The sequence below is a fragment of the Alligator mississippiensis genome, chromosome 3 (assembly GCF_030867095.1).
Source record: "Alligator mississippiensis isolate rAllMis1 chromosome 3, rAllMis1, whole genome shotgun sequence".
NCBI lineage: Eukaryota > Metazoa > Chordata > Crocodylia > Alligatoridae > Alligator > Alligator mississippiensis.
This window is the reverse complement of record NC_081826.1, coordinates 184,139,118-184,211,206: the sequence shown is the minus strand read 5'-3', so window position 1 is coordinate 184,211,206 and position 72,089 is coordinate 184,139,118. Positions and strand designations below refer to the sequence as shown.

Genomic DNA, 72,089 nt, shown 5'->3' with positions numbered 1-72,089 from the left:
TGAGTCTGCATCCCCTCCAAGAGAACCACCAATAACCCTCCCCCACTACCACCATAACAACAAGCAGCACCAGCATGACAGTCTGCCCCACACTCATTTCAGTCCCCATGCTAAGCCTCTCACTGCCAGAGGAAGAGCTGGAGCTGGATCGGGATCTGAGTGCCATAGCAAGGGAAATTTTGGGGAAGGAGGGGGAATCATTTGAGCTTGTGCTCTATGCCCCTCAAGTTTCCCCTAGAGCCAGGTCACCTTCCTCAGAAGGCACTTCAGAGCAGGTTGAGGTAGAGGTTGTGGAGGCAAGTGGCTCAGCTGACTCCAGTCCTCCTGTTGCTGTGCCTCTGCCTGCTAAGGAAGGGGAAAAGGCAGCATCCGTACATGCACCCGCACACCAGAAGCAAGGGGGTAATGTGGTCTGGGATTATTTTGAGTTTGCAGATGATCCCACATATGCTATCTGCCTGAACTGCCCAGCTAAAACCAACTGGGGCAAGGGAACAAAACACATGAACACCACAGGGATACTGATGCATCTCCACAGGCACTCATCCTTTGGCCTTGTACCTCCTCCACATGGCACCAGTGGGAGCATGCCCAAAAAGAAGTCCCACTCTCACTCCAAAGCCCCTTTCCCCCCAAACCAGAGGCAGGTCACCTTGGAACAGTGGGGGAGAGGCAGACAGAAATGGGGGCACATTGCAAGGCTGAGTGAGATCACCCAGAGCATTGGTGAGATGCTTGTTGTGGATCGCCAGACCTTCCCCTTAGTTGAGCAGCCAAGGTTCAGGTGGATCATGGCGCTCATAGCTTCATCATACTAAGTGCCCATATGCACCACCTTCAGCAGAACAGTAGTGTCCTCCCTGTATGAAGCATGCAAGGAGTACTTAAGAGAGGAGCTATACAAGCCAGGTCCACAGGTGGGCTTACACTTCACATTAGACATTTGTAGCAGCCAGGGTGGAGATCATGCATACCTCTCCTTCAGAGGGCACTTGTGTGACCAGTTGGGCCATCAGTGGTCTCTCCTTCAAGCTGAGGTGATGGATGAGTCCCACATAGCAACTGAGATCTTGGGAGCCATGAACTGGTTGGTTCAGGGTGGTCAGGATGAGCTCACCTGTGGGTTAATTGTTACTGACAACGGGGCCAATATGAAGGTGGTGCATAATGACAACTTTGGGATCTACTGTGGGGCACACACATTCCATGTCATTGCCAGGGATGCCTTGGAGGGGGACAGGACTGATGATGATGACGCCAATACCACCAGCAAGCTCATTCCAAATGCAGACTACTTCCACTGGAGCATCAAGGGGGGCAAGATGCTGCAGGACAAACAAGCAGAGCTGAACATCCCGCAGCACAAATTATGCAGGATTTGGAGACTTAGTGGAACTCCACATACTTGATGCTTGAGAGACTGGTAGAGCAACAGAAGGCCATGGATGGCCTTACTCAGGGAGATTGGGATCAGCATCCTCCTGAACAGAGCTGAGTGAAATACCATTTCCCAGATCTTGCTGGTCTTTAAGCCCTTCCTTGAGGCCACCAAAAGCCTCAGCACTGGCAATGCCTTCCTTAGGCAGGTGATCACTGTTGTGAAGGAACTTAAGGAGAGATCTGAGAGAAGGTTCTGTGATACCCAAAGGTTTGCCTAAGTCTATCCCAACCATGCAGTTAATCTAATAAAATAGATCACTGTTGCTGGTAGGTGTTGTAGGGCCTAAGCCTCTGCTTGACTTGTGCCTTGCCCCCCAATGACGTCAGGGTGAGACATCCAGTTTGCATCAACTGTGTTATCCAGTTGATGTTCTTGCTCACCTGCCATGACTTCTATGTTCCCTTGGGGGATGGTTCCTGGCAGGTGGTCTATGGGGTCTCACACCTGGACTTCTTCATGGAGCTCCAATATCCCCTTTACCCTACACTTGCCACATCCACGGCCAAGGTGTACTCCACTCTCCGAAGCTCTTCTTCACAGAAGATACCGTCTCATCCGTGCCATTCCACTTCTGAGGGTCAGCAACTTTCTGGCCATCAGCTCTCTGGAGGTCATCCCTCATCTATGCACTGTGACTTTCACAACTAAAACCTACTTCAATCTTGAGACAACAGCAAACTCATGAACACTACTAACAGAAAGAAGGTCAGCATCTGCTGAAGGGCCCTGGGATCTTGTTTCCCAGGGCCACAAGCCCTGGGCAACAGCTTTTGGCTCCCCCTTCTTAAGAGCCATCTGGATGGTGTGACAGCTCGCTGCCATAACCCTGGCAGTCCTCTTGTGGGGCAATCCTTCAGGTCCCCGCCCCTTCCCACTTCAGTCCTGTCTGACCTGAGGTTGGGCTATCAGGGTCACTCCAACCAGTGTGCCTGTTGCTTGCCTTGTGGGCTTGTGCTGGTTCTCCGCTTCATCCAGACCTCAGGCTGTTGCAGCCCCATGGCCCTGTGTTGCCACTTGTCTTGACATCTGCTGCCATCCCCAGCCCTCACCCCTCTGTGGAGGTTCCCTGCCACTGTGGTGGGTCAGTAGCACTCTGATCACTACTCCTGGCCCCGGTGCTGCCCACTTTTCTTCCAGAGGGGATTCAGAGCATGCTGGGGCTTGTCCTGTGCCGCACTCTGCAGCACTTCTGAAGCCGCCTTCCAGAGTCCCAGCCAAGTGTGCAGTATCTCCCTATCACCACACTCCACAGTGTTTCCCAGACTTCCCACTCGGGTACCTGCTGGGTATGCCAGTGACTCAGCATGCACCTCAGCTCCAGCAGCATCCCATGTTGTTTCCCCACTCCCGAGCTTGAATCTTCCCATGCTGCCCCCAGCTGTTCCTTCAGCCGCCTTTTCAGAGGCTCACTCGTTTCCCTGGCCACGCCCCCTTTTCCCACTGATTTGCAGGCTCAGGCAGCTCCTAAACTGCTGCACCTGAGCCTGCTGCCCCTCACCTTCCCTGCAGTAAGTAATGGGGTGAGTCAGGGTGGGGCATGGGGCTTGTCATTGGGGGCTCCCTCTGCCCCTCTCACAATCACCAACAAAGATTATTACTTCTTGCATATTTCCTGGACCATCCACTGCTTCAACATCACTTGAACACTGAGGCTAGAGACAGAAACTACATATAAACTGGTATGAGTGATGGGAAACTGGTTCAAATCTGTAACACAACAGAAGTTCAATGCACATAAACTGCTTTCAAAATGGCCAAAACCAATTTAAGATATACCTGGATGGATGCAGTATCACACTTAACTGATTTAGGTGAAATTGGTTTAGTGAACTTCTTTCCCAGATTCCCTCCAGATTCAAATTAACTCAGCATCCCAGGATACTTTTCACCTCCCCCACAAACTCCCCTTTGCAGGGTGGGTGAGTTAGCCTTGGCCCATGCTGTCTGCACCAGCTGAGCAGGGAGGTATGCTCTAGTGTCCCCCACCTTCTGGCCTGGGCAACTTTAGGCATATGGCATTATTTCCAGAATCAAAAGTTAATGTTTGTTCACTTATTGGTTCAACCTACATAGCTTAGATTAACATGCAAAGATTGAATAAATTCAGGCTCAGGCTTTTTGATTGTCTGTACTTAGCCTAAGAAATGGATTGTCACTTTGGTTCATAATTCTGAAGCCATAGCATAGGGCATAGCATACTGCTATGTGCCTTAAAGTCACTGTCTTGGTTTAAATGTATACCTCTTGATCAGTTAAAAAATGTAAGTAGTAGGGCTATGTGAAACAGCACCGTTCCATTTTGACTCAAGATTTCAAAAGAACAGCATTTCATTTCAAATTTCATTTTAATTCAAAACAGCTATTCCATGTTGCTTTGTTGAAACAGTAAGGCTGTTTCAACATTGTTTCGACATTTCGCCCATTAGCTATAATGGGGAAGCTTGAAACAGCCTCTTTCATCTGGCAGGCAGATTGGAGCTGCGGGTCCTGATCTGCCTGCCAGACGAGGGAGGGAAGCCGGTGCTGCCACCTGGGACTGGGGAAGGGAACTGAGTCTGATTGCTCAGTTCTTCTCCCCAGCACTAGATTGGGCTGGGGATGGAAACTCAGCCTAGCTGTACTAACTTCCCATCCCCAGCCCGATCATAGGGCTGTGGAGGGGAACTGAGTGATAGGGCTCAGTTCCTTTCCCTAGCCTGATCATAGAGCTTGGGTGGGGAACTGAGACCTGAGCCCTTCCCCTGCACTGTGATCGGCTTCCTGCAGCCGGCAGTGGGAGACGGGGAGAGCCAGGGCTGCGCTCCCAGCAGAACCCAGCAGGGTTCTTCCCTGTATCCCACCACCTTGCTGCTGGATGCTTCAAAACTCTAAATGTTTTGAAACTTTCAAAATATTTCGACTAGCCTCAATTTGTTTCAAGGCTGTTTCAAAGCCCTTCATTTTGATTAAATTCCGCTGTTTTGAGCTCGAAATGAGTTGAAATAGTGTCGAATCAAAACACCCGGTGAAATTTCACACAGCCCTAGTAAGTAGTAAGCAATGATTCCTAAAATGAAGGTGATTTATTTACCTCTCTCTGTAAATATATATATTTAAAGAAAGGGAGCATACTTTCTTCATTCTGATAAGCAGAAAATGAAGTCAATGCAAAATAAATAATAAATAAATAAAAAGGAAGGAAAAAAAGAAGGAAAAAAAGAAAGAAGGAAAAATACTATGCTGCTGGTACATGAAAGGAAAAAAACAAGGCAAAGGTGACAAGAATGATGTAAACACATAAGCTAGTGCAGTGAGAAGTAAATAAATGTAAAAGTGAAAAAAAAGCATAGAAAAAAGTACCTCCAATGATTCTATTGAGGTTGGTCTGATTGATTTGAAACTTCAATGTGAAAAATCAGGAGCCAAAGAAAAAGCAACCTTTTAACACTGCATATCTTTATTATTATTAGATACAGGGTAGATGAGGCCATAGCCTGCAGTCAGGAAAACTTAAAATAACAACATGAAAGAATTGCTGTGTACGTACTACAACATGACTAATAGCAATTTTTTAATATTCTCTTTTAAATTTATTTGTATAGGTTTGGACAAAATCATCTGAAAATCCTTCCTCTATAATTAGTGAAGGAATTAGTAGGACTTAGAAAGGAGAGAAACAGCAGCCTGAATCAGTTTTTCAACAAACCATTTTGATAATTTGGTAAAGAGTTTTCTGTTGTTATCTTTATCCCTTTTACTGGTGAGACTTTGAACTAGGCACCAACTGGTGTTGACAGAATTTGTGATATTGATACCTATCTAGAGGTGGGCCAAAACTAATTATCCATTTTAGGTAATTACTAAAGATTCGATAGATATGACTTTTGGCTACAGTTGACCTAGGCAAGGCTTGAAATGTTAATTAGGAGATATAAAACTTCATGTTTTAAAGAATAATCCTATGCTATGGATCATCCAGTCTCTCTTCGTTTGCAGTTTATACATTTGCCATTTCTCCTAAAACAAAATAGTTCCCCAGCATCATTTAATATGGATCTTTGGAAAGACAACTCCCATTGTAACTACTGGCAATTAAAATTCTCTAAGGATACTAGAAACATGAACACCAATAAAGATGAGTAACTGAATAGATCACAGGGAAAATCAAGCACCAAACTTGTCAGCTTAATCCTTTTGCTTGCCCACTAAGCTTCTGCTTTCTGATGAAAAAGCAAATATTTAAATTACTGCACTTTCTTTATCCATGTATTAATCTCTAAATGATGCATTATTTGTAGAGGGTCTTCAGAGCTGCATATTACAGACTGTTTTTCACACACTATTTAAAATCAAGCTATTAGTAGCCTTAGAGGGATTTCCTTTCCCAATATTCTAATTGACAGGTTTTGAAGTTTATGAGTATATATTTTATGCATTAAGCTGAACATCCTATAACATGGTGTAAATGTTTCATTAAAAGATATATGCTCTTTTTAATATATGAAGTACAATATTCTTGGCGAGGAAGAAAGAGAATGTAAAGATTTTTCATTTACAATTCACAGGTTCCACTTAGTCTTTGGGCTTGCATCATGTCATTTTCACCCCTCTAGTCTTATGATAATGAAAGCAGTGTACGAATTCTGGTTTCCAGTCTGAATTCATGAAGGGGACATTAATCACATCTGAAATAACCAGTTGCTAATGATGATTCCATGTATGCTCAAGGAATTTAACAGTGCTCTCCAATTTTACTGCAAAAATGTTATGTCAGCAGAGAGTTTTCTTCATTAAAAAGAAGGGAAATATATGTTGTATTGCACCTTTATGAGTTAGGGGAAAGCTGGGACAACTCAAGATGTTACCAGGCAGAGTGCTCTTGGCATTCTTAAAATAAGAACTCTCTGTACTTGTGCTCTGCATGAGTGTCAGCTCATAATAAAAGACATCATTAAGTTACAGTTTGTCAAATGTGAAATAGGCTGAAAAGGTCTCACTTTCTCAATAACAGTTTCAAACATAAACTAGTTCCTATGAACCAGAAATTGTTAGTTGTATAATAAATGAGTGACTAGCACTATTGAAAGTCCTGGACAACAATATAACCCCTTTTATAAACAGTTCCTGTAACTTCCTAGGACAGCCTGGCTAGAAATTTGTTTTTACATATACTGCTGCTCAAGCTAGATGGAAAACAGTAAAGTTGTTTGTTTTTTTTTTCCATGAAGAATTACAAAAGGAAAAAAAGAAGTTGGGTTCTGTCAAAAAAAATAAATGACTACATTAAAAAAAAAAAAATGTTCTTTGCTATTGACCCTTTTGGGACTTGATTCCAAACTCCCATTACTTTTATGCCTAACAGGAATAAAATTATTTATATAGTCATAATAAGTATAAAACCTCTACTTTCTTCTTTTTCCCTTTTCTAAGTATAGTACATCTTATGCATATTTGTTCATATTTTTAATTTGAAATCAACAGTATTCACTTCATAACTCTACATTTTAAAATGTACAATAGGGACTTATCCTGCATTAGAATGGAGAAAGGCTGAATGACCCTAATATATTTTTGGTATCTCAAGCTTCAGTGATTCTGGAAAAAGGAAAGAGAGTAGTAGAGTCATTGCCTTAGTTAAATGAAATGGCATCACCAATGTGTCCCAATACTGTTCCCTGGATTCAGGATCAAGGTTGCACATTGATGTCCCCCTATTGGGCACATCCAGATGAGCACGCACTTGCCTCTTGCCCCTTCTCAAACCCCTTTGAGATGGGACAAGAGGCACGTGCGGGAATGAAAAAATGTTCCCCATGCTCCAAGTTTGCAGTGCAGGGAAAAAATTAGACCCCTGGATATCCAGGGGTCTAAAAAAAACTGAAGTTTAACAAAGCAGGGAAGGGCAAGGTCCCAGACCATGCCCTGAGGCAACCAGAGGCTGGGTCCTCCATGGAGATGCTCTGGCTGCCAGAACGTCTCTATGGTTGGCCCCCCACCCTGATGCTGAAACACGTGGCTGTTCAGCATCAGAGCTCCAGTGCCTGTAAGTAAAGGGTTGGGGGGGGCTGGAGGAGGATGAAGGGGACCATGGGGGGGACCCCCACCAGCCCTGCCCACTCCCCCAGCCCCCCCGATCCCTGCCCTGCCCAGCCCCACCCTCCACCATCCCTGCAACCCCCCAATCACCTTCCTGGCTGGCCCCTCCTCCCAGCAGCCACCCAACCCCCTCAATCATTTTTGTTTCCAGCCCCTTCTCTCACATGCCCCTGACCCCCACAATCATTTTCCTGCACAGCCCCTCCCCCCACCAGCTCCCCTGACCCTCCCAAACCCTGCCCTGCCCAGCTCCACTCCCCAGGATCCCCCCAATCCCTGCCCTCCCACCCCAGCATTCCCATAGTTAAAAAAAATAACAAAACCCAGAACTTACCAGCAGTCTGGCTGCTGTCTGGCTCACTGGGGCCCCACCTGCACACTGTAGGGCAGAGAGACACACCCAGCAGCCTCAGACCAAGCCCTCCTGCCTCCCATTGTTCTGTGTTGCCCAGGGGGGCTCTTCCAGGAGGCCTCAGAGCCCTCCCACCCCTGCCTCTAGGGTAAGTAGAGGAGCTTTTTCTGGGCTTTTTCTTTTTTCTTTAAAGTGATGGTGCCTGGGGTTGTGGGGGCAGCCATGGTGGCCTGGGGGTGCAAGTGGGGGGTGGGGCTGCAGCAGTTGGCAGGGGATGAGGCCAGGTGGGTCAGCAATTGGGGGGGGCTGGAATGGGGCATGTGGACCTTGTGGTGGGGTAGCCCCTGTGAGAGCCATGTGGCCTCTGTTGGTGGGCCATAGCCCCTGTGTGGGGGGCATAACCCCTGTTGCGAGGCAGTAGCCCTTGTGTGGTGGCTGAACCCCCTGTAAGGGAACTGTAGCCCTTGTGTGGGGACTGAATCCCCTGTTGGGGGGCCATACCCCCGTTGGGGGGCTGTAGCCCTTGTGTGAAGACCAAACCCCCTGTAGGGGGGGCATAGCTCCTGTTAGGGGGGATGTAACCCCTGTGTGGGGACCGAATCCCCTTTTGGGGGGCCATAGATCTTGGGTGGGGGCCGAACCCTCTGTTGGGGGGCTGTAACCCCTGAAGGGGGCTGTAGCCCCTGTGGGAGGGCAGCAAAATATATATTCATGAATTCATGAAACATGTATTTAGAGTTCACTTTATTATTATGATGAGACATGCTTTAATACTATAAGATATATCAATAAAACATTGTCCAACTGATCGCTGTCTCTGTCTCACTCTGTCTTTATAGTGGTCTTGGCACATGGATTTGGGGGTATTTTACAGTGTGACTTTGGGATTTTTATTTTTTTTTTATCAGGGATTTTTCCATTTTCCAATAGGGAACACCAGAATTCTTGCTAGGACCCTGCCTGCTCGGAGCTAGTACCTTGGACCCATCTGGCTGTGGCTGACCTCCTGGCCAAATGGGGCCAGGAGGACATGCTTTGACAGTTCAAAGCAGGCCACCACACCCAGAACATCTTCTGGGTGATAGCTGTCCAGATGGCCAGGCCGGGGCCACACATGGCAGTAGTGTCACACAGAGGCCAACTCTGCAGCCACAGTCCACTGGCAGCTGGCCCAGCGGGCAGATGCCTCTACTAACTGTGCAGTCCCCATCTAAGTCTGGTAGGTGTGCATCAGGTCACAGACAGTAGCCCCCATGCCCAGACTGCTGCTGTGGGTAGAGGGTGCAGGAAACACTCAGAGCTGCTTCAGCAGTCCAGCTGGCACAAAGCCCCTGATCAAATTTGCATCACTTCTGTTTGAGCTGCTGCAAGCACACATGCTTGCATGTGTGGACATGCCCATTGAGTACAATATCCTGAGTACTAGATCCCAGATCCACCTTATATATCCCAAATTTGGCTACTGGCTACAGTGACTAGAAGAGCATTAAGAAAGATAACATGAAAATAATCAACTGACAGTATCAGTGATATTTGAGGCTGTGTGTAGATGAAATGAGAAGCATGTACACACAGCACTTTAAAGAGGGCTAAATGCTTTTGCACCGCTTTAATGGTGTTTGTGTTTGAATATCTTGGTGGTGTATCATGCATTAATTCCAGCTGCTGAAGGAAATTCAGCAGCGTAATGCACCTTAAATGACTGGGGGTGCAGCAAACTAAAACTCCTTCGAGCTGCAAAGTAAAGCACTGGGCTCCGTGCAGCTCCACAGCTCTGCAGGAAGCCTGGGAAGGCAGGCTCCACCCAAGATTTTTTTTTTTTTTTTTCCCCTGGAGACTGCCTGTTTGCCTGAGCTGTGCAGGGTCCTGCCTGGTACTCCCCTCCATGGCTGTGATGCCCCCCAGGGACCACTTGAGCCAGGGGCCTGTGGGCAGGTGCTGCCTGGGATGGGGGAGGAAAGCACCAGTCCCCCCCACAAAGCCCAGGGACTGCTCTGCCTGCTGGCAGCTCACCCTTCCCTCCCCGCCAGAGGTAAGTCAGCAGGGTGTGTGGAAAACACAGGGGTTTAATCAGTCTTAAATTGAAGTGGTGTTTTTTTAAATCCACTGCTTCACTTCAGGCCCTTGTTTTGTCTACACATGCCCTGAGACTTCTGACAGAGAAGCCAGGTGTAGATGATCCACTAACTAGATCCTTAACAGTTTTCTATCTTTAAGGTTCCCTAAATTGAACTTTAAGAACCATTTGTCACTGCTGCAAAATCATTTACATTCACAAGTTTGATAAACAACTCCATGCTTGAGTTCCTTTTTATTTTTAGCCATTGCACTATCCAGTTTAATGTGCCCCACCACTTTCATGGTCAGGATTTGAATTATAGGGGAGCTGGGGGGGTCGGGGGGGAGGCTGAGCCCCGTCATAAGAGATGAGAGCCTCTCTGTAAGATTTGCAGACCCCCGCCCCTGAAGAGTCAAAGTGTAATTCAAACCATGTTCATGGTAACTCTGCTCTGACTCAAAAAAAAATCAAGCTACACATTAAGGGTACAGGCAGACATTCCTGGGACCCAATTTATAATCATGTAGTTTACTTTAAGCCACATAGATCAGGTCCTGCTTGTACAGGCATTCCCTGGTGGTAGTAGCCATGCTGTGACAGTGATCTAAGTAATTCAGGGGAAGGAGCAGGCAGGATTGGGGGCCTAGTGGGCTGGGGAGGGTTGGCACGATTGGCGGGGGGCTGACAGGTCTGCAGGGGGGGAGAGCTGGTAGGTCTTCGGGGGTGGGGGTTGTCTGTCTGGGGGTGGGGAAAGTTAAACATCTAAAAACAGCCCACTCAGGATGCGGGGTGTAGGAAAAGTGCAGGTCTGAGGCTGGGTTGAGTGACTGGGGTAATCTGATTTAATTTAGTGCACCTCTTCAGGTGAACCAAGTTAGATCAGCATGACTATTTTTTGCCTGATCTAACTTCCCTGAACACAGGTACAGATCAGCACTTAGATTGGCTTAAGTCTAGTTGGGTCAATCTAAGTGTAATGTCTGTACATACCCCAAACTGCATCCCTCACTAAAACTCATATCCTTCAAATTCTGGTGTGGTGCATTCCTAAAATCTGAAGATATATTTTCTTTTTTTAAAAACAAATCTTAGTGCTAGTTAATGCTTATAGTTACAGCTCTGAAAACTGATATATAAAATCTGAAGGAGCTTTTACTTCACTGGACCAATGTAAAGGAACATTGGCATAAATGGGAATCAAGACAGAGGAATCTTAAACTATGATTAAGATTATTTAAATATTTAATATATATTTATATTGGAAATTAGATATGTATATATTTAAATATATTCTCCAAACCATGTAATAATTTTTTGACTAATTGTCACAATATAATTTACTGCAGTTACAAACAGCTATTAAGAGCTGCGGGTCGGATGGACAAGAAGTTCAAATATGTACCAGTGCTGTGTTAATATTTGGACTAGTTGCTGGTTTAGATGTGGGATCACAACTTTGTCATCTTACAGAGCTAGACCTAAGAAACAAGACTTCAATCTTATTCTGAACTTTTCCAAAATGTAAAGACTAACGGTTTGAATCAAAGTTCTAGTTCTGGTCCAACTCTAGTCTTTTAGATCAGTATCATTTTAAAACTTGGCATTTACAACGTATTGGTATTTATTGTTATTGATGGATATCATATTGTTTGTTAACGTGAACAAAATCTGCTCTTTCCTAGGAAACAAACCTTGCAAACATTAATCAAACAGAACTCCCACTGATCTCATTGGCTATTTAAGGGCGTTTGCATTTGGTTTTTACATTGCACACAAAATATGACTTGGCAAAAGAGTAGTTTTGTTTAAAGCTATCATTTTATGTGGAATTTTATAAGTAGACCCAGGAGATTTAAGAACAGATTATACCTCCCTTACATGGAGTAATATTTTGCTTTATGAATCACCTTATTGAATACTTTTCAACATGAGGAAGTGCAGGATAATCTACCGTTCTAGCATAGCAATAAGTTACAAGTGCTGTGGCTGATGTGTCAGTAGCACAAGGTGGGTGACCAGAGCACCAGCCCCGGGTGCTGACTTGGGGTAAGGAAGGGAGAGAGGAGCAAAAATAGCAGCTGTCATCAGCAGACCAGCTGCAGCTGCTGCCCTTTGTGCTACCACTGCTCTGGGCACAGAACTGCCCATTACACCTCTGGGTGATATGCACAGCTTTAAGCCTCCAAGGTTACACAGTGCAGATACTGATGACCATATTTTCTGCTGGAATAAAGTGGTGCAGTTTGGTTAACTTGAATTTACCTGTAAATGTTTTAGTATTGTTGGCAACTATCATCTGGAACCACAGATCTGCAGGGTAAATTTTAACAGTCACTTCAAAAGAGGGTTAGTGTATCTGCAATGCTTAATAAAAGCTTTCTTCATGTTCTGAGGTTGTTACAAATGCTTGTAGATTAGATGAATTTTTAATATGATGTGGCAAAGTATCAGGATGGCACCTGGGCACAGGGAGGTGTCTCAGCTGTGTAGCAGTCTTTGGAAAGACTCCATATCTACTGCTGAAAAGTCAGCATGTTTGCTGAAGGGTATGACTTTGGTTTTCCAACTCTTGATGGAATGAGAGTAGAGTTATTTTACGGTCTCTCCTAAATGAATAGAAATCACATGTCATTATCACCTTGTGCATTTTGAGATTTCTCCTTTAAAATTAAAAGGAGGCGAAGATTGAATGACACAATGAGGCAGGTAATGACATAAATACCCTCCTTTAGCTTGTGGCAGGTACAGATTTTTATGCCAGCCTTACTTACCATCTTGGCTATGGAAAAACGAGGTAACCTCTGAGGACTATAAAACACTTTAAGCTGTTTAAGAGATATAAGATATATTATACAAGGGGAAAAAAAACTATTTTTGCAAGATATAAACTGGAATGAAAAAACCTGGGTCAGGGCATGGTCCTGGACCGTGCCCTGAGGCAACTGGAGTCTGGGTCCTCCACAGGGACATTCTGGTAGCAGCCAGAGTGTCTCTGTGGTTAGCCCTCACCCTGGTACCTAAGCATGCTGCCTGTCCATGCAGAGCAGGCAGTGTGCCAGCTGCAGGGAGGCTGGACCCGGGCTCCAGTGCACGTAAGCTAGGGGTTGGGGGGGCTGGAGGAGCAGGGAGGGGACCATGGTGGGGACCTCCACCAGCCCTGCCCACTCCCCCAGCCCCCTTGATCCCTGCCCCACCCAGCCCCATCCCTCTCCTGCCCTGCAATCCCTGCCCCGCCTGGCCCCATCCCTCTCCTGCCCCCCAATCCCTGCCCTGCCTGGCCCCAGCCCCGCCCCCAACCCTCCAGTTCCCTTCCCTGCCCATCCCCATCCCCCACCTGCTCCTTGATCCCTGCTCCACCCCCTGCCTGCCTCCCCCTCATCCCTACCCCTATTGGCCCTATCCTCCCCAGCTCCCCAAGGCCCCCCAATCCCTGTGCCCCTACCCCAGCATCTCCACAATGTAAAAAACAAACAAACAAAAGTGCTGGAGGCTTCAGTGGGGGTGGAAGGCAGCCATGGGGGGTATGGGGGAGTGGGGAGAGGCAATATTGAGGTGGGGCTGCAGGAGCCAGTGGGGAATGGGGCCAGGTGGGGCAGAAATCCAGGGGGCTGAGAGGCCAAGTGGTGGTGGAGCATGTGAGCCCTGCAGGATGGGCTGCCAGTCTCTGTGGGGGCTGTGGCCCCTGTGGGGGGGCAGCAAAACATTTAGGTATTTAGAATTCATTTTATTATGAGGATACAGACACTGCTAGGTTTCCAAACTGTTTTAACACTGTAGATATATCAATAAAACATTGCCCAACTGATCACTGTCTCCATGTCTCTTACTCTCTCTCTCTCTCTATATATATAGTAGTCTTTTTGTTTTAATTGTGGAGGAACATGGATTTGGGGGTATTTTACAGAGTGACTTTGGGATTTTTTTTATCAGAGATTTTTCAGTTTTCCAATAGGAAACACCAGAATTCCTGCTAGGGAGGCAAGTGGCAGGACCCTGCCTGCTCACAGATGGCACCTTGGACTCAGCTGGCAGTGGCCAACCTCCTGGCCAATTGGTGGCAGGAGGACATGCTTTGACAGGTCAAAGCAGGCCACCACACTGGGAATATCTTCTTGGTGATAACTGCTCAGATGGCCAGGTACCAGTTGGCCGGGCCCCAGAAGTTCCTGAGAGTGAGTAGCCCTGAGCTACATGTCAGGGCAGCTTTCTGTACTGATGGGGCCAGGACAGGACAGCTTTTTATACTGCTGGGGACAGCACAGGTGCTGTCCCAGTGTTCTAGCTCCCCCTGGCTGCAGATCCGAGAGGAGCCAGGCAGGGTTATTTTGCCCCAAGCAGCACAATTTGCTCCACAGCAAAGTGGCACAATTTGCTCCACAGAATAGTGGTACAATTTGCTCTGAGCACGTGCACTGAGGCAAAAAGCCCCGGCTCAAATTTTCACCACTTCTATTTGAGCTCCTACAAGCGCATGTGCCTGGATGTGTGGATGCACAGAGGATGTTCAATAAGGACAAGTGCAAAATCCTACACTTAGGATGGAACCATCCCATGCACCAGTACAGGCTGGGGACTGACTGGCTAAGCAGCAGCTCTGCAGAAAAGGACCTGGGGGTTACAGTGGACAATAAGCTGAATATGATCAGTGTGCCCTTATTGCCAAGAAGATTAATAGCATACTGGGTTGTGTTACTAGGAGTGTTGCAAGCAGATCAAGGGAAGTGATATTCCCCTCTATTCAGTACTGATGAGGCCACATCTGCAGTACTGTGTCCAGTGTTAGGCACCCCACTACAGAAAGGATGTGGACAAATTGGAAAGAATCCAGTGCAAGACAAAAAAAAAAAATGGTTCAGGGACTGGGGTACATGACTTCTGAGAAGAGGGTGAGAGAACTGGGTTTATTTAGTTTAGAGAACAGAAGACTGGGGAGAGATTTAATAGCAGCCTTCAACTACCTTAAGGTTGTTTCCAAAGAGAATGGAACTAGACTATTCTCAGTGCTAGCAGATAACACAACAAGGAGCAGTGGTGTCAAGGTGTGGCAAGGGAAGTTTTAGGTTATACATTAGAATACGTTTTCTCACTAGGAGGGTAGTAAAACAATGGAACAGGTTACCCAGAGAGGTTGCGGAATCTCCATTCTCAGGGGGTTTTAAGACCCACATAGACAAAGCCTTTGCCTAACCTTTACTATCTGAATTGTCCTTTTATGCACATATCCTACTTAGACAAATTATTTCACATTAACTTGTAATAATATATGCACATGCAGAACTTTAAGTTAGAGGGATTTAACTGTTATACTAATGATATGAAACCCAGATTTAAAAACCATACACCATTCACATTCTTTATTTAAGATATTCATATGCAGCATTTACGTAAAGTTTGGGGGTCTCTAACAGCTGAATATAGCATAAGAGAAAGAAACCAGTGTCACTTAAAAGAAAAAAGTGGAGATTGCTGTCTTTTTTTTTTTTTTTAAATATGGAAAGGAATAATTAATATAACTATTATCCTCTTCCTAAATCAGACTATAGTATTAATGGTATTTAGTTTTTAAAACCTGGGACCAAATTATTTGCATAATTGTCTATTGTCCTACTGTATGTCCCTCAAGGTAATTAATACTATCTGGATTGTCATTTGCTCATGGTGCTACAATTCAAATGGGAGCAAGTTAGGTAAACAAAGTGTGACCTGTTTTCAACGTTACTTGGTTTTCAAAGACTTGAATAGGATTTAACCACCCAACTCTTCATGAATTAATTTCCTACTTTGTTCTTTTAGCAACATACAGGAATTATGACTGCGGTAAAACAATTCTTTATTATTATTTAATTAAAAAGTAGATAGGCACTGCAGATAAACAGAACTTGAGCCCAGTGGACCAACAACAAATTCCTAGCACTGATCCCACTAAAAAGAAAATGGCAAATAGCTTTATAAAACTGATGATAAAACTGAAGTAAGTAGGAATAAGGGAAGCATAAAGAGTCATGAATAAGCAATCACAAAAAGGAAGAACCTAACAATCCTGAAAGCAACCAAAGAGGGGAATCTTAAAGATATTTTCAAGGACAGGACACAGCAGAAGATGCTGAGAAATCCTTGATTTGTCCAGAACTTCTTTGTGAATACAGTTGCCTCACTTTATTATATATGTACATTAGATCTTGGTATTTCAGATTAGTAGACAGATATTTAAGTAGGTATGAAGTGTACAAATACCCGAGACTGAGTATGTCTAAAAAAACCCATTCTTTGCATGTGCCCACAATTCCCAGTGGCTCTAAATTGTTCACTGCCTTGCTGAGCTGAGCCACTGATGTTCCAATGTACAATTACACAGTTATAAAAAATTATAAAACAGCATTCTCTTTCAAAGAGGAGACCATAAATCCAAGTATTCCCAAATATACAAATTACTTTACAGCTCTCTTTCCATAGGATCACTGGATTCAACTCTAGTGACAAATCCTGGCTCTATTAAGCTGAATGGCAACTCTCTTTTTGACTTCCACAAAGCCAAGTCTTACCTCTGAAGTTTTAAATTTACCTAATTGCTCCTAAAATGTGGTAATTGTTTTCTTTACTGCTAGCATGGAATCCAGGAAGTTTTTCAAGTGTTGTGGACAACTTCTTGGTGCAAGTACTGCAACAGCCAACTAGGGGCTGTGCTCTTCTTGACCTGCTGATCACAAACAGTGAAGACTTTGTGGGGAATTTAGTAGTGGATGGAGAAATAGTTGGAAAAATATATCTTAGCAAGCTTTCAGGTTGTTTGAATTTCCAAACCACTTTTCACAGACAAGCCTATAAACTGCATTTCATCAACCTCCTAGGTACAGAAACTCATGGACTCAATATAGACATTGGAATTCTGACACACTACAACTTACTAGACATCTGACTCCCCAGGTACCTCTCCACTTTTAGCTGCTACATCCACCTCCACCGGCCCACCCTAGCCTGTCTCTCACCTCCTAACTCCTCCATTTCTATTTTCATTGATTGGCTTCCATGCCTGTATTTCATGCCAGCCTCTGGATTCTTTACTATTCCTTCTACCCGGGAACAGCACACACACCAACTGCAGGTGCTTCCTCAGCCTGATGAAGGGTTTTTCAACCTGAAAGCTGGCATCCCAGGCAACTCAGCTGAGCTCACCTAGAGCCTCACAACTCCACTGCAACCAGTAAGCCTCAAGCCTGTCAAAGATGTGATGTGTCTGGGCTTTCACCAGCCAGGACTATGTGTGCATGTGGTAGCTGGAGGTTATGGTGCCTACTACCCACCTTCACCAGAGAGATTCTCTGTACCGGCATTTCCTGGGGCTGCCACACTGACAGCAGTCCCACAAGGCCTCCCAACTCTGGCAGGGTGCATTTTTAGTGCTCATGCCCAGGACCTGGGGCCTCCTCCTTCCCCATAGCCCCTGGACATACCTCCAAGTTTGCCCTGACACAGAAATTCAGCAGATACATGTTCCTCCCTTGCCAGCTGGTGATGCAGTGAGTGCCACCTTCACCTCTGAGAGTGGGGCATTAAATAGTTTGGAAACCAGAAACCAAAAGGAAATAGGTTCCGATGGAGTGAGGAGGGTGGCAACTACCTCTGTCTGTACTTGGAGCTTGGGGAACCCCAGCAGTGGGAGGTTCACTTTGAGGAACACCAGGTGCTTCACCACACCAGAATCCAGGGAGGTGTGGTGGGGTGTCACTACATCCCCAGCAATTCTGAACACCCTCTCACTTGGAACAGTGGTCGGTGGAAAGGACAGGTGCTCCTGGGCAACCATGACCAGATCCAGCCACATCTGGCTGTGGCTTGCCCACTAGGCCAAAGGGTAACACAGCAGTGGCTTCATGTCCTCAACGAGATAGGTAGCCACCAAACCCTGAGTGCTACCTGCCTGATGGTGGTCTCTGGTGCCTCTGGACCCTACCATGGAAGCCATGCCCTTGACCCACATTGGTAGTGCCTATGGTGGAGGAAGAGACTGGCTGGTGGATTGCATGCTGGCACAGGACAGTTGATCCCCCTCTTCCATGCCCCCCCCCCGCTTCTGCCCTTCTGCCTCCCTGACTCTGTTTGCCAGCGCCTCCATCAACTGATTTAGGGTTTTGCTGCTGCATATGCTCCCCTTCACCCTCTGGTCACACATGGAGGCCAGCATATGGACAGTACTGGACTGCAAGAGATCAATTCCTCCCAGTGAGCAGATGTGGACAACACCATGAGAACTGCATCAGGGAGGTCAACTTGCAGCTTCGGAAATGGTGTCTCAAGGTGGGCTTCAGCTTTTTGGACCATGACCCATACTTCAGAACAAGAGACATGCTTGGGTGGGATGGGCTTCACTTCTCCCCCAAAGGTAAGTATGTGTTCTCTTTCAGGTTGGCTGATCTCATGCGGGATCTCTCTTTAAACTAGGTTCATCAGGGGATGGGGAAGATGGGTATGGAGGGAGCCACGGAACACTGAACCAAGAGACACCCACAAGATCAGCCCAGGTATGTAGCAAAGGTCCTATTACACAGCAGTTTAAGGGGGGGGACCAGGGACAGCCATCGGGGGAATTAGGTGTATATACACAAATACCAGAAGCATGGGAAACGAGCAGGAGGATCTAGAGCTTTTGCTTGCAAGCAACAACTTTGACCTAGTGGGACTAACTGAAACTTGGTGGGACTCTTCTCATGACTGGGTGGTGGGAATAGAGGGCTATAGGTTGTATAGGAGAAAGAGAGTAGGGGGAAAAAATGAGGGAGTTGGTCTCTGTGTCAAAGAACAGTATGCATCTTCTATAATCAAATTAGGGTCAGAGTGTGGTGAAGCATAGACTCTGTGGGTTAGGATCCAAGGGGCCCAGGGTGAAAGGGATCTGGTGGTGGGGGTCTACTATAGGCTGCCACACCAGGACAATGAGCTAGAACAGGAATTTTCCAAGCAGCTCAAAGAGGCTGTGAGGTCTAGAGATATGGTAGTCATAGGGGACCTTAACTACCCAAACATATGCTGGGAGGGGAAATCAGCTAGAGCTAACCACTCTCACAGGCTCTTAACATGTATTCAGGACCTCCACCTAACACAGGATATAAGGTGTCCCACAAGGGGCAACGCCTTGCTCAACTTGATGCTGGCCATAGGGGATGACCTGGTGGGGGACAGATGGATTCAAGGCAATTTAGGGGACAGCGATCACCAAATGATTAAATTCACTATCCAGCAAAGGGTGGGCATTATACCCAGCAGGGCATGGGCGCTAAACTTTAAAAAAGCTGAATTTAATAAACTCAGGGGATTGGTTAGCAAGGTGCTAGTAGCTAAGAACTTACATGCATTGAGGGTCCAGGATGGGTGGACATTCCTCAAGGAAACCATTCATTGGGCTCAGAGTGAGTCAATCCCATGGTAGAGGAAAGGGGGCAAAGGGGCCAGGAAGCCCCTTTGGCTAACCAGGGGCATCCAGGATACCTTAAGGACAAAACAAATGTGTACAGGAAGTGGAAGCAGGGAGTAGCTAGCAAAGAGGTGTATACTTCTTTGGCCCACACCTGCAGGGAGTCAATCAGGAAGGCCAAGACAACTCTAGAAGTCAGGCTAGCATCAGGGATTAAGGACAATAAAAAGTCCTTGTTTAGGTATGTTTGGAGAAAAAAGAGGGTGCGGGGTAGCATAGGACCCAAACAGGATAGGCAGGGGGGCTTAGTGATGGATAGGAGAGACAAGGCAGAGCTCTTCAATGAGTTTTTTGCCTCTGTCTTCTTAAACGGGAATCTAGATGAATCCTCAACATACATCATGGACACCAACAAAGGGAACATCAGCCGACCAGTGGTTAGTGCAGACACGGTAAAAACACACTTGGAGGGATGGACGTATTCAAATCACTGGGACCGGAGGGACTCCACTCACAGGTAATAAAAGAATTAGCAGATGTCATAGCTGATCCACTGGCAAGGATATGTGAACGCTCATGGTGCTCGGGTTAAGTTCCGGAGGATTGGAAGAGGGCTAACATTGTCCCAATCTTTAAGAAGGGGAGGAAGGAGGACCTGGGGAACTATAGATCAATCAGCCTTACCTCTATCCCTGGGAAAATCCTAGAAAAAATTATCAAGGAACACATCTGTGGGAGCCCACTGGCTAATGTGATGCGGAAGTGTAACCAACATGGGTTTTTATCAGGCAGGCCCTGCCTGACTAACCTAGTTTCCTTTTACGACAAGGCCACCAATTGTTTAGATACAGGAGTCGAGGTGGATGTTATCTATCTGGATTTCAAGAAGGCCTTTGACAAGGTATCCCATCCCATCCTTATAAATAAACTGAGGGGATTTGCCTTGGATAATTACACAGTAGACTGGGTAGCAAATTGGCTCAAGGGTTGCACTCAGAGGGTGGTAGTGGATGGGTCAGTGTCACCGGAAATATGTGGGCAGTAGAGTCCCTCAGGGCTCAGTTCTGGGGCTGGTGCTGTTCAACATCTTCATAAGTGATCTGGATGAGGGGGTGGGAAGCACCCTGTCCAAATTTGTGGACAACACAAAATTATGGGGTGCAGCTAACACCCTGGAGAGGAGGAACCAGATCCAGGTCAACCTAGACAGGCTGGGGAAGTGGGCAGAGAGCAACTGGATGCAATTCAATAAGGACAAGTGCAAGGTGCTGCATCTAAAGAGGAAGAACTGCCATCATACCTACAGGCTGGGGGGCAACCTTCTCTGCTCCAATGAGGCAGAAAAAGATTCAGAGTCACTGTTGACTCCAGGATGAACATGAGTTGCCAATGTGATGAAGCAGTTGGTAGAGCCAATTGCACCTTGTCATGCATCCGTAGGAGCTTCACAAACAGGTCCAGGGAAGTGATTCTCCCCGTCTGTGCAGCACTGGTCAGGCCACAGCTGGAGTACTGTGTCTGGTTCTGGATGCTGCAGTTCAAGTGGGATGTGGGCAACCTGGAGAGGGTCCAAAGAAGAGCCACTCACCTGATTAGAGGCTTGCAGGGAAGGCCTTACAAGGAAAAGCTAAGGGACCTTAACCTCTTCAGCCTTTCCAAGAGAAGGCTGAGAGGGGACCTTGTGGCAGTGTACAAATTAATAAGAGGAAAGCAACATAAAGTAGGCAATGATCTCTTCACCAGGGCACACCCTGGAACGACAAGGAACAATGGCCTTAAGATATTAGAGAGAAGGTTCAGGCTGGACATTAGGAAAAAGTTCTTCATGATCAGGGTTGCCAGAATCTGGAATGAGATCGCAAGGGAGGTGGTGCTCGCCACAGCCTTGGGGGTCTTCAAGAAGAGAATGGATAGGCACCTGGCTGGGATCACATGACACCAGGGTTGGTGTTTCTTTTCTTGCCTGCCAGGGACAGGGGGCCAGACTAGATGGCCCACTGAGGTCCCTTCCGACTCTATGAATCTATGAGTCTATAAGTCATTTCCTGATGTCCTTCTTTAGTCACCTCACCAGTGCCTGCGTGTCTGGTGACAGAGACTTGCCCCAGCCAGGAACAGTGATCCCCTGGAACTTCTCCATTTGGTTCTGAAGTTCCCACATTACAGGGATCACCTGCCTAAGGAGGGCATCATCGGTGCTGAGGCTCTCAGTGGCCTCAAGGAAGGGTTTGAGGACCACCAAGATCTAGGAGATGGTATCCCATCAGCTCTGTTAAGGAAGCGGCTGATCCCAATCTCCTTCAGCAAGGCAATCTCATGGATGGCCTTCTGTTGCTCCGCCAGCCTCTAGAGCATCAGGTAAGTGGAGTTCCACCGAGTCTCTGCATTGTGCATGATTTTGTGCTGTGGGATGTTCAGCTCTGCCTGTTTGTCCTTCAGTATCTTGCTTGGCTTGATGCTTCAGTAGAAGTAGCCTGCCATCTTCCTGCATTTGGAAATGAGCTCACTGGTGGTGCTGGCACCGTCAATGGCAGCACTGTCTGCATCCAAAGTGTCCCTGACAATGAGATGGAACTTGTGTGCCACACGGTAGATGCCAACAAAGTTGACATCATGCACAGCCTTCACCATATTGGCCTCATTATCAGTAACCATGAACCCGCGGGTGAGCTCACCCTGCCCAATGAGCCACGCCTGCAACAAGGAGGTCATGGCCCCTGTAATCTCAGTTGCTGTGTGGGACTCATCTATCACCTTGATTTGAAGGAGAGCCCTCTGATGGCCTGATTGGTCACATCAGTGCCCTGTGCGGAAGGGGTATGAATGATCTCCACCCTGGCTCTTCCAGATGTCTGAGGTGAAGTGTAAGGTCACCTGTGGACCTGCCTTGTGTAGCTCCTCTCTCAATTACTCCTTTCATGCTTTATGCATGGAGGACACTACTGTTCTGCTGAAGGTGGTGCATGCAGGCACTTGGTATGATGAAGCTATGAGCACCATGAGCCACCTAACCCTAACTACTCAACTAGGGAGAAGAGCTGGCCATCCACAACAAGCATCTCCCCAGTGCTCTGGGTGATCTTGCTCACCCTTGCAACATGCCCCCATTTCTGTCCGCTTCTCCCCCACTGTTCCAGGGTGGCCTGCCTCTGTTTTGGGGGGACAGGGGCTTTGGAGTGAGAGGGGGACTTCCTTTTGGGCATGCTTCCACAGGTGCCAGGCTGAGGAGGAGCAAGGGCAAACAGGTGGTGACTGCAGAGATGCATCAGCATCCCCATGGTGCTCATGTGTTTTGTTCCCTTGCCCCAGCTGCTTTTGGCTCAGCAGTGTAGGCAGACAGCGTACATGGGATCATCTGCCAGCTCAAAATGATCCCAGACCACATTACTTACTCGCTTCTGGGGTGCGAGTACGTGTGTGGATGCTGCCTTTTCACCCTCCTCAGCAGGCAGAGGCACAGCAACAGGAGAAGTGGACTCACCTGAGCCACTTACCTTTACCTCCTCCAAAGTGCCTTCTGGTGAAGGAGACCTGGTGCTAGGGAAAACTTGAGGGGTGTGGAGCACAACTTCAAGTGATTTCCCCCTCCTTCCCCAGAATTTCCCTTGCTATGGCACTCAGGTCCAGCTCTTCCTCTAGCACTGGAAGGCTTAGCATGGGAAATGAAATGGGGGTGGAAGAGACTGTCATGCTGGTGCATGCTTGTTGTTATGGTGGTGGTGGTCAGGGATGGTTATTGCCAGTGCTCTTGGAGGGGATGCAGACTCAGGCACTGGCACTGCTCCCCTCTCCTTGCTGGCTGTACAACTGGAAGCCTCATGCCTGTTTGTTATAACAAAAAAGGCTGCGTCTCAGTTTAGGGGAGGGAGTGGGGAACTTGCAGCTCTCCCTCTACCCGCTCTTCCACCCCTCCGTGAAGGTTTGCCAGCTGCCTTTCCAGCACGCTTCATGGTGTGTTTCACACTGTGTTTGCCTTGGTGTGCTGGAAAAGCCTTGTGTTCTTCTGTAATGTAATCTGATTTATGTAATATATGTAGATAATTGTATTTATGCAATGTATGCATGTATTTATATAATTAATCAAATATATAAATGTATATAATATGTGTTCCTGAATAAATTCTATATTGTAATATGCAATATATGCTGTCTTTCCCTGAACAGTGAATGGAATGCACAGTGTGAGAGATATCACAGATTTCTTTTCTTGGGGAAAAGAAACAAAATAGACTAACAAAAACAAAAATAGGATTTTGGGGGAGAAATAAATTGAAAGTAATGAATGAATATAATAATACAAGGGTATACAAAACAAAGGTATTGAATCTCACTTGCTAGGAACAGGTTAGCAAGTAGGAAGTGATAGCCTTTCTCTGATGCTGCTGAGCTGCTGGAAGTCACAGCTAAGTAACTGACTCCAAGGCAGAAACCTCAGTTCAAACAATGCTGTCTTTTTATGCTGTTTTTCCATCCCTCTCCCAGAGCACTGGGATTGGAAGGGACCTAATGGAAGGATCAGAGTCAATGGCCAGCTACACAGTTAATATCAGAGCAGCCCTTCCCCCCTCTCCTTAGTTTCTGTTTTCCTGCATTCAAACCCAGCTTCAAAACTTGAAATGTTTCAAAACTTTCTAAATATTTTGACTGACCTCATTTCATTTGAAGGCTGTTTCAAAGTCTTTTTTTTAATTTCAATTTCACTGTTTTGAGCTTGAAACGAGTCAAAACAGTGTCAAAATGATACACCCAGTGGAATTTTGCACAGCCCTAATATCAGATCAATATAGTAAACCAATGGACATTATGCTACAGTATTTAACATGTCAGATGCAGGGAAACCCACTATATGTTGTAAGCCTTACAGGTTCAAGTGTATTTGACATCTTTGCTTTCAGTGCCACATTATCTAGTGTAATGGAACTTAAATATATAATGTTTTCAAATGAATGCCACATCCTGCATATTTTTCCTGAGGTACCTTTATTATTACTATATTCATGTACTGAGCTGCCTTTTTTATGGCATCTTTAGCAGTAATATATTTGACTAAAAATGGATTTGACATACTGAATTGAATAGATGCTGAACTGTAGTCAGGCAGTTATTCATTTGCCCATTAACAAAAGTTTATAGACTGACAGGGAGGAGGAAGTAGGACTGGAAAAGATAAACAGCATAGTAGGAACTGCAGCAGAAAGTCAAAAGTAGCATAGTATCAGTCAGTACTACATTTAAATGGAACCCTCTTTTCTGAGTTATTAAATAATTTAGAAAATAAAAGACCTGGAATCTCTTTACATTACATAGAAGACTCAATAATCCCCCACAACTCTCTTGTTAAGACACCTCTATTTTACAGTTATATGTTTAAATCATCACATAGATGTATATATTTGATATGTGCACATGTAAGTTTTCATGAAATGTAAGACTTCCTGCCAAAAAAGTTTGCTTTCATGGGCAAGTGAGTTTTCTGTAAGAGAATAACTCAGGTGGGAAATGCCTTATTTTCTCTAGCTAAAACAGCATGTAATTAATTTGTGGACTCCATTACCAAAGGGTGTTGTGGAAGTTGGTGGTTTAAAAGAGGAAATATTCTGTAGGACTGTGCGAAACACCATCATTTTGTTTTGATGTCCTTTTCACTGTTTCAAAGGGACGGTATTTTGTTTCATTGTTTGGAAGCACTATCCTGTTTTGTTGAAACTGTTTCACTGTTTTGCCCATAGGTTATAATGGGGAATCATGAAAATGCCTAAAATGTTGTTATTTGTTGCCTGATTTTAATGCAAATTGCAGGAGTAGCAGCCCCGTCTGAGGGCATAAAGGCTGCCAAGTTTCAAGGAGATAAGTTCAGAGGTATCTCAGAAACTGCACCTCAAAGTCTTGAAAGCAAAATTTCCCGGCACCTCCTGTCACCCAGCACGTAGAGGGGCTCCCACCCCTGGGAGGGCTGTGGGGCTGTGCCACCAGATCTGTGGGGCTGTGTCCCCAGTGTCCTCCCAGGGATGCTGGCCCCTGGATCTGTGCAGGATGACAGGAGGCTGCCACTGCCACCTGGGACCAGCGCTGGGTGCACCCCGCACCCAGTGCCAGGGAAAACAGATGCTGCCTCTGGCCACAGACAGCAGTGTCAGTGTCCTGTCATCTGGGTGAAGATCTGGAGAAAATCGCTGCTGCCACCTGTCTCAGGCTGAGCTCCATGGGGCGGGTGGAGCCGACTGGAGCACAGCCCGGAGGTGGGAGGTGGACAGAGGCAGTGCTGTGCTCCACCTCCCACCTCTGGGTTGAGTTCCATGGGGCTGGCAGAGCCAACTGGAGTGCAGCCCAGCAGCAAGAGTTGGGAAGAGCTGGCACTGTGCTCCAATTGGCTCCACCAGCCCCAACGAGCACAGCCCAGAGGTGGGAGACGGACAGAGCCAGCACTGTGCTCTGCCTCCCGCTGCTGGGCTGAGCTCCATAGGGCTGGCAGAACCAATCGGAGCACAGCCTAGTGGCAGCAGGCAGGCAGATCCAGTGCTGCACTCTGATTGTCTCCACCAGCTGCATGGAGCACAGCCCAGCAGCATGAGGCGGTGAGAGCCAGGGCTGCACTTCCTGCTGGGCTGAGCTACTTGGGGCTACGGAGCACAGCCCTGGCTCTCCCTTGCCTCTCACCACCAGGCTGCTTTGAAACTCAAAACGTTTCAAAACTTTTGAAATGTTTCGAGTGCCCTCATTTTGTTTTGAAGCTGTTTCAATGCTTTTTGTTTCATTTTGATTTTGCTGTTTTGAGCTCAAAGCACGTCAAAACAGCTTTGAAATGAAACACTTAGTGAAATTTCGCACAGCCCTAATATTCTGGGAGGAAAGATAGGCATTGAATACGGTAGATAGAAGTGCAGTCTCAGCATCCAACTTCCTAATTCTCTGATTGCTGGAAACTGCTTATGGAGAGGAACACGGAATGGAAGATACTGAATATGTCATGTCCACTCTCCTGAGCATCCACACGCTGCCACTGAAAGACAGACAGAAGATATTGGGTTATATAAGGATATTATGAGAACATAAAATATGCCATTTACTGGGTCAGACTTACAGGGGCCCAACACAATTAACTGCCCATCACCAGCGACCAAAAAAAGTGGAGTAGTTAACTCCTCTGGACTGCTTGAAATTTTTAGCTAGAACTTTAAGCAGCTAGCTTGGTTCAGCCATTTGTTGGATATTGAGATGAAAGTAATTCAGTAGTTAGGGTCTTAGCCTTAGACCCTATAATAGTTATGATTAGTAATCTTTTATTCAGGTGTTTTTGTGGGAAATTACTTCATCAAAGCCAGTATTTTTCACAGAAAAGCACCAGTTTTCAGTAAATTTTTGTCAGCATGGTTTCTAAGGTCCAGGATGGAATTTCTGGTCAAAAGTAGGAAAACATTGACCAGCATTGATCTATAAGATTGGAGAAGCAATTTCAAATACCTGTTCCATCCAATCCACACCAGAGACTTAAACCTAATAATCCAGATTCCAGGGAAAAGCACAAGCCTACCAGACTATTGGCTGTTCTGCAATGGGTTTTTTTTTTCTCTCTCTCTCTCTCTCTCTCTCCCTCTCCATTTTTCATGATATAACTATTAAAGACTGCTATTTCACACTCCCTCCCCATCATAATTATTATTATGTAGCCAAAATTATAAAGGTAGCCAATATTAAGGCTACATTTTTATATAAAAATATTCTTTTTCCATCCATCTATTCTTAAAATCCCCGGCTCAGAGGATTACTGCATGAATTTAGATATGACACTTAGCCTCCTTTTCTCCCTTTAACATGATTTTTGTCACTACCTTTAGTGGAGGAAAGGTAAATTTGATAAATGGGATGGTGGTATAGTAAAGGCAACTTTGCAACTAGTAAAAATAAATTTCACTTAAGAAAATCTATTGAGCAATTGGTAGCTTAATTTGTAGGATGTCAATAAATCATATAGATTCTTTAACATTCTCCTTAAGTCTTCTCTAATATTCTGTATTTTCAAAACTAAAAATACTTACATTTGATAAAAATAACTAATATAGGTAAATGCTTGTAACAATTAATTGTAATGGTTTTAAACAGAAGCTGAAGTTAGGATATCAATTCATTCATTAAAACCCTATAAATAAAAATCATATTCACACATTAGCTCTTTGATGCATCTGGTCTTTAATCCCATATTTAAGGGACAAGGATAATCCAAAAACCCTCAGTAGGACAAAAAGTCCATCAACAACTAGAGTAAGGCATACTGAGAAAGGTTTTCCGGACCTGAGAGTTGAAATTCATCAGAGGAAATAATATGAAGACGTGTTTTTTTTGTAAAATCATCACATTAAAAATCTAATGTAAATAGACAATGAACAGTGATCTTTTAGTTATTTAGGGAAAAATCTCATTTACATTGACCCATTTCCTTAAATTGAGATGGCACTAAGAACCCCATATGCTGACTTATAACCTCTTGATACATCTGTTAATAAAAAATGTAATTCTCTTCTGTATGCTGAAAAATGAACAACTTGATATATAAGAGTAAATCCAGCTATAAAGATAGATTTTTCTTTCTTCCTTGGTCATGAAACAAACATTTCATTCTTTATGACTATAACCCTTGGAAAGTACACAGAAAGCCTTGGCAGAGCTTAGCCAAGCAGTGAGGTAGGGAATGTTTCCAATGACTGGTTTGGAAAAACAAGTGAACTAATTAACTGGTTTCACATTAGGAAAAAATGCATATATATGCACTGCCTTAATCTCTCATTTTTTTATGTTCAGAAGTTTAACAGGCTTCAACTAAAAGATTATTCATTTTGTAGTTTATACCAAACTGTCTACTAATACCAACATTCCTTCTATTCTTCAACTGAGATAACTTTCTGTCACAAAGAAATAAAATAGTGTTTCCATAGCAGCAGAATTTTAAAACAAAAGCCATTTTTTAAGATGATATGGATCATGTATCCAAAAGATTATTTCATAAAATATGATTAGGTAGAGCTGGTCAAATTACTCATTGTGAAAGAATCATCTGGCAAACGTGACCAAAACAAAACACAAAACATGTGCACAAAACATGTGCAAGACATTCCTAATTTCAGTAAATGTGTTTGCTGTTCATAAGCACAATCACAATGAACAATTTTCAGTCCACAGGTTGTCTAAAAACTATTTGAATCAAACATCCAATCTTTAGATTGTGTGACTGATCACCTAAATTACAATGCATATGCAAAACAGAGCTGCTAAGAAACTTTCCATTTGTCACTCACTAGGTAAAACACGTTTTTTTTTTTAATTCCTCAAATAGTTTCCATTGCTGTCCTTCATCACATTCTGATTTCTTATCCTTACCTTCATAGTCCTTCACAGCATTTCCCATACCTCCTTGTCTTCTTTAGTACTCTTCTTACGTTCTTATGCTGACAGTGTTGACAGCCTCATCCATCTATTTTTCGAACCTTAATAATCAAGAAAAAAAATTGCCCATGTATATAAAACAGTATATCCTTTCTTGTATTCTAGTCCCTCATTCTTCATGTGTCACAATTTTTTTTAGGACCTGCTTGTGATGCATCTGTAGATGCACGACAAGGTGTGGCTAGCCTTAATGACCTATTCCTCGCATTGGCGGCGTGTGTTCATCCTGGAGTCAACAATGACTCCAAGTTCCCTTTCTGCCACTGTTTTGACAAGAGAGGTGTTCCCCAGTCTATAGGTGTGTTTCTGGTCCCTTCTCCCTAGATGCAGCACCTTGGACTTGTCTGTGTTGAATTGCATCCTTTTCTCATCCTCCCACCTCTGCAACCTGTCTAGATCTCGCTGGATTCTGTCCCTCCCATACAGCATGCCCACCTCACCCCACATCTTGGTGTCGTTAGAAAATTTGCACAGCATGCTTTCCACACCTGCATCCAGATCACTAATAAAGATGTTGAACAGTACAGGCCCCAGGACTGAGCCCTGGGAGACTCCACTGTTCACATCCCTCCAGGTCGAAAATGACCCATCCACCACCACTGTCCGGGTGTGACCATCTAGCCAATTTGCCACCTATCTGACTGTGTAGGCATCAATGCCACAGTCACCTAGTTTTTTTTTGAGAGAATGTGGTGGAAAACAATGTCAAAGGCCTTCTTAAAGTCCAGGAAGATGACATCCACCTTGATGCCCTCGTCCAGGGACTTTCTGACCTGATCATAAAAGGAAACCAGGTTAGTCAAGCAGGATTTTCCCTCAATGAAGCCATGTTCATTGCCTCCGAGCATTACCTCCTCTGCTGGGCCCTTGCAGTGTGCTCCTTGATAATTTTCTCAAAGGTCTTCCCAAGGACCTAGGTGAGACTAACTGGTTTATAGTTACCTGGGCCCTCCTTTCTACTCTTCTTGTAAATGGGGACCACACTGCCCTTTTCCAATCCTCTGGTACCTGGCCAGAGCCCCATGAGTACTTATAAAGACGTGCCCAGAGCCCCGCTATGACCCCCACCAATTCCCTCAGTACCCTCGGGTGAAGAGCATCTGAAACTACTGATTTAAACTCTTGGATTTAGTCCATCCAAGAGTTCTCCAACTAGGTCAACCCTGACTCTAGGCATGGCAGTGCCTCCCCTGGGTCCATCCATAATCCTAGTGGGCGAAATGTCCCTGTCCCTGTTCAGGAATATGGAGGCAAAGAATTCATTAAAGAGGTCAGATTTTTCATTAACTGCAATCACCAGATTGCCAAGCCTGTCCTGTAGGCGCCCCACATTCCCTGGTGCCTTTTTCTTACTCCCCATGTATTTGAAAAAGGACTTTTTGTTATCCCTAATTCTGGTCACTAGCTCTAGCTCCATCTCTGCCTTGGCCTTCCTAATAGCATCCCTGAAGTCTTAAGCATTGGAGGTGTAATCCTCCTTGGTGACAGCCCCTTGCTTCCACTGTTTATATGCTTCCTTTTTTGCCTTCAGGCATTCCTGGATGCTTTTGCCCAGTCATGGGGGCTTTTTAGCACTCCTGCCCAACTTGGTGTGCATTGGGACCGGCTCCCTTTGAGCTTGGAGGATAGTCTCCTTGAGGAACAACCACCTGTCTTGGACTTCCATCTCATTGAAACTCTGAGACCCCAATGTCTCTCCTACTAATCTTCTTAGATCATTGAAGTCAGCCCTCCTGAAGTCAAGGACTTTTGCCTTACTGCTTGCTTTCACCACCCTGAGCTGGATAGTAAATTCCAGCAAGTGATGATCACTGTTACCCAGGTGGTTGAGTACCCACAGACCCCTCACCAGGTCATTGCCTGTGGCAAGGACCAAGTCCAGCAAGGCATTTCCCCTGATGGGACTACGCACCTCCTGGGTTAGATCTAGGTGTATTCTGGCTAGGAGCCTACATGAACGATCAAACCTGGCTGACTGCTTCACCCAGCAGATGTCTGGGTAGCTTAGGTCACCCATGATAATTACATCCCTTGACTTTACAGCCTCTGTGAGCTGACCTGAGAATTCCAGGTCCAGCTCATCCCCCTGGTGAAACAGTTTGTAGTAAACACCCACTACCAAGTCCCTTTCCCCATGACCCCCTTGCATTCTAAACCAGAACACCTCAGTTAGCCCCTCTTCTGAACCCATCCTGATCATTGAGGACATGTATTGCTGTTTGACATAGAGCGCTACACCTCACACACACACTTTTACCCTGCTCTGTCCTGCCTATACAGCCTGTAGCCCTCGATGTCCACTGCCCAGTCATGGGTAGAATCCCACCAGGTTTCTGTAAGCCGCACTAGGTCCGGGTTTTTCCTAGCTAGCAGGAGGGTGAGTTCCTCCTGCTTATTCCCCATACTTCAAGCATTTGTGTAGAGGCATTTGAGGCCTCCTGTAGGTGCATGTGCCACCCCCCTGTTCCTAAGCCTGCCCTGGCCCCTGTCACTTATCTGGCTACTACTTGTGTGTGTCACCTGGCTTGACGGTGATGTGTCCTCATGTTCCTCTGTGTCCCCGTCCCCTGGTGAACCTCGTTTAAAGCTCGCCTTATGAGATCAGCCAGCCTGGAAGAAAAAAACCCTTACCTTTTGCCAGCTAGCTGGTGCCAAATGGTGCCAGCCAGCTCCTAGCCAGAGTTAATAAATTCAGGACTGCACTATCCCAGAATATTATCCTACCATTAATCATCTCAACACCTGTCTAAGATAGATGAACTAAGACAAAAAGGATGGAACTATGGCCCAGCCTCTTCTATGCCCCTTCCCACTCCTTTTGAGGTATTATGAATATGTCTGTATGGTGCAAGGCAGAGATATGGAGGGATACACAGACTAGCCCTTCATGCTTTAGCTCCAGAACCAAAAACAGAAGAGCTTTATTAGCCTAGTGCTTCACCTGAGCTAATTAGATCTGCTGCAAAAAAAAAGTTTTATTAGTCCAGGCACAGAACTGCATTACTGTGGTCCTATAATGCTGGTTCCAAAACTGCTGCATGACCATCCCTGCATAGGGCTGCTTTGTACAGGCAGTCCTCAGACTTACGACACAACTGGTTCCTGAAAACCACGTCTTAAGTCAAAACATTGTAACTCGGAACCAATTTTCTCATAAGAAACAATGTTATAAATGGGGGGTTGGTTTCTTAACCAAAGCCTGATACCCTGTTTTCACCAAAAGTACCCCAGAATTTTGTACTCGATCAATTATAGATAAGTAATATAGCTACACGAATGTATTTATATTGTAAATAGTAATCATATTGATTTGGAAGGACTTCTTTGAGGTGACTTTGCTGGACTTTTTGAAATGCTCTTGGCTGGACTTTTTGAAGGGTTCTAGACTGGAGTCTTCTCAGAAGTCTTGGCTGCAGGTTTTTCTAGAGTCTTGTCTGCTTTCTTAAAGAAAGTGTCCAAGGAAGTTTGGACAGATGTTCTCCAGGGAGCTAAGTGACACAGCAAACTTGTTCAGGTGTGGCGTCACATCGGATCAAGTGTTGTAAAGTCCAAACTGACATCATAAAGTTGAAACAGGGTGTCAATTTAGAAACACTGTAAGTGCGAAACATTGTAACTCAAAATGTTCTAAGTCAAGGACTGTCTGTACTATATACACTTAGTAGTGTAACAGAGTGGGTGGCTACTGGGAGAACCGCCCCAGGCACTGCCTTTGTACAGGGCACAAAAATTGCTACCGTCACTGCACTGGTTGAATGCATCACCAGAGAGAGGTAGTTAGCTGTGTTAGTCTGAAGTCAGTCAGAAGTAGATACGTACCTTTATAAACTAACTAAATTAGATAGATAGATAGATAGATAGATAGATAGATAGATAGATAGATAGATAGATAGATAGATAGATAGATAGATAGATAGATAGAGCGAGCGAGCGAGCACAAGCTTTTGTGAACTGAAGTTCACTTCACTGGATGCTGTTAAAAGACGTGCAGAAAGCAGAGTATAAAATGGAGTGAGTTATTAAAATACAATAGGTAGGAAAGGAAGGGGGAAAGTGGGAGGGGGAATGCTGAGAGAGCAATCAAGCAAAGAATCCATAGGAACAAGGAGGTCACAAAAACTAATCCAGGTAATAAGAATCCAGTTTCTGATTAAACCATACTTAACACAGTCCAGTTGTGAATAATATCTCGTTCTGCAATTTCTTGTTCAAATTGTGTTTTTTAAAAAAAAAATTCTGCCTCAGGACAACAATCCTGAGGTCAGTGATGGAGTGCCCATGGAGATTGAAATGTTCTGCCACAGGCTTTTGTGTCTTTCTGCAGCTGATGTCAGATCAGTGTTCATTCATTCTTACACACAGAGATTACCTTGTCTGTCCGATATAAACAACAGAAAGGAATTGTGAGCAAGTGATGATGTATATGATGTTGGTAGAGTTGCAGGTGAATGAACCTTGTACTCCTTGTTATTAAGAGTACAAGGTTGTGCTCCTTGTATTGTACTCCTTGTTATTAGGTCAAGTGATAATATGGTCTGTATTGATTTGGGGACACAACAGGTATTTGGGTCCATTGCAAGGCCTGGTGCCTCAATGAAAATGGGAGTTCATTAGTCTGTTCTTTGAGAGGTGATGTTTAAGATGGTGAGAGGGTTATTTGTAAGTCAGGACACATTAGCTGCCCTGAGAGAGTTATTCTTTTCCAGGAGGGGTTAGAAGTCATTAATGATGCCTTAGGCATTCGAGCTGGGAGCTGTAAGTGACAACCAGATGGATTCTATTGTCCTTGTCATGGGGTTGATATTATAGCAGGTCAGAGTGAGGTCTGAGTTTGGCTTTGTTGATTTGAAAAGCTACAGTTTTGGGATTGTATTGTAATATTAGAAATCTATACTGTAGATCCTTAAGGTTTTCCCAGTCGGTGGGATCACAGTAGACTTGATTATAATGTAAAGCTTAGCTGTAGATAATGGATCTAATGGTGTGCTTAATATGAAAGCTGGTAGCGTGAAGGTAGCTGTGAAGTTCAGTTGGTTTCTGACACAATGTGGTGGCAATGTGACCACTGTGAACCTTCACTATAGAGTCTAGGAACTGAATCTGCTGTGTGGAGTATTCTCAACTTAGTTTGATAGAAGGGTGGAAGTTGGTAGATTCCTGATGAAATTTCTCTAGGGATTCCTTCCCATGTGTTCATATTATGAAGATGTCATTGATGTATCTGAGGTATACCATAAGGTTGAAAGAGAGGTGCAGAGGAAACAAACTTCAAGGTCTGTCATAAATATGTTGGCATACCAGGGCCATATATGTACCCATGGTGCAGCCATTCATATGTAGGGGTATGTAGTCTCCAAACCTGAAATAGTTGTTTGTGAAGACAAAGCAGGGGAGCTTAATGGGAAAATAAGTGGTTTTCTTGTCAGGGATAACATTCTTTATGACTTGTAATCTGTCCTCATGAGGAATGTTGGTGTCCAGAGATGTGACACCTGTGGTAAAGCTAATATAGATCATCCACACCACCACACCTGTGGCACATCACAGCTGTCCCAGGTGCAGAGCTGCCCTGTTACATTCTACTTAAGCTAGAACATTCTTGATTAGATTGAGGTATACTATCTATGCACAGAACTGTATTCCATCATGTAGGAAGGGATAGAAACACTCCCTTATCTTCAACTGAATTTGGAGAATTTATACTCCTTAATCACTTGGGGCCAGATTTATGAAATATTTAGGTATCTAAAGATGCAAAGAAGCACCTAGTAAGCATAGTGCTTACTAGTGGTTTTCTGCTGCTTAATGGTAACATGCATAGCCCACATATACCATTAACATACAGAAATGGAATCTGGCATGCTTAGGCACTTTTAAAAATCCCAATAGGCAACTTAGGTGCCTGTATACCTTTGTAAATCTGTCTCCTGCATGTTTTTTTCTTTCTTGTCAAAGTCAGTGGCTGAGCCAGAAGCTGAAAGCCAGACTTCAGATTCCCAGTTCAACACCCAAACCACAAAACAAACTTCACAGACTTCAATTAAACGTCTGTGACTACTGTCTTCAGACTACTTGAAATTAGCCCTCTCTTGTTTATTAATGTTTTCACTCATGCTGGATATTTCATTTTCTTTTATTTTGACAATATATTGTTTTTGCCAAAAGGCAAACTAGTACATCTTACATCTTTTGAAATATCAGAATATAGAAAAATCACCCTTGTTATAGTCTTCCTAATTATTTTTTTTTCTCTTTACTACTTCTAATTACAGTTGTGCAGGTGTGTTTTCTGTATTTCACTTACATAGTACTTCAGGAATCCCAACTGATAAAATCATTGGGTTCAGTAAACATGCCAGTTGTGCTAATTTATATTAATTTATTACATCAGATACAAATTTTCTTCACATAACTTATCTAATTTGGTCATTTAAGATTATTCCAATTCTTTAAATTTACACGTTAAAGGATAACCAGATGATTTTAAAGAATGAACATGATTTAAGTCTCCCACCCCTTCCCCCTGGTTTAGATAATACTTTATTCTATAAATTTAATCCAATAACAAGTTAATTGTGCAGATGAATGCGTTTAATCTTCCAGTCACATTCATGATCAATAGTTGCACTCTCAAAAAACCAAAAAAACAAAACAAAACAAACAAAAACAGAGTGAACCCAGAACAGCCAGTATAATCAAATTAGGTAAGAGAAGACATAGGAATGATTAGGCAAATTGCATGTCTATGTATGAAGGCTGTTGAATTTTAAGACAACAGGGTCTCAATTTATTTCTTCAGCTAGCCCTAATGATGCAATACTATGGGGAGTTATGTCCAGGCATGGATGAGAAACCAACTTCCATGCTTAGCAGAATTACTATACAAAACTAAACACAGTATGACATATTTACATACACATGTAGTAACTCCAGATCCTCAGATTAAGTCCATAAATCTATATTATGTACTTGTTTTTCTCAGATGGATTAAGGAGTAAGGAACAGTACAACTATGGTGAGCAAACTAAGCCCAATTGATATCTGGTTCTTAGGGCTGGGTCTCATGATAAGCACAGACCTCTGAGAAAAATGTTGCAGAAGGGGCAAGGGCTAGAGGATTAAATAGAGACAATTCTTCCTCCATACGGTAACTATTTCTCAAGTCTCAAAATGGAACAGTCCAATTTCCCCTCCCTTCCTGGAGAACAGGGGTGTGGAGCTTTGGAAATGGGGAGCTGAAGACAAAGTTCCCTGGAAAGGGCTGTTGTTACAGTCTCACTGAAAACAGGACAAAACTATTCATTTGACCAAAACAGCACTGTCCTGGTAAAAATGTTAAATATAGGTCACCCTGTCCCTTGGTGGTGCCAATTCCTGGGAGAGTATAGCTAGAATAAATAGCAACTTCTCAAGGGCTGCATTAACTCCTCTCCCTTCTATAGCAAGTAAGGAGAAGAGAAGATACTGTGTATTTCAGTAAAATAGCTAGAGGTAGGTGACTTACCCATTAGCCCTGGGTACTGACTATAAAGGGGCACCAGAGTGGTATCAGGAGGGGGTGGGAGGGAGTTGTGGTCATTATGGGCTCACTCTGGGGCTCTTAGCTCCACCTGGGCAGACCATAGGTAGGAATCAGTTCATTAGCCTCACTCCCCCCCACTATGTGGCCATCAGCTATTGTATTAACCTTTCACAGCTGAATTAATCATTTTATAGCTGAATTAAAGTTTTTTTAAAGTCATGCTGTATATAGAGGTCATTGGCAGCTGTAAAAGGGTTAACGTAGTAGCTGTTGTAGCAGTGGTATCTCCTAGAGGCGAGAGGGAGTGAGGCTGTCAAAGGATTATACCCCAACTTTCCACTCTCCTCAGTGGGGCTCTCCAGACCCTGGGTGAGCCTGTGTCATGGCAGGTAAGACTGTTCACCCTCCAACCCCATTCTTTTACACTAAGCGCAACCCCTTTCTCACTGCTCCATCCCCACTCTTCTCTGTCCAAGGCACAATAATAGATAGACACACTTTCAGTCTAAGTACAGTTAGTCAAAAAGCCTAAGGCTCAATCAGCATGACTCTCCAAGGGGCTACTTATCATTTCTTCCAGGTGCCTCTGGGATTTGTAGTCTACAGTTGCAGCTAGCAGTAATTTTAAGCAGTAAATTTAAGCCTACTCCCTGGCCCTGGACCCCAGCTGGGGTTTCCTTGGGGAGGCATTCCCCCTCCCTCTGCAAACTAGGCTGCATCTGGGGTGGCAAGCCAGGCTTGATTTAAATTGAACCAGGGAGGGATCTGGGACAGAAGTTTCATAAACTGCTTTGACCCAAATCCATTAAGTCTCATGCTACATTCAGCCAGGATTATCTTAAACCAGTTTCAGCCATTTTGAAACTGGTTTATGTGCACTGAACTTCTGTTCTGTTACAGGTTTAAACCACTTTCTGATCACTTAAACTGTTTATTTGTAACTTTTATCCCTAGCTCTAGTACTTCTAAGGCACAATGCCTACAGGGACTGCTTAAAAGCAGACCACTACCCAGTGCTCACACACAATCTAGCCCATTGCAATTAGTAGCTCACTTTGCAGCGGGACTAACCAAAATTGTAACTCCAAAATGCTTTAATGTTCATGAAAGTTTAGATCAGGGTACAGGTTTTGTGGGTTTGAGGCATTTCTCTGGCTTTTTTCTTGTTTTTTCAGAGGCCCCATCTCCTGGAAGCTGGAAAAAGGTTTTGTTTTAGTCATAGAAATTAATACCAGTAACAACATGCCACAGGCTAATTGCTGAGAGTAGCACCTACTGGCTACTGGCAGCATCTGAATACAAACAGATTTTTCATTGTGTGAGTGTATGGGCTTGGAGATCAATAATCCAGAAAAGCTACCAATTAAACTATGCTAAGCAAAGCAGTGGGTTGCACATTGTCAAACATCTTGTTAATTTTAGAGGTGTGTTAAGCTTGTGATAAAATCAGATGAGAAACATGGAAGAGAGTCTCTCATTAAGCCTCTCTCATGTGTTCATACTTGAAAGAATATACAAGGTGGATTTTCTCATACCTATTAAAGTTGCTTGAAGGGATCATTAAGAAAAGGATTTCTCCTAAAGAGCAGGATCAATTAGAGTTGGCCTGGCACAAGGTTTAAACTCATTACACCATGAGTGCTTTCTTCCCCTGTGAGTGCTTGCTGTGAGGCTTAATCTCAGTACACAATAGTCGCAGTGGTAAATGTGAGAGACCCAAACTTGATATTTATTAGATTCAAAATTACCAAAAGAAATACTTACTGGGATTTTATCTTTCTTAACCTCAGTAATCTAGCCTTCAGTTTATTCAAAAAATTCCTCCACAGCTTTAGAAACACTAGTTGTTTTGCACATCAAACATACAAAAAATATACTATCAGAAGTTTCTCTATTCACTGGCCACCAGGGGAGTTAATATCACTGCAGGGCAGGAGTTACTTTTCTGAATATTTTTTGGACAGAAAATGCACTTCTTTACAAAACAAAATATTTGTGGTAAAATATACATTTTGCCAAAAGGTTTTAATTGTCTACTGGGAAATTCAAAGTAACCACTCCTCAGCTGCCCACCTCAGAGCCTGCTGTGAATTTCACTTTGATAAGAAATTGGCAAGCAGCTGGGCTTAAGGGGAAAGTTGAGTACAGCAGCTTGCTGCCTGGTTGCATCTCCAGCACCCAAGCTAAGGAAGGAATAAAGGCATGAGAATGCCATGGCTCTCAGGTCACCTGGAGAGTCCTTTCAGCCTGCAGGCAAGAGGAAAATGGGCACAAGTATTAGGAATAGGCAATTAAAAGGTTAGAATTCTGTTTCAATTCCCTTCCTAAGGAAAAAAAGTCTACGCCTTGAAACAAAAAGTAATAAAGTCAGTTGAAATTAAATCTGTCCCTTACATTTCTTTAAGGTCCGGTCCCAGCCAGTTCATGATTAACCTGGACTTTCTCACAGTAGTTGTTCATGACACAGACATGTGCCTTTAATTTAGTTCATTGGACAACTATTTTAGAACATGAACATCAAAAATGGTGTAATATGAATGGCACTGAATAAGCACTGACTTGCAAACTCAAAAATGCATAGCTCATGTGAGTAGAGAGGTGAACATGTTAGATAACGTAAATTAGTGGAAGCACCGAGTATATGCAAGTTATCAAAGCATAGAAATTATCAAAAGCCTACCACTTGGTCTTAGGTATGTCATGAACTCAGCAATAGGTATGGGGACCTGTACCATTAAAAGGCTGTGGCATGAACCATATTGAACTAACTGTTCTATTATATAGAGGCTCATGTTATACACTGGTAATCAGTTAGAATTCAAGCATCTGATACACTTCTTGCTACTTTTTATGCTAGAATACATGGTAACCAGGAGAAAAATATACTGAAGAAAATACCCCGAGTAAAAAAAATGGAGCAGTTAACAGCTCCAGCAGGGTTCAAACTCTCTGGAAATCTGGAATACCACTACTAGTGTAGAGAAAAAAAAATGTGTTTGCAACAAAATAGAAAGTTTTTGTTGTTGGAAGCTTACTGTGCTTTTAAGAAACCAACAAGATAAACATTTGATGGGAATGCACGCATTTTTGTTAATACTGGACAACAATGAGAATTATTTCGTGCAAACCTGGCCTATTTTAAAATAGGTGAGTACTTCTTTATTAAGTTTAGAACTAGATTTTTACTTTAGAAAAAGTCCTAAGGAAGGATTTGTACAATAAAATTACACTGCAACTCTCTCACACCTCTGAGTCATGTTTTCTTGAAAGGGTAGTTATTAACTCCTGATCCAAACTATCAGTAAACACTGGTTTATTATACCAGTGGTAAAATCACTACCTTCTAATCACCAGCTACTATGAACCAACAAGTAGATGGGTGCAGTCAATGCCTGTCTATTCCTTGCTTACCCACTCTATACAGGGTCTAGAGAGAGGAAAGATTTTCTTTTTTTATTCTAATTCTCCTGCACATGTTTGTTGTTTAAATCAGAGGCTAGCCTTAGTGAAATCTCTTCCACTTTCAAATGCTCACAGTACGACGAAGGATCATGCTTTTCAAGTTCATTGCCCAAGTGACATATTTTAAGTTCTGAAGAGCTAATGGTGAGTACTGTATATTTTAATAATTGAAAAGCTTCATTTTAAGAGAAAGTTTATGTGACATGTAAATAATGACACAAATTTCCTGGAAACTGTAGCTTTATAGGAAGAAGCAAAAGGGTGAACAGGAGGTGGAAAAATGATTGGATCATTTCTATTAAATTAAATTCAATTAAAAAAAGAACAGGTGCTACATCAAATGTGTAGCAGAGCTGATTCAGTTTCTTACAGTTAATGAGCTTAGTTTTCAGGGAGGTTTTGAGAAACCAGACCCAACCATTCATCTGGTGAGCTGTGCTTGAAATTATTTAAATTTGCCTTGCAGAAAGATCCAAGGCAAGGAAAAATTGTTTATACAATTTGCCCAAGTCCATACATACAAAACAAAATTATTAACATCACGACAGAAATGGTTGTAGAATATATTGTGGACACAATGTGCAAAATGGGTTCAGGTGAAATGTTTTTTTCCCCCCCACTTGAAATGTGATAAAATAAGGATGAAATGATCCACTCTTGTGCTTGATGTTGCAAGTCAGCTGAGAGTAGGGTGGATGGAAGCTTTTTAAAATCAGAAAAGATGTTTGTGCCTTTCATGCTGGTTGAGTCACTTGTGAGCTTGTGCGAACAAACCCCTCTAGGCTTGCACATTGTAGATCAGAATGTGTCATTCCCTTAGCAGATTTGTTCTTCAGTCTGAGAGAGAAATGGAATCAGTAAGGAAGAAGGAAGATACAAAAAAGTTCTGTACGTTGTTGTTAAGACTTACTAATAGAGGGTCCCAAGTTTGTTTGGATTGTACAAACATATAGGAAATCATCATCCCTGCCCCAAAGAATTTACAATCATAGAAGCTGAACACACAAGAACTTGTAATGATTTCCTTTGTCCATTGATTTTGACCATCTGCACCCACATGAGAGCTTGTTTAATAAATGGTTTTCTTTTTTTCAAATTCTTCCTGATAAAGACAAAGCAAAATAGAGCAAACAACTAAAACACTCTATGGATTTCATTTGCCTAGATAAATTACCTTTGGTGGTTTGCACTGTAAGATTAAAATAATAGAAAAAATTAAAATCTCATGCTCTGGGAAATAAAAGTTGTTGGGATTAGAAAAGAACTCATACATTGTGCAAACTTGCATAACTGACTAGGTGCATTATTGGGGTGAATATTCCCCTTCCCTTGAAAGCAGAAAAGACTATACAATGGAGGTTAAAAAAAAATATTGGATGAGATAAAGCAAAATTCTGATCCAGCATGGTGACTCTGTTCCAGTCATATTGCTGGGGCAAAAATTTATTGGGCAATGAATTATCAATGGTCAGTGTTCATATTGTAGCTGTCTCATTCTTCCCATGGTTTTTCCTAATTGATTTTTCTAAAATATGTATGAGAATTTTTGTGAAACAATAGGAATAAAGTTTCACATGGGATTTTTTTAAATTTACTGTAAAGACGAGTAAGACTCCAAACAATTTCCAATAAAACCTTTATGCTTGCAGTTTCAATTTGCTGTTGAAAAATCCAAAACACTTTCCTGGAAACGTCATTAACCTCAGAGGTATAATGTGCAAAGAATGTGCCCAGGACAGTCCTCTCTCACCCTTCCCTCAACTAGGCAGTATGCAGGAACAGCAGCAAGCAGTGGCATGGGTAAAGTGTGTCACAGAGTGTAAGGTATGCTGGGAACTGCAGTTCTCTAAAGTGGCAGTGGAGTTCACTCCTGCTGGGGGGAACATACACCCCAATTTTTTGGCACCAAAGTCCATATCAGAAGGGTGAAATATGACTGATTTTGGTAGCAAAAAAATAGGGTCAATTACACCCTAGCAGTAGCAAACTCAAATGCCACTCTATAAAACTGATTCTGATAGACTGTGCACTCAATGACATATATTACCCATACAACTGCAGTGTGTAGCTAGGACACACAAGCAAAGTGGCACATGGGAGAGTGAAGCATCCTCCCTTTGCTTCTGGTGCACATCTCCTGGGGGCAGGCAATGCCTGGGAGACATACCAAGCTTGCCCATCACTTGTTATATCACTGATTGAGCTCCCTTTTTATTCAGAAGAATTATCTGCAAATACTGAAGTTAACTTCCATCATATTAATGTAAAAAGAAGTATAACAATGCAAGCTTGTTGCATATATGAAACCAATTTAATATGAGCACAGAACCATTCCAAAGTCAGTAGGAAAATATTGTATTACGGCTGTGCCTTGTGCCTAACTGTTATGATGTCTTTTTGTTTGTTTGTTTGTTTTTGGGGGGAGGTTCTGTTAATCATTCAGTGAAGGCCTTTCTCCCACCCCAGCATCTCATAGGTGCCAATATTTGCTGATACAATAAGCATTGCAATGGACATTCCCACCCCACCCCACATTAAGCATGTTAACATGGAAGTATACAATATGACCACTCAAGGTTCCATGATGATAGTGAAGTTGGCCTATCACCCCAGATCTTACCCTCAACACTGTCATCAATCCCCATGGGTCCAAGAGCCCCGCACTGAATCAGTAGTAAGCTTGATGGCGATGGAAAAGAAACAAAAATACCTGATTTGTACCAGGCACAGTTTGGAGCAGAATCTAGATGCTTATTTTCTTCCTTTAAGCAAAAATCTGATTGTTCCTGATCCATGAAGCCAACTTATCTCATTCAGGAAGAGTACTGACTCATCTCTGTAGGACATTAAAGAAAACAAAACAATACTTTTATGGGTCCCAATTCTTAAACTTGCAACTTGAGTAGATTCCTTATGTGTGTGTGATCCTATAAGTGAAGCTGCAGTTTTTGAAATATAGCAGTTCTTGGCCCTCCAGTAACCTAATACATGGCTTGATCAATGGCACCCAGGATGACAATAACCCCTCAAAAAACAACTCAATAAATAGATAAAGCTGTGATAAATAGACCATATACCTGTGTATAAGAAAGTGTAAATCGTCTTAGAAGCCATCAGACCAACTTACTGCAACCAATCACAGCAACAGATGGCTTTATGCACTGTAAACTTAAAAACTGGTCTAAAAATAGATTCTGCTAACAGAATGAAATGATGTAGCTAAAATGTTGCATATGAATTAAAAAGAAAGAAAAAGAAAGAGATTCAGTGCATCTAAAAAGGGAGTAAGTGGCTCTAAGCTACCTTTTCATTACCCAGATCCCAGTTTTAGCCTGTGCTCAGTCAAGTACCTAATGTAAGTGTAGACACACACACAACACATATACACAATTGTAACACTATATCATGCCACCTATGATCTATGCTTAGAGACTCCACTTAGTTCTCCACAACTTTAGGAATCCACAGTAAAGAGGAAACCCATCATAGCTAGTTTTAAAATTGTGGGGCTAGGGGTATCAATAGTGGTTTAATCACACTAGAAGTATCTCAGTACATATCTCAGATGGGCTTTAACATCCCTATTAAGCCTCTACTGATCTGTGTACTCATGGCTAGGCTCAGGTAGATCTGCACCAAGGTGTTCAAACCTGAGCCCATGGGCCAGCTCTGGCCCCTGGTGCTTTGTCATCTAGCCCGTGGGGTTCCCCACAGGTCCTGCATGATAGATCTGGCATGCAGGATGGCAGAGGCCTGATCTGGAACATGGGACCAGGTAGAGTCTGCACAGGACCCCTTGCCCCAGTCCTAGTAAATGGAGCCCAGTGGAGCTGGCGCAAGCCCTGGAATTTGATTCCCACACACAGGGCCAGTTGAAGGCAACACAGGGCCCCCAACCCTTGCATGTGTGGCTGGGCGGAGGCAGCTTGGGGCCCCAGAGTTCAATCTCTGCATGTGGGGCTGGGCAGAGGTGGTGTGGCACCCTGAAGCCCCAATCCCAGTTTGCAGAGCCCAGCAGGGGTTGAACAGGTGAAACAGAATCACAATCCTGGCACGCAAAACTAGGTATCACAGGACCAAGGCCCCAACGCCAACATGGGGACCTGGGCAGGAACAGCATGGGATCCCATGGCCCAATCCCAGCACATGGGCACAGGCAGCATGGTCCAGATATGGGCATAAGGGCCTGATCTGGGGACATAGACTGGTCCTGAGCCACTCATTTGGCCCATGGGCCAAACATTTAGTATAGGACTACAATGTAGAAATAACCTTTGTGCAGACTGAAAACTACTTTATCATTTGTTAATATCCAGATGTAACTTAGAGAGATCTTTGGATCTTGTCCCATGCCATGGAGCAGAAGGAAGTATAAAGTTACTGTACCTACTCTATGCCATCCTTATAGAGCTAGTTAAAACCCCAAAAGAGCTAGTTAAAGTGGCTTTCTGTTTTCTTTAAATTGACAACATGGAGAAAAGCAGAGAGAGAGATGACCTAAAAATCTTGTCATGACCTATATATTGTGGTAATACATATATTGTATGCATGTGTACACATACATTTAAATTAACTGATGTTAAATTAAACTAACTGAAGCCATATTAATGATAAGCAGTTAAATGAAAATGAGTTTACTGTATCGTTTACAAGCAGAACTATGTTTAAGTTAATCAGTCAGGGCTAAACTACCAGCCCTAAACTACATGGCTAAACTACTGGCAAGCTACAGGCCCATCAGCCTGACCTCTGTCCCAGGGAAGGTCTCAGAAAAGCTCATTAAGGAGGCCATCCTTAATGGACTGGCCAACATCAACATCCTGAGGGATAGCCAGCACGGGTTTGTTGCAGGTAGGTCTTGGTTGGCCAATCTCATTTCCTTTTATGACCAGGTGACCTATCACCTGGACCAGGGAGAAGAGCTTGATGTCACATATCTTGACTTCAAAAAAGCCTTTGATCTGGTATATGATGATCACCTCTTGGCACAACTGGCCAACCGTGGCATTGGGTCCACAACAATTCGCTGGTTGGGAAATTGGCTCCATGGTCAGACCCAAAGGGTGGTAGTAGACGGAAGTCAATTGTCACGGTGCCCTGTGACCAGTGGGGTCCCCCAAGGCTCTGTCCTTAGACCGATATTGTTCAACATCTTCATTAATGATGTGGACGTTGGAGTCAGAAGTGGACTGGCTAAGTTAGCCGATGACCCCAAACTCATTGCAAAGCAAATGGGTGGAAGAGAACCTGATGGTGTTTAACACTGAAAAATGCAAGGTTCTCCACCTTGGGAGGAAAAACCTGTAGCATGCTTATAGGCTCGGCAGCGCTATGCTGGCTAGCACTAAGGAAGAAAGAGACTTGGGGGTCATCATTGACCACAAGATGAATATGAGCCTGCAATGTGATGCTGTGGCTAGTAAAGCGACCAAAACATTGGCTTGCATCCAAAGATGCTTCTCAAGCAAATCCCAGGACGTCATTCTCCCCTTGTACTCAGCCTCAGTGAGGCCACAACTGGAGTACTGTGTCCAGTTTTGGACCCCACAATTCAAAAAGGATGTGGAAAAGCTTGAGAGAGTCCAGCGAAGAGCCATGTGCATGATCAGAGGTCAGGAAAACAGACCTTACGATGACAGACTGAGAGCTGTGGGGCACTTTAGCCTGGAAAAGTGCAGGCTCAGGGGTGATCTGATGGCCACCTACAAGTTTATCAGGGGTGACCACCAGTATCTGAGGGAATGTTTGTTCACCAGAGTGCCCCAAGGGATTACGAGGTTGAATGGTTATAAACTACTGTAAGACCGTTTCAGGCTGGATATAAGGAAGAATTTCTTTACTGTCTGAGCCCCCAAGGTCTGGAATAGCCTGCCATCGGAGGTGGTTCAAGCACCTACACTGAACACCTTCAAGAGAAATGTGGATGCTTATGTTACTGGGATCATATGACCCCCGCTGACTTCCTGCCCCTGGGGCAGGGGGCTGGACTCAATGATCTTCCGAGGTCCCTTCCAGCCATAATGTCTATGAAATCGATGAAATAAACTGAAACCACACAGTTTTAGCAGCTAAAATCCCTGTTTAAAAACTGATATTTATGTTAAATATACAAATTTGTTTAAATATTTAAACCTAATGAGCTATAGGAGAATCAGTTGGAGGTGTAATAATTTGTTAGTTTCTGCTTGTAACAGGGGACCCAAACCCTGTTACTCAGCCAAAAGAGAGGGGACAGAGGTGAAGTTAATCTGAGCACTTAACACCTGTGTGAAAGCAGGCTACAGGCAGGGGGATGCTCTGACCCATGACAGCAAAGGGCGAACTAACGAAAACTCCAGAAAGGGAGAGAGACAGAGATTGAAGCAGTCAGCCCAGGCAAAAGGAAACCATGCCAGGGAGCCAGGTCCTACTACTTTAAGAGGATGGAGAACTAGGAGCACTGGCTGCCTTTTAATTGAAAGAGGCTGAGAACAGAGCAAGCAACTGAAAGAGAAGAGGGGCTCCTGCACGTATAAGCCCTGCCCAAGAGCTGGAACACAGTGAGGCTCTGCCAGTGGCAGGGAAAGGAGATCTCCAAAGAGGGCAGTGGCTGAAGAGCCTTTCATGCCCCAAATACCAGAGTACTCCAGGGGCCAGACAGTGAGAATCCAGGATGTGTTGCATACCACAACAGCTCACTTTTCTGTGATATTTGGTTACACGGAGCAAGAAGACTTTTGTAAAGTGATAGCTCACAATTTCAGATAAGTTCTGTGCATGAGGATCCTTTGTTTGTTTGAGGCCTATTCTGTATACACAAAGGCTAGTTTCTACAATGTGAACTGGTAGGTAGTTAGCTGAGTAACTGAACTTATCTGAAATTGTTTTTGGTATTTTTTGCTTTTACAGGTATCCAGAACTGTATAAAGAATGCCTATTTCAAACTCTTTCAGTAAACTGTCTTGGATAAATCTGGCAGTAGAGGCTATAGCCCAACTGATAAGACATGATGGTAAGCCTTATGGCCCTCATAGCAGGGTATCAGGTACAGATTTCACCATTGTATGTTTGAAGAACCTTTGTGTAGGTAACTTAGTTTAAATGTAGTATGGCAATATTATGAAAGAATAAATTGTATCAGAATAACACTGGGGCTTCATATCAGCATCACAACTCCGGGAATGATCCTTAATGGAAGTAAGGCAATGTCCTAAAGATAAGTAGAGTCAAAGGTCAGACCATCACACTGCTCCCTTACTCCCAAATGAAAGTCATGTTTACTTTCTATATTTGTAATTATAAAAAAGCACACAAAATGTATGAAAAGCAAAGCCTATTATTTCAAGTGAAGCAGTATGCAATAAAGACCTTTTGTCAAACTCCCAAAGTGCTAACTTGAAATATCAAACTTCCAAATTGCAAGTTTGGAAACACAAATACTTTTGCATTTAAATGAGAAATGTTACACTGGGAAATGTTATACGTTGAATAAATTCTGTTTTATCATGGTGAAACCACAAACATTTCAGATCAAACTAAACAATTATTAGACCTGCCATTCAGAGCAAAGAGATATATTATTCTGCTGTTCCTATGTTGACCTGTTTTTGTGGCTTTTATTTGTTCTTCGTTAGGATGAGTCACACATTTTCTGTAGCAAGTTTCTGATGGAATTTATATTTGCTGGGATTCATTTGTTGAGAAAATCAAAATGTAGCTCTATGTTCCTGGAATCTCAGCAAGGTGGTCTTATAACATGCTAAGCTACTAGAATCCTATGTAACAAGCTTAATTGGGGTTCCAAGGCTTCCAGGATCCCGAGCTCCATGGAAGCCCCCTTAGGGGAAGTTAGGACTTAGGCCTTCCTAGTTGCCAAAGCTCACTAACTGGACTATTAAGAACAAGAGCTATCAAGTTTTCCAGGCTTCTTGGTTTCTAGGAAGCATCCAACCACCAATCCCGGGATCTGGCCAGCCTGAGGTACTCATTTATGCCAACAGGCCCCAGCAGTTCTTCATAAAGGCTGGGGAGGAAGCCAGAAAGTCAGACCACTGGAGCACCGTCTGGTCCCTGCCAGCTCCCCCACATGCAGCAACTGCCTGCCCAGCCTCACCATGCTGTCCCAGGGCCACTGCTGCCACTGCACACATGCTGCCTGGATGACATCCTGCTGGTTGGACCCTGGCAGGGACACCAATGTCATACTTCAGGACACCACCACTCTCCAGCCCTGCCAACTCTGGGCCCACCAAGCCAGTGAGGACTGGTGGCTACACATCATTCAGCAGACCTCGAATAACAAGCAGTGGCTGGAGGTGTTCTGGATGACCCGGGCAACCTTCCAGCACCTCCTGGAGAAGCTCTGTCTTCACCTGGAATGGCAGGACAACAACATGTGGCAGCCTCTCCTTGCAGATACCTGGCTGGCCATTGCCTTGCTCAAGCTGGCTATGCCTACCAGCCTCCGCTACATGCTAACTCTGCTACATATTCAGCATGGGCAAGGACAGTTAGGGAAAGCCATCCTGGAAGTATACAGTGCCCTCCCTGGGTCCCTGGATGGGACCCACTTCCCCATCACCTGCCCAACCTACAGCAATCTTTTGCTTAAAGAAATATGAATTTGGTGTTATTTTTTTAACAGTACATCTCTGTACTCAGTATCAAAGTTTGGGAAATGCTGGTTTACAACAGTTATGAAAGACAAATATTTACTACGTCTCCAACCCCTACTACAGCCGGAAGGGATTTCACTCTGTTGTGCTCCAGGCCATCGTGGACCACTGTGGCACCTTCACCAATGTGAGTGCCAGCTGGGCAGGCAGTTCCCATGACACCCTCATATTCTGCAACTGCACCCTGCAAGCTGTGTTACAGAGCAGCTGCTTCACACTGGGAGTGCTAGACCTGGAGTTGGGCACCACGGTGGTCCTGCCCCTCCTCATGGGGGACCCCACCTACCTGCTTCTCCCCTGGCTCATGTGGCCCTACACCAGCCAGCTGGACCCCCACCAGACCGACTTCAACCAGTGCCTGAGTTGGACCCATGCACTGGTGGAGTGCACCTTCAATCACCTCAAGAGAAACTCATGGTCCTGCATCTCCTGCCTTGAGTTAGCTGATGCTTTGCAGAGGTAGCAGAGGCCAAGAGTTCCCCCAAGCTACCTGATGTTGTGCCCAAGGCCTCAAAATGTCTGCAGGCGTTTAAAGGGCCTGTGACTGGGGCTGCCGTAGAGGGGGGCCAGCTCTGGGGTAGGAGAGGCTCCCGGCCCTGGGGCTGAGCTCAGGCTGCCCCCTAGTATCAGGGCTGACCAGGAGCAAATCTGCTCCTGGGTGGCATCTACACCAGCATTACTGAGCTGTAAATACTCGTGAGTAAATTTGCTACTTGTATTGGCAGGTAGCAAATTTACTCATGGGTAGTACATTTTATTGCACAGGAATCATGTGCACATGTAGACATGCATGCTTAATGTGCAATAAATTATGCTACTGCACTGTAAAATATCTCATGTAGATGTGCCCTGTGACTCTACTTCCTCTCCTATATTATCTTTTTTCTTACCCATTTAGATCATAAACTCTTTAAGCCAAGCAATATGTGATTGTACAGTCTCCAGCACAATATAGCCCACACTTTAGGTGGAGGCAGTAGATAGTACTATACCATCAATAAATTGTGAGATGTGTCTGAGCTTTCCCCAGACAAGAGAAGTATTTCTTCTGAAATACTGATTTAAAACCATCCCTAATTTAAACTTTTTTTTGTGCAGAATGCCACCTGCTAAAGAAGTAGGCATGGGCTTTAGGTATAATAATTAAAAATGAGAGATTAAAAATTCTTTTAGAAAAAGTAAGTGCTTCAGAGTATGTAAAGTCAATAACAATTAGAAGTTTCAAAGAGATCTAGCTGGCTTGTAGTCTGAATTTTAGCCATGCAATTGCAGCAGCATTCAACTGTTAAAGGCAACAGGAGCAGAGGAAGAAAAGTCAAATGATGCTGTTGTAGGTGTTGGTGACATAGTAAATGTTTATCTTCCAGGAATGTTTTAAATCAGCATTTCCCAAACTTTTGATACCTGGGGCACACTTTTTTTTCTGAATTAAAATTGGTGGCACGCTTCTTACACCCAATGAGGGAGGAGTGTGTGTGTGTGTGTGCGCGCGCGCGCGCTTCAAAACAACCTATTCCATTCCCCTGCCAGAGGAAATCATACCAGTACTGAGATGTACCGTTAAAAAAATAACACCAAATTCATACTCTTTAAGCAAAAGATTAGTCTCTGTATCAGTGGTTCTCTACCTTTTTAGCCTTAAGGTACCCATCTATTACTTTCCTGAATTTTGTGACACTCCTCCTTAAAATCACTGAGATAAATCTAAATTCAGACAAGATATGGAACGGGGTTTTAAGGCTTAAAGAGCTGAGAATCAATGATCTACCTGGTGCCACTTTAGGGTGACAGAGGTAGGATCTCACCTGCTGTGCCCTAGTCTTTGCACTGTCTGCCCCCACTTGTGTACCTCAGGATGTCAGGGGGCAAGGGCAGTTCCTTTTGCTGAGGCTGTTCCTGCAGGATCTCACACGCTGGCAAGCACCCTCATGGTCTGTCCTCCTGCTGCTGGGAGCATAGGAGGAGTGGAAGGGAATAAGTCTGGCTGCAAAGTCTGTTACCATCTGTGTGTCTGCGTACCTGCCCACGCACAGCACAGTGCACTTCAGTGAGTGTGGTGGGACCTAGCACAGGGATTGCCAATGGTTGGGGAAGGGCAGAGGAAGGCAGCAGCAGCAGTGGCAGTCCCTTTGATTAGCAACTGCAGCTGCTCTTGGAGTAGTTGGGGCAGGCACAGAGTGCCAGATGCAGGAGGACAGCATATACACAGGGGAATCTCATGGCACACTTCAGTTTCTCTTGTAGCACACTAGTGTTTTGTAGCACATCTTTATGGAGTCGCTGTTGTAAACAGTCAGAAAGAGTAGACTGGGCATGGGATGGAGCAGGAAAGTAGCTGCTAAAACACTTGGATTCTAGTCGCATTAATTCACTGTGTAAATATAGACTTAACAAACTTCTATTACACAGTCAATGGGAACCTTTCATTTAAAGTAAGTGGATCAGGGCCTTAGTTTACCCATATCTAACCCCCGATTATCTTACAGGGTATGTATTACTGTATGTGATATTACTTGATGATGAAAGGCTCCACATAAATGCAAAATATTATTATAGCTGCATTCTTTAAACAGTGTTACAGTCTTCCAGTCTTCCTGTAACTCAAATGTATAAGAGTACAGTGTCACATACTTATGAATGGGGAATCCTAATTGGCTCCAAATCTTAGTGCTGGAAAAGTGTTCTCAGAGATAAAAAGTAAAGAAAAACATTTTCACTGGGTGAAGCAGAACAAAAAGGTACAAAGAAATAAAAATGGACAATGATCCAAAAAGAACCCTAAACTCTGACATTTCCTCTGCAAAAATAATAAGTACCAGAAAGGAGGAAGTAGAAACAGCAGTCTTGCACTCTATTAAGACTATACGGTCAAGAAAGGAAAGTATGACATTCAAACTACCCAATGGGGACATTTGCTACTACTAGGTTTCAAGAACTCACATCTCCTAAATGAGCCTTTACATGGAAAAGCTCCACAGAACTGAATTGGAAGACAAGCAGAAAGTTGGAGCCAAAAAGGTGCAGAACTAATGGTGCAGCTGCTACAGAAGCAAATATAGTACCAGCGATTATATTGATGATGACATCCCTAATTTATTTAGTAGACAAAATTTAGACTAAAAATGGAAAATTAGAATGGGATATGTCTGTCTTTATCACATCACCCACCAGCAAAATGTTGCTCTAGGCAATGAGCATGAATTTACTAATTTTAGCTTGTTTGCTTATGGTGCAGCATAATTCATAGCTAGGGTTCTTTAAATAATGTAACTACAAAAATACATGCTTTTTAATAGCTTTGCCTTGTGCATATCTCTAAGCACAATCAAATCAAAGCTGAGCTAGGCCTGATAACGTATGATATACACCATCGCCCTGTACACTACCTTGAACCACATGACTTTCTCATTAACTGGCAGAAGGAAGTATTTGTGCTGTAACACTACCCATTGTTGAAAACTGCTTAAGTGCAGGAGTCCTACATCCAGTACTTGAAAATAGCACACAGTAGTACTTAGTTATGGGTTTAACATTTAGCTAGCAATTGTTCAAAGTTAGGGCACAATTTTTGGCAAAGATCCCCATAATAATTATATAGGACTGGGCTCCTACCTAAAAGACCCTGAATGAAAATGCTACCAAGAAATTCCCCAAGAAATGTTCTCCCCTCGAGAAAACTGAACGCAAGAGCTATGAACATTTACTCAGATGAAGATCTAATCCACTTGCTTTCATGCTAGCTTTTTACATACCCTTTCTGGTCCTAGCAGCTGCCTTTGCAGCTTTTCTTTTTGATAAGAGCTTTTAACTCTGAATGGGTGAGGCCTACACAAATAATTCTGTTTGAAACAGGATTATTTTTCTTGACAAATGTTCTCTGGTAGGAGAGGATTTGCATACTCATAAGCCCTCATTACCCATTCATTGTTTCATTATTCATTACTACCTTTCATTATTGTTTTGGTTAGGTTTTTATTCATAAAGGACACATCTACATGACATGCTTTACTTGGCAGCAGGCTAATTTGCTGCACAGTAAAGCATCACCATCTACACATGTACAGCAATACCATCACATTAACTGCATGTGTAGATGCACCCAGTATCATCAGAAAAGAGTTTTATGTATTTTCACATATACCAGGTGAAGTGGTATAATCTTTTGTTACCCAGACTTACATTATATGATTAGGCCAGGAAGTAATAAGAGGGCTAATTAGGAAAAAAAAAATCAAAACTACTCTTGACAGATTTATTTTGTCAAAACAAAAGTTTTCATGAGAAAAATTGTTTTTTATTGCAAATATTTACTTCAATTAAAAAAAAAAACAACTCAGATCCTGGAAACTAAACGTATCTGTCTTCAGCCCAAAACTTTTATAATGGAAACCAAAACATTTCAGGTTTAAACATTTTGCTTTTTCTATTTATTTTCTTTTTCCTTTTTTTTTTTCTGTAGCGGGGAGGACAAAAATAAGGAAAAGCAAAATATTTTGACTAGCTGTATAAATAAAGTAAACCATATAGATATTTGTTACTATCTTTCCCTACATTTATGAGAAAAATTCTAATCTTCAGAAAAGTTAATTTGCCCAGACAAGACTAGATACAGTATTTAAAATTTTTGATGAAGAATCATAATAGCCTTTATCTTGGGGGGGGGGGGGGAAGCTGAGAACTAATTACTTCCAATGGTTTAACTAACAAATGCAGACAATAGCAACGGGATGGGGCAAAAAGGCCAACTGGTCCAGGCACCAACACAGATGGTGGAGTTGGGGAGGAGGGGTTGTGAAATCTGTATGATTGCTGTCGCAGCAACAACAGCAACCAGAAATCACCATTGTCACTGTGTGTGACAGCTTCCCTGGGTGTCCAATCACAGTGTTACACTGCTGAATACAGGACCTAAAATGTGTGTAGGTAGCCGTGTGGCTACATATGCCAAATAATAAAATGCATTAGAAGCTAAGGGCTAGATTGAAAAGCCCTTCCACATATAAGTTAGCACTTACAAAGAGTGACTTAAATGGAATTACTTTTCACCAGTAAATATTCATGAGTCTGAGCTAGGGCTCCACAATCTGGCCTTTTAAAGAAAATTGCTTCTCTGAGTTTCAGGTTGCACATTTTAGAGGAACATACCTCGGTGCCTGGACCGCATGATGTGAAACAACATATACTTGGCTTGCGGCACCATCTATTTTGAAACAGCACACAACATGGCTGATGTTGAAAACAAAACAAAACAAAAAACCCAAACAAATATATTTGTTTTTAGAACCACCATTATTTTAAATCTGTTATTGTTTGAATGGTTATTAAAATATGTTTATGATTTTTTAAATAGATTTTGATATGTTAATTTATCAAGTTAAAATAAAAGGTGTCCAGAAAATATTTTTTTCTGGAAACTTTCTGAAGATAATTAGTGCTGGTAGTACAAAAATACCTATGCTCCTCTCAGGTGTTGCCTTTAGACTTAGCAGCAGGAAGTACAGCACGCCTCTATTCAAAATATTGATTGTGTCTACACTCCTTGTTTGGGGATTACTTGTGGGCAAAACTGGGAAATAAGAAATAGGTGAGAATGCAAAAAAACCTATTATACCTTGGTTAGGAAAACCTAATAGAATTAGGAATAAAAATTAGAAAGAGTTTTGAAGCAGTGGTCATTAGAGAATGTTTAGACCTGAAATAAATTCATTCATAGATTGTAAGGGGCTGGAAATGACCTCGGAAGATCATCGGGTCGAGCACCCCTGCCCTAGGCAGGAAAGACAACTGGGGTCAGGATGCTGCTGTGACACCCACAAATGCACACTAGTGTAATGATTCCAAGTATCTAAATAGAAGGCTGTATGTGCATTTATACACATACCTTTTTGTCCTGCAATGTACCAGAGATCTGCCACTTCTGAGAAGACTTGATTAAATGAGTCTGCTCCGTGCGTGACCTGATGCAAACTACCATCACAGGATCCGAAAACGTTACCAGTAGCGGGGATTGTTTTTTGAAATCAGATGGCCATGTATATAATCTAGCTCTAGACTTCACTCTACTACATTCTTTTAAAATATTCTAAAGCAATGGTTCTTAACATTTTTGGACTCAAGGGACCTCTTATTACACTCAAGGAACCCCTCAGACACCCCTTAGGCATCCCTCTTAGTTTTCACGTGAGTTTTGGCCACAGAAAAATAGTACAGCAATTCTGTTGCAAAGAACTTAGCAAGCCCAGAACAGGGCAGAATGCTTTTTAACACTCTGGATTCCTATTTGAAATGTCTGAGTTTCTCTTATGTATCATGTCTGCACACCTAGCAATTCTAACACTGCACAGCACCCCACCACACCCTTGAAAGCATCTCTAGGCAGGGTACCACAACACCCTGGTTAAAAATCACTGTTTTAGAGACCCTGTCTGCAGACACAAAACCTACCTGGTGAATCTCAGTTAACACTGGTCTGCCATAAATGAAGACCTGTTTTTTTTCTTTTTGAATAGAGGAGCTAACTTCACAACCAGTTGCCTCTGTTGAGCATGTCACCACCTATTTTTGCTAGTGATAAGTTACTGTTTTGATCCTACTTTTGTAACTAACTTCCTGGGAGATGTATGTGCACAACTTGGTTTCTACTTAAAGCCACTCAAAAATTCCTGCTCACCTCACAGTGGATGAAATTCTAAACTTAACCGGTATATTGACTGCTTCAGGAAAAGAATGAACAATGAAATGTTCAACAACACACACCACCATAACAACCTCTCCCTTTCAGAGAGATGGGCCATAGAATCTCTAAGATCTAACCACCAATTAGTAATAAAACCAGCAGAAAAAGGAGGAGTCATAGCTATCCTGATCCATGAAGACTACATAAAAGAGGCAAACAGACAACTCTCTGACACCACCTACTTCAAAAAACTAGTGGAAGATGCTACTTCCCTTTTCACCTTAAAACTCAAAACTACCATCAAATCATTTCCATCTGAAGTACAACAAAAAGAAAATACAGAGCTTGATCTCCCTGCTACCTAACCTGGGGACTTTTTATATGCTTCCTAAAATTCACAAACAAGAGAACCCTGGCAGACCTATCATATTCAACCAGGGAACCCTGAAGAAATATCAGGTTTCACTGTAACATAGCCCCCAGTTTATATATATAAAAAGAAACTGCAGGGACTTCTTCTCTTCCCCAACTATTTCTGACTTTTTCTCTCCCTCTCTATTCCCTATAGATAAATATAAGGAAGCTAAGACATAGAGTAGGCTAAGACCAAAGTGAGCCAAGACAGAGTGAGCTTTAGCATTTCATTTTGGTAGCAAGTTTTTTTTTCCTCCTTTGCAAATAAGTGCCCTGTTATAGCTATCCAGTTTTATATTGTATAAGTATTATGTTTATATTGATTTTTACTGTTTTACTGGTGTTTACTGATACTATATGATTTTGGCCTACATATGTAAGTTAGCATAAATCATGTCAAGTTTCCATTTTGTCTGTCAAGCCTCCATCTTGTGTCCTTTGCGTGGGTGTAACCTATGACTCAGGCCTAACCAGTCTCATGTAAATTGGTGAATGAATGGGGATGAATGAGGGTGCTTGAGATACAATGGTAGCGGGCCTCTACTAAATAATGAACTCAACAACTGGACCATCAGCTCAATGACCTGCCTTCCACTGACTCACCCAGGATTGTCTTCCACTGACTCACCCAGGAACAGAACAGAAGAAGACAAAGACCCTACAGAAATCAGCCAACCCACTATTGCAACACAGACACCTGGAACTGCACGTCGTTGCCTGGAGTGCACATGCTCAGAACACCAGGGCTGACCCTTGCCTGGGCATGGCCCTGCCACTAGGGTCATAGAATGTCTGCTCCTATAAAAAGGGATAGTGAAGACAGATCCAGTGGGATGCCCTCACCATTTGGACCAGCACTATGCTATGCCACCTATCCACCCAGAGAACCTGCCAGCGACCCCCTCTGGACAACACCTCATTGGAAAAGACCCTGACTGGCCAACAAGAATCAACTAATAGCCCAGGATAGGTAACTATCACCCACCTTCCTTCCTCAAAGACAGCACCTGGACTCTGTCCCTGCACACTAACTTCAATCTCTCCAACAAGCCTTCCCCCCCGCCCCCCCCACCATTGTGTGTGTGTGTGTGTAGGAACCAATAACTCTATGAGCTCTACAGTATAGTTTGTTTAATACAACTGTTAATTTAGAACCTGAGTTGGGTTTTGTCTTACTGACCTCCCAGCCCTGCTCCAATTCCTGCTTTCTGCCCTCTGATCTACCTCCCGTGTCACTCTCTCTCTCTGCCTTTGCCCTGATCCCAGACTCTTTCTGCCCTCTCCCCTTATCTTCTCTGTATCTCCCTGCTTCCTGCCTCCCTTTCTAAACTTCTCGGTGTTTCCCTCTGTTCCTACCTTTCTGTTTTTTGCCCCTCAGCTCCTCCCGGCTGTCCCACAGTTGCCCCGGCACCCAGTCTTTCCCCGGCTCCCGGTTTCCCCCTCTGGCCCCTGCAGCCTCTCCAGCTGCCCCGGAGCCCCTCCCTGCTCAGCTTCCTGATCTTCCCAGAGCCCCTCTCTGGGACCCACAGCCCCCCCAGCAGCTCCTACAGTTTTTCTCCAGTGTCCAGAGCCCTTATCCAGGTCCAGGCACCCAGAGCCCCTCCCCGCAGCTCACTGCTCTTCCCAGACCCCTATCCAGCTTCCCAGCTTCTCCCTGGCAGCCCATTCATTTTCCCTGATCTCCCTGGTGCCCCTCTCCAGCCCCTGCAGCTTTTCCCCACACCCGGAGCCCCTCCCTCCCTCCAGCTCACTGCTCTCCCTAGAGACCCTATCCGGCTTCCTGGCTTCTCCCCGGCAGCCCCTGCAGCTTCCCCACTCCTCTGCAGCTCGTCTCCAGCACCCACAGCTCCCCAGCCCAGCTCCCAGTTCCCTCCCAGCCCCTCTGGCTCCCCCCAGTCCCAGTTTCCCTCTCCCCACCTACCTTTTGGCTCCCCTGCAGCTCTGACTCTGGCCCCAGCTTCTGTGCCAGCTTCTGCTGACATTGGGTGTTGTCCTTTAATCAATTAACATCAATTAACCTCAAGTAAACCCAGCTCCCCTCCAGTCTGCTGGTTCTAATCCCGACCCTGGCAACTTTCAGTCCTGGTGCTTTCGCTCTCTTATTTTTCCCTTCCTCATCTTAACCCCCATCCATTTCCCTCCTTCCCCTCCATACTGAAATCTTTAACACTTGACTCCTCCTCCCATAGTCACCAAGCACTGTAGGGATCCCAAGTACCCCAAGCACACACTTACTACACTACCCAAGTTAGGAACTCACCTGTGTGTATGTGTAGGTGTGTGGTATATGTGAACTGGCAAATATATCATTGTGTGTGAGATATATGAATTAGTGATCCGTGTATGTATACTGAGTGTGTGGGTATTGACAACTGATTTTTGTCTAACTTTCAGTGTGTATAGTGTGTATGTGATTAGATTGGTAATCTTGGATGTCTATGTGCCTGAGTTGGTAGTTGGATGCCGCACTTCAGGAGGGATGCAAACAGCATTGAGATGGTCCAGAGGAGGGCCACTCGCATGGTCAGGGGGCATCAGGACAGGTCCTATGAGGAAAGGCTACAGGACCTGAACCTGTTCAGCCTCCACAAAAGAATGCTGAGAGGGGATCTGGTGGTCATCTATAAACTTACCAGGGGGGACCAGTGGGGAATAGGAGAGTTCCTGTTCCCCCGAGCACTACCAGGAGTAACTAGGAATAACGGCCACAAGTTGATTGAGAGTAGGTTCAGGCTAGACATCAGGAGGCATAACTTCACAGTCAGGGCAGCTAGGATCTGGAACCAACTTCCAAGGGAAGTGGTGCTTGCTCCAACCCTGGGGCTCTTCAAAAAGAGGCTAGATAATCACCTAGCCAAGGTCACTTGACGCCAGCATTTTTTCCTGCCCATGGAAGCTGCTTGGACTTGTTGATCTGCTCAGGTTCCTTCTGACCATACCAACTATGAAACTAGTATGTGTGTATGTGCCTGGTGGGTGTGCATGCGCTTAACTGATTTGTGTATGTGCAATTGTCAGACCCTCCCATCTAACAGTGCAATTCTGAGTTCCTGAGAGTTGGCCTGGCCCCACAGGACATCACCAAATCACTCCTAAAACCTCTTGTCACCCAAAGACCGAGTTTTTTCAAGATGCAACAGACTTTCTACATAAACTTAAAAACATAGACCAGTTTCCCAGCAATGCCATCCTAGTCACCATGGATGTTACCAGCTTAAATACCAGCATAGCACATCAAGATGGTATCCAAGCCTGCCTTACTTATCTACAAGAAAAAGATTACAACTCAGACTACAGACCTAAAGATATTACTGAACTTATACACTTCATCCTCCCACACAACAACTTTCAATAACCAACACTTCCTCCAGACCATGGGCACAGCTATGGGCACCAAAATGACCCCACAGTACGCCAAACTTTTTGGCATATTGGTCCCACTATATGCCAGCTGGAGGAAGAATTCTTCAAGGACTGTACCATCAAACCCTTGCTCTACTTAAGATATATCAATGACATCTTTATTATTTGGACTCAAAACATGCAATCTCTGATTGATTTTCCTCAGAAATTTAACAGTAATCATCCCTCCATCAGACTATCACTTGAATACTCCACCAATACAGCACCAACATTTCCTTTTTAGACACTATGATCAATGTCCAGAATGGTAACATACAGATCACCATATACAGGAGACCAATGGACCAACATACATATCTGCACAGAACCCGCAATCACCCTAAATACACCAAGAAAGCTGTAATATACAGCCAAGCCCTCTAATACCACTACATTTGCAGTGAGGAGAACACTCTTGTCACTTCACAAATCTTAAAAGGGCTTTCACTCAACAAGGACACTCCTCCAGAGAGAGAGATCATACTTTTGAAAGAGCCACCTGGATAACACATGAAGAGTTGGTGGAGTACAGAAAGAAAATTCCCATTAATCACACACCACTACTTACGACATATAACCTATACAGAAAATCCTCAAACAGTTGCAACCCATACTAGAAGAAGACCCAATTCTTAAAGAGATCTTCGCAGAACCACCCAGCCTAGCCTTTAAACAAGCACCAAACCTCTCCAACCTCATCATCATAGGCAAACTTCCTATGGCCCTAAATGTATCAAATGGATCCAGACCATGCCATGATAAGAAATGTAAAACTTGCCAACATATCTCCATCACCCCATAATAACCACACTGCACAACAGAAGCATCACCATTCCTGGATCTTACACTTGCACCTCCAGAAATGTTATATGTTTCATCCAATGCACCAAATACCCTCATGGAAAATATGTAGGAGAAACCAAACAACTGTGTACCAGAACAAACGCACACCAAAAATCTATCAAAGACAAGAATTCCCAATTATGTGTGGGGGCAAAATTCTCACAAGAAAACCACTCTCTCACCAATCTCTCAGTCCTGATCCTCAAAAGGAATTTACAAAACACTTTTCACAGATGAGCCTATAAACTTCATCACCAGGTCTACATTCCTCTTCCTCCCCTCTCCCACCCCACCACTTTCTAACCCATTGACTGCCTGAATTTGCATTTTCACTGACTCGCATTCTCCCATTGAGGCCTCTGGCTTCTATTCTATTCCATCCAGGAAGATCACAGACCAACTTCACAGTTCCTCAGTCTGAAAAAAGGGTGTTTTTACCTGAAAGCTTGCAAAGAAGAATGTTTCCAACTATTTTCTAACTATTTTATAGTTAGTTTTATAGTTAGATAGTTTCCAACTATTTTAGGTGGTCTTAAAAGATATTGGATTTACCCAAAGAATCTTGTCAGCTTACTTGTAAGATGTTTTTCAACAGTTTAATCACAGATCTCTAATGCTTTCATACTGATAGATTAGACACATTTCCTACATAGTTCATCATTCCAAAGAATCCCTTTTCTTGTCTACTTAGGAGGCTTATTAGCAAACTTCACTGCCTGACTGAGATTTACTGATTCACTTTGCTGTTTTATCTTGTCACGTAAGTAACTTTAGTTAACTGTGAACCAGGAGCTCAGTGTGTTTCCCAAACTGCTTGGAAGGGGATAGTCATGTTTTTCTGCTTTTTTCTCCATGATTAAAATATCTTCTTTCTAGATCTTGGTACCCTCAATAGCATGAAGATTTGTTGTATTTACCCTTCAAATTAATTAACTGCCAAACAAAAACTAAATGAAAGCCTGGTAAAACAGTGCATCGTAATGGAGATGTTGAATGCACAGAAAAAGAAGTCAGAATTTTTAAGGGCACAACCTTGCTGAATCATTGAACATAAGAAATATTTGGTATCCACCACATCTTCATAATATTCTTTCCTTATTATTATCCTCTTTGTCCATTCTGTGCAAATTCTGGTGGTACTTGAAAACTCTTGCAAAGACAAGTAATCCACTGTAGTTTTTGTTTCTTTTTCCATATGCTTAAAAGTCTGCATGTGTGACACAGTGTAGGCACATCTACATAAGACTTTATTGTGGAGTTGCTTAATTAGCTCCACAGTAAACATCTGTGTTTATACATGCAGTGCTATTAGGATGGAATAAGCTAATTAACTCTGCCATAGGTTAGTACTTGTAAACACAAGTACTGTGCTATGGTGGAGTTTTTTCACTCCATAGCAATGCACACATGGATATTAGTGGAGCTGGCTGGGTCATGAGGATGCTTCAGTGTGGGGGTGCCTGCCTGCCTGAGTGTATTGCTGTACATTAATAGCATGTGTAGATGTGCCCTGTGTGTAGCTCCATGCACTGGGTTTTTTTAACTCATATTATTCTTTAAAAAAAAAGTTATACAAGCTGGAGAGAGAAAGGAAGCAAAAAAATTTAGATAGAGTACCATACCTGTCATACCTGTCAATATTCTACTGTTTCTATAGACCTGTGAAGTTTTCCATTTTTCCTGAGAGGTTCCAGCTTTTTTGTATATTTTATTTCATTTGGTTGCCTGAATCCCTTCAGGGAAACATAGAAACTTAAACAGTGGGACTCAGATACCACCAACAGTTACCACGGTCTTCACTAAGATGTACCTATGGCTCAAATGCTACAATTATAGGGCATGGTTAGGATAGGGTTCCTTAGAGTTAGGGCTTTTGCAATGGAAACTAAAACCAGGGCATCAGGAAGGATGGAACAATAGTTGGAACCTGGAGATGGCTCTGATTTCAGCTCTTGGGGAATAGGGCTGGTGGGAAAAATAGAGACAGGCAGGGTCTTTCCTGAAACAACCAGCCAGAGAGTTTCTCCTGTCTGTGGTATTTTACCTGATTTGACTGGCAGTGAACTTGCTTTGCTAAAATGGTGATGTCTTCTATAATGGCTGCTTAACTTTCATTATGAACTATGTTGTCAAATAATATTTTTTTTAAATCCAATTGTGTTTCTTCAGCTTGACTAAGACTTAGCTTCACTAGGACTTAAAGGCATATCCATATGGAAATTATGTATTTTGGTGACTACAGGAGGCCCTTGCCATTCATGGGGGATACGTTCTGGAGATCTCCATGAATGGCAAAATCCACAAATATTGACAGGACTCCCTGTCATGCCCGACAGCCGCCCCCTGCTCCCCCATAGTTCCTGGGGACTGACCTCTCCCCCCCAAGTGCTGCCCTGGCTGCCTCCAGCAGTGGTGGTGAAGAAGATGCTGCTACCTCTGCTGGCACCGCTTCCCTCCCCGCCACCTCCCGGCTCTGCCCTCCCCTGCAAATATTTGAATCCGAAAAACACAGAGTTTGCAAATAGCGAGGATTTCCTGTATATTATAACTGCAAAAAAAAAAAAAAAGGTTGTGCTCAAGCATTCAGATGAAATGGTAGAAGTTTTAGCAGTTTATGAGCAGTTTATGAGCAGTTGGAAATCCTATTTGTGGAACAATGTACAAGCATTACCTGGCCCAGATGGATGCTCTGCAGATAGCCTGTACCACTGACAGTACCCAGTCAGGGGACCTAAGTGAACACATCCCAGCATGCTTTGCAGGTTTCCCCATATGCCTCGACAGAGATGATTGGAGCTGAAGGCACAGGTCAATGCTGAGTAGCTGGCTGCCATAAAAGAGATTGTCCTGCTCCCCACAATAGCTCCTCTCCCTTCTCAGCGATGAGGCTTTGAGATAGCAGACCCAGAGCATGTCTACTGTCTTTTCAAGCTTTAAAATATCTCCTCCAGCTCACAAAGGATACTTACCCCTCTCATAAGTTTAATCGGGGCTGGGTGCTGGCAGGTTGGAGACTGGTGGGTTGTGTTTTGGCAACAGGTTGACTGCTGTCATGTGGGTTGGTCTGGGGCTCTGTTTCCAGTAGAGGCTGGGGTGGGCTGGTCCATGTCAATGGGGGAGGAGGGAGTTGATGATATCTGTTCCTGGCAGGGACTTGTCTATGCTGTTTCTCTGTCCCATCCCATGCCCAAACAGCATAGACAGCCCCCCACCAGAAATGGAGCCCACCACCCCTCTCTTCCCCACGCACACTGACATGGATTGGCCTTTCAGGTGAGTTTCAGGTCTGGTGGGGGGGCGATGGGTCAGGGGATATGGGGACTTCAGGTACAGTGGAGGTGGTGCTATCCCAGACAGGGTCCCAAAGGGTGCTGGTAGGTCAGGGTTCTGGTGGTGGCTCAGTTTCTCCTACCTGCTGTAGGTCAGGAGGGATGTCAGCTGCACAGCCCATGGCTGTGAAGACGGGCTATGTTTTCCCAGGCCCAAAGCTGACAGGAGGAAGGGTTTCCTCCATGCTCAGTTAGAGCAGTAGCATCTAGCTGAGTCATAGATGTCCATCTGGAGGGGAGGGGACATGGAGTAAGGCATTCTGGGAAGCCACAGAACAGCACAAAGGCAACTATTGAGTGGCCAGTGTATAAGTGTTCAACTGATAGAAACAATACTGGACACCATTTCTATCTTTTCTGAGGTGGTAGAAGTTTCTACAGAACCCACTATTTTTAGCCTGGTAGAAATGGTTTAAACATTTGTACACTTAGGGTTTCTACTGGTGTACTTGTAATGCCATTGATAGAAATGTACTGCTTGTACACACCCAGAAAAAGAGAGAGAGAGAGAGAGAAGTAGCAAAAAGAATAGTCACTATGTTTAGGTGCCACTAAGTTCTGAAGATGCTGAAATTAAACATTTAAATATTTATAAGTGTACACATCTATTACAATGGCAGAGCAATTGTTACTGTGATAAAGGCATCAAAGTCTAGCAGAAAAATATCTGTTCATTAAAAAGGAACAGACAATATGCAAATTGTCATGAATATTCATATGACTTTCCATTATATGTGCAAAACTCCAGATTGCTAAGCCTTTGGCCTCAACAGGTATATGTTTTCTTTATCTTTCTATGATGTGTTTAATGAGGAATCAGAGGCTTCTTATGAGACTCAAAAATAGAGAATTTTCTAGCTCAGCATAGGTTTGAATAGTAGAATCAAAGAGTTTGCTTCTCTTTACTGAAATAGTCAAATAAAGTATCTGGAAGAGATGTCAGAGAGACAGAGTAAGCTGGACTGGATGGATAGACTGAAGTCAGGAAGTCTAATTTTGGAAAGGGACTACTGTTTGAAAAGTGACTACCATTGGTTTCAGTATAACATGATCAGCTTCTAAAGCACTATAAATAACTCTTAAGTGAAACTGGGAAGACAATATGCTTCTCTTCTCTTTCGCTTCCAATTTCCTGACATATCCAAACCATGATCCCTTGTTTATGTACCACTGTTTGTCCTACCATCCCAGTAAAAATAAACATTGGTTTGCGGTGTTCTAGCCTTATTCTATTTGAGATATATGGGTCCAGGTACAAAGGAAATATTACATGGGACATTACAAGATATTGCTTGTGATATATCGATTATTCTGGGCCATTTTTATGTTTAAGACAGTTCAGAGATTGACTTTTTGTTGTGTCTTTTCTCTGATAAAAATAGTACTTGACAAACAAATCACAGGTTCATGTATAGTCATCTGGTTTTATTTGTGATAATGAGAGACAATGGCATACACTGGGAATATTCCAATAAAAACAAAAAAATGCATATGTACAATTTGTGACGACAGTCATAAAGTAACAGGACTAGAAAAAACTGTGAGTTATGGGAAGTTTAAAGTAAAGCATTAATAAGGAATACAAGAAATATCATGAATGCAACTATGTATAAACTAAGGGTCACTTGCTGTTGGAAAGAAATATTCCAGCAAAATTAATTAGAATAAAATTAATTGTACATGAAATATACTAGCTTTGGTATAATTTATGGCTCATTCTCAGCATCTATACAAAGGAGTAAGAGAATTTAAAGGTGAGAAAAGGCAGAGTAAGCAAAGCTTTACCTTATTCCCCCTCAGTAAAGTGACAGCCTATACTGGGGGAATGTACCACAGAAAGTATAGGAAAGCAGCATTATGATTTTCTAGGTCCTAATCTACCTCTCCTCTTTTCCTACAGTACAACTATACTCTGTCCCATACACAAGATGGATTGTAAAATGATAGTCCTTCCCTACACTGTTACAAGATTTATATCTTTGATACACCAAATTAGACAAAGTCAGTATTCAAGATTGCCCAGATTCTCTATCCAGAAAAATCTGGCTCCTCCTTCAGCTGTTATAGGCTAGGGAGAGACATTCAAAAAGCCTGAGCCTGAATTGAATCAATCTTTGCAGGTTAATCTAACCTGCCTAACTGAGCTGGTTTGTAACTGCACAGACATCCCCTCAGGACTGAAGAAATGCAGGCAAATGCCTGCAGTGGCTCAGACTAGAAGCCAGGGGCGGGTGGGGCAGGGGAAATAAAGCAGCCCTCCCTTCCTTTCTACAGTGGTGAGCTGAGGGGGCGGTGCTCAGGCCCTGGCAGGATGCTATAATTACGGAGGAGTTCCACCCCCCCACCACTGCCCCCATCCCCCCACTCCTGACCAGCCAGGGACCCAGCAGAGAGTTATATGACATTTACTTACAAAGCAGGGAGTTACACAGGGAGTTGATAACAGAGCATTTATCAGCCCATCAGCAAAACAGAAGTCTCTTTCATTAGTTCAAGCTCTTGTTAAACAGCTTTTTCCAAGGAAGGAAGGGAGGGACATTACCAGCTAACTGTTGATTAACTCCAAAAAGTCCTAAGCCCTGTCTGCCTTTGTCCTGTCTGCCTTATACAGACACCTCTCACCATTAGCTAGCATACCACATGCTGGCTATGGTCCATGCTGTGGGAGAGGGGAGGGGGAGCAAGGAGTGGAGGTGAGGGGCATGGGGAAACCAGGCAGACCCTGCTGTCTCTGCCATAGCTCCAGCCAGGGAGCAGAGGGGTGGGGCCAACCCAGCTCTCTGGAACAGCGAGCCCTGCCCAGGGTTGCAAAGCATCTGGGATGCTGGGGAGCTCTGACTTAAGTTAAACCAGGAAGGGCTTTGCATAAGCAGACATTACATAAACTGGTTTGACCTAAATCAGTTACGTCTGGTACTATATTCAGCCAGGTTTATCTCAAACTAGTTTAGGCCATTTTCACTGGTTTATGTGCACTGCACATCTGTTCTGTTACAGGTTTAAATCAGTTTCTGATCACTTAAACCAGTTTTTATGTGTAATGTCTGTCTCTAGCCATGGACTACAAATTTGGACTGGACTGGACTACAAATTTGAAGCATGAAAAAGAATTCTTCTGCAGCTGCCCTCTAGTGGCCCACAAACACAAGCAGAATATACTAATAAGGGAATTCATTTTCTCTATTTAAGCATCAGAAAATGATAAATGGATTTTTGTATAAAGTAGAGCAATTTAGTACATTTAAAAGCAATGAATATGAAGCTTCTGCAATCATCTGTCTTTTACTTTAATAATCTGTCATTTCTATTATGACATGACACAATATACTGAATAATGTGATGGTAAAAAATGTATATTTCTTGAACTATTTCAAGTCAACTGGCAAGAGTGGTTGCTCTTTCTTAACTGTCACTATAATTGGCAAAGGAAAGGAAGAGGGGATTTAGATTATGATTTGGAATTTGGACTTGAGACTGAACCAAGGCTAATGTTTGCAACCAGAATTATATTCAATGGTATTGGGGACCACATGAGCTGTTCTTTGAGCTTTTAGCTCTAATGGATATAAATCTAAACACTGTTACCTGTTCACACTACATCTCCACCACCCTGAGCTACCTTTGAACTTGCCTGTTTTTAAACAGCTTTTGAATTTTACCTGAGTTTAGAATCACAAAAGCACATTCATAGCATGGAACTCAGATCTGAGGCTGCTCTATATAGCCAATCAAATAAATATATTTACTTTTAGTTCAACTGAAGAAGGAAAATATCACCTATACATGATGAGTCCTTAGGTCTCTGAAACTTTATGTAATTGACAAGCTTTTTACAAACTGTGAACCACCTAAAGTAACAATCAAGAATATCAGTATGGAGAACAATACTCATCTTCTGAACTTTCTGTCAAAAGAAAGGAAAAGATCTTAATTTCCCATACTCAGAGCATTCATGCATCTTGACTGTGACAGTCCCTGTTGTAAGACTCCCACAGTATATCTTCTGGAAGACCCTGCATTTTGATGTGCTTCCTAATATTTATTAGGACAGTTCAAAATGTCCTAGTGATGTGGTTGGCCTCATCATTGGTATTTCCGATAGTGCATTGACAAATAGCATTGATCCATCATTGATCCTTATGTCTTTTGGTATGTGCTTATGTCTTTTTTTTAAGGTTTTATAAAATGGACAAACAGATATAGATACTGATATGAATATGACAACTGAGTTTCTCTTTTAATGTTAAATATGTTCAGCCTGCCAGTGCATGATTGATTATCTCAGGTTTAGAAGCAGTATGCCTTGTCAGAGTAGTTTTCTTTGCAATGTAATGTGAGTTGAACTCTTGTAGAATTTAAAATATTTAACTCTGAATTGTACTTTACATTCCTTATACCTAAAATGGAGGGGGGGGGGGGGCGGGGAGGGCAGTGAAAAGTAGCTGCCAAAGAAAAATGTCCTTGTCTGCAAAAGCCAGACTTACCCTGGAAAATATCATTCAACGTTTCTTCTTAGATGTCTTTTCTCCGATTGCCAAGAACTTTACAATGGTCTACATGAAGATACAGGAGCCCTTTTTTGCTTTGTCAAGGCGAAGAAGCCATCTACATTTACAAGAAATATCTGCTGTTTAAATGTCATTTACTGCTTCAGGCCATGTACTCCTGTCTTATCACTCATTTCTTTTAAGTATCATGGATAACATTCCCTGTCAGTGGTCTCAGGGGAATCCTCAGATATTAACCTCAAGCTTTACCCTATTTTTTCTATGTCACAGTGGGCACATCTATACAAGATGTTTTACTCAAGAGTAGCCCAAATTGCTGTGCAGTAAGCATCACTGTCTACATGTGTAGATGCTTACCATGCAGTAATATGCTCAAATTGTGACTAAATTTTCTACCTGTAAATACAAATAGCAAATTTACTCACGAATAGTTTCTGCACAGTAGTGCCTATGTAGATGCTGACTGGGAGCAAATTTACTCCTCGTCAGCACCACCACCACGAGGCAACCTGCAGCCCAGCTCCAGGGCCCTGGGGCTGGGAACTTCTTCAGCCCCAGACCTGGGGTGGCTCTTTACCTGCCCCATCCCCAAGCCATTAAAAGCCTGCAGGGACACTGGGGCCCTGGGACACCTGCAGCCAGCCTCTGGCCACTGTGTGTCCCTGCAGAAGCCCCAATCCAGCCACAGCAGCTTGCCTGGATCCCAGTACCACTCCCTGGTACCCCCTTGCTTCATGGCTGCCAGGCCTGCACTGTGCCCCTGAGCTACGTGCTAAAGGTCATGCCTTGGCCACATGCAGCCAGCCTCTGGCCCCTTGGTCCCACTCCAACTGGGCCCAGGCCACCCAAAGCAGCCTGCCTAGACCCTGACACTGATGCCTGGCACCCCCTTGCTGCACACCTGCCTGTCCCATGCCATGCCCCTGTGATAGGTGTTGCAGGCACCTGCCAGGCCCAGCAACACCTGGACTACTGCACAGAGGTCCAGCAAGCCATCAAGGGAGCCATGCTAGTGTGTTCCCTGATGGCATGCGCCATCCCCTGGCACCTCCCAGGGGAGCAACTGGTCCCTGAAGGAAACCACAGACCTTGTCACTCTGTGGGGAGAGGCTGAGGTTCTCTCCCAGTTTGCATGGAGTGGACACTCCAATACACACATCTCTGAGGGCCTGTCAGACCTCATGCAGGAATGTGGGCATGACCGGTTGATCACATAAAGGTCAAGGCCTTGTGGGCACAGTGGGTCATCATCACTGACCAGAGCAACCAGTTGAGGTCTTCCAGCCCTGGCACCAGCTGAGGTCTTCCATGCCCTGGGATGCTGGCCTGAGCAGTGCTGTTTATTCAAGCATAGGCAGTCTGCCTGAGCCTCTGCTGCAGCCTGGCAACCATGGGGGAGGGCCTCATGGCCTGCCAGGAGCCTGTCCCACCATGCTCCAGTGTTTTTAGTCATACAATATGTGCACAAATATAAATATAATACATTTTTATCAATCTGATTACAGGAAACCCTCACTATTTGTGGGTTTATCATTTGCGGTTTCAAATATTCGCAAATGCTGAACCCACTTCTTATACACTTAAAGGAGCTCCTTGGGAGCTCCATGCTTGCCACCTCTGGGCTCCTGTCACTGTCGCTGTGCTCCCGCTGCTACGTTCCTGCTGCCGCTGCCAGTTGCCCACCATCACCAGCACAGCCGTGCTCCACCCCCAGCTGCTGGAGGCACTGAGTTCAGGAACGCAGACAGCATTCATGAATGCAGTGCCTTATTTGAGGATTTCACCATTCGTGGGGGATACGAGAATGTATCCCCCACAAACAGCACCTGTACTACTGATAAAATAAATATATGGGTATTCAAACACTTCCCTACTTCCTACTTGCTTCAATCTATAATTGGTAAAAAAAATTACTTATTTCTGGTGAGTTCCCTGATTTGCTGCTGTGGTGACACATGCTATTTTCTACTTTACTGGGAGATAACACAATGATTTTGAGACCAGGAAAGTTGTCACTTCCATTTACTTCAGACCAGTATGACATGGCATGCAGGATTAATTGCACACCGTGTTGCTGTGGCCAGAAAGATAATGAGTGTCATCACTGTAATTGCCAATAAAAATTTGGTGTTTGATACCTAAATCAATTACCCACCAAAGACATCTTATGCCATGGTTCTCATCAGGAGAAATCTAATATAACCTGCTGACCTATAGTCAATTAATGTAAATAAAAAATGATGAGTCTTTAAAACATCATATTAAACAAGAAGAGTATGTGTCGGTGACTTTCAGCCAATATAATGATTTTAAAAGCGTGAAAATGTCTAGTGTGTTTGAAATTAACTATAAATGATGAAGATATAAATTATGTTTCATTAAATATCTGGTAGCATACACCAGTGGCACAGGGAACATCATCTGCAGAAATAAAGACCACTAGTGTAACTTATTGGAACAGAAAGGGGGATTTTTTAGTACCATACAACACTGGAATTAAAAATTAATGCTACTCAAAATGAATGCAGCACATTAAAGAGATTACATTTATTGTAAGTGCAGAATCATCTTCCAATGAGATGTTTCTAGTGGTAGCCCATAGGGCATTTATACATGTGCTCTGGGAGGTGGGGTGAAAGGGAATACTTTAATTAGAGCAGTTCCAAGAGCCACTCTATTAAGCGCCCAGAACATCATGTGTATCAGCATCCCTACACTGAAAAATGGTGGCAGAGGAAGCTTTAGTTAAAGTGCCCCCAATGGCATTTTTCCATATGGGGATGCTGATACATGTGATGCTGGAGTCTTCTGGAGTGCCGGGAAATCAAGAAGGTAGGTCATACTTTTAGAACAAGAAAATATAGTCCAGAAATAGTGACTGGAAAGCACTATGACTGGGAAGAACTGTTGTAAAAGCAATGAATAAAATGGTTAGATCAGTCCCTATACCTTTTTGTTCTCTGGAAAGAACAAGTCTAAACTCAATTTCCTATTACCAGTAGCTCCCTAACCTTTAATATTTTGGAATCATTCCCTGCCAAGCATCTGTAAAATAAAATATCATCCTTGAGACTGAAGAATAATCTTACATTTCATTTTTTAACATGAAAAGAACTGATCTGCATGGTCTGGTCAAACAAAGTAACATAGCATCCCTTTTTCAAGTCATGTTTTCACCACCTTTGAAGCTAATTATCAATGTTCCTTCATGCACTTCTATAGGGATAATGCTATTTCATAATTAAAATCAAGTCCTCAATGGAGTTTTTACTAAAAAAGCCCAAACCTGTGACCATTATAATGCTCCTTTCTTCACATCACTGTACAATAGACATTAGGGAAAGAAAGACCAATAAATCATTGGAACCTATATATCTAGCTTATATACAGACTCAGCCAGCTGTCAGTGCAGTAGGGAACCTCAGCTGAGCTGACCTATTTCTTGCCTTGTGTAAAGTTCCTTTTTCCGTCTCAACTAATTATACCTTTAGAGACTATCCATGTTTGCTAAAAAAAAAAAAAGTCTCTCTCCTTTTCATTCAGTTCTTGTGACCTCGTTACACATTCTGCATTTTTGTTTATTTCCCATCATTAAAATATTTATCTTGCTGTAGAAATTGCTTTAACAACTGAGCTTTTGGGTGTCATTCAGAAAACTGGATTTCCTGTAGATAATTAAAGTCCATCACTCCATAACATTGGTGATCAAACCTATGCTAAGTTTATCATTGTTCTTTCCATTCATAGTATGAGGAAGTGTATATTTCAAGTACATCCTGCCGGGTGTGAAAATGAAATATTGAGTGAGCGTTGGACTCTAAATGGGAATCAGAACTCCCTGGTTTTAATCCCAGTTTCTCAATCATGTAGTCTCTCTGTGATTCTGTTCATCTGTACTTACAGGTTTCATAGTGTAACAGGACAACAGGACAAAGTGAGGTTTCATAGATTCATGTCTGAACATTTTTTTTTGTAAAGTGGTGTCATTCCATAGATTTCATAGACATTTGGGCTGGAAGGAACCCCGGAGGATCATCGAGTCCAGCCCCCTGCCCCAGGGACAGGAAGTTAGCAGGAATCATAGGATCCCAGCAAGATACAAATGTGTCTTGAAGGCGTTCAAAGTGGCTGCTTGAACCACCTCTGGTGGCAGTCTATTCCAAACCTTGGGGGCTCGGACAGTAAAGAAGTTCTTCTTTATGTCCAGCCTGAATTGGTCAGTCCTTTGGTGAAGAAGACATATAATTAGTATCATTATTATAAAAGAGAAGGCAAAGCTATCTTGCTGTTCTCTGCAAGGGTTTCATGGCTTTGGAACTCATTTTCCTCCCCGTTTTGATCCGAGATCCCCTAAACTTAAAGTGTTCGTTATAGAGTGCATTTTCCCCCAGCCTTTGAACGTGTGTTTGGAGTCAAAATTTTAATCTTGGAAGGGGGAGTCTTTGAGGGAGATAGAGTCCTGTAGTAAGTAATATTAAATTGCAGCATATAGGCTATGAGCATAT

At 43.5% G+C, this 72,089-nt stretch overlaps 1 long non-coding RNA gene across 1 annotated transcript; it reads right to left on the bottom strand.

Annotated features, from left to right (window-relative positions):
- Positions 1-39,992: 39,992 nt before the first annotated feature.
- Positions 39,993-57,622, bottom strand: LOC132249129 (uncharacterized). The gene is made up of 3 exons (XR_009460529.1): positions 57,424-57,622; positions 42,469-42,594; positions 39,993-40,595 (listed from the first exon to the last, which is right to left on the bottom strand). It is a non-coding gene; the product is annotated as an uncharacterized LOC132249129 (long non-coding RNA).
- Positions 57,623-72,089: the final 14,467 nt, after the last annotated feature.